We start from the raw sequence: 72,089 nt of genomic DNA on the forward strand, positions 1-72,089 counted from the left end.
ATAAATCATAGCATGAGAGGCCAGAGAATGAGAAAGGGCATTGAGAAGGACATTACCCACATCAAGGAGAAGACAGAGGCTCAGTTCAGTTCAGTTCAGTTGCTCAATCGTGTTCGACTCTTTGCAACCCCATGGACTGAAGCATGTCAGGCCTCCCCGTCTATCACCAACTCCTGGAATTTTTCAAACTCATGTCCATTGAACTGATGATGCCATCCAACCATCTCCTCTTCTGTCGTCCCCTTCTCCTCCTGCATTCAATCTTTCCCAGCATGAGGGTCTTTTCAAATGGGTCAGTTCTTCTCATCAGGTGGCCAAAGTATTGGAGTTTCAGCTTCAGCATCAGTCCTTCCAATGAATATTCAGGACTCATTTCCTTTAGGATGGACTGGTTGGATCTCCTTGCAGTCCAAGGGACTTGCAAGAGTCTTCTCCAACACCACAGTTCAAAAGCATCAATTCTTCGGTGCTCAGCTTTCTTTATAGTCCACCTCTCACTTCCATACATGACCACTGGAAAAACCATAGATAGCCTTGACTAGACAGACCTTTGTTTGCAAAGTAATGTCTCTGCTTTTAATGTGCTATCTAGGTTGGTCATAACTTTTCTTCCAAGGAGCAACCATCTTCTTATGTCATGGCTGAAGTCACCATCTACAGTGATTTTGGAGGCCAAGAAAACAAAGTCTGTCACTGTTTCCATTGTTTCCCCATCTATTTGCCATGAAGTGATGGGACCAGAAGCCATGATCTTAGTTTTCTGAATGACGAACTTTAAGCCAACTTTTTCATTCTTCTCTTTCACTTTCATCAAGAGGCTCTTTAGTTCTTCTTCACTTTCTGCCATAAGTGCAGTGTCATCTGCATATCTGAGGTTATTGATATTTCTCCCAGCAATCTTGATTCCAGCTTGTGCTTCTTCCAGCCCAGCATTCCTCATGATGTACTCTGCATAGAAGTTAAATAAGCAGGGTGACAATATACAGCCTTGACGTACTCCTTTTCCAATTTGGAACCACTCTGTTGTTCCATGTCCAGTTCTAACTGTTGCTTCCTGACCTGCATACAGATTTCTCAAGAAGCAGGTCAGGGTCTGGTATTCCCATTTCTTTCAAAATTTTCCACAGTTGGTTGTGATCTAGAGGCTCGCTCCTTGGTGAAAAGGGGCACAGGAGAGATGAGATCTCATGAATGACAAATTCTCCATGACAACCTACTCAGCCTCAATTTCTAGCCCAAGTACTTTAAGTGTCTTTGATACAAGAAAAGTAGAGAGGAGATCTCGTGAATGACAACTTCTCCATTTGTTTACCTGGGGACCATCTGAGAATGACTGTCTACAGAGGGCAAAGTAGGGGTGGGGTGCGTGTGCCGTTACAAGGCTTTATGAATCTCTGAACCCATCCCTCTAGTGGGATCTGTCCTTCGCTCTGTTTCTTTAGATCCCGCCATACAGGAGTGAGGTTTTTGCTTTTTGATTCAAGTTGGACCTTTATTGCTTGGGTTTTGGCACACTACAACCCAAAATGGGTTTCCTAAAGTACATCAATCCTGAATATTCACTGGAAGGACTGATGCTAAAGCTGAGGCTCCAATACTTTGGCCACCTGATACAAAGAGCCGACTCATTGGAAAAGACCCTGATGCTGGGAAAGATTGATGGCAGGAGAAGAAGGGGATGACAGAGGATGAGCTGGTTGGAGGGCACCACTGACTCAATGGACATGAGTTTGAGCAAACTCCAGGAGATGGTGAAGGACAGGGGAGCCTGGCATGCTGCAGTCCATGGGGTTGCAAAGAGTCAGACATGACTTAGTGACTGAACAACAACAACCCAAAATGAGAGGTTCAGAAAGTACCTCCCAACAAACTCTTGTCCCCACCACTGAACACCTCATCTATGACCCACTTCTCCCCTCAGGATCTCATCTCTAAGGTGATAATGCAGCTCACCAAGACCTGCCGAGAGCTAACATTCATCCAATACGTTATTGGGGCTTAAATAGAATATTTCAGGTGCATTCACAGTCTCTCTTGGCCCATCGTGTGACCCAGATTTACTCATCCCAATAATGGAGGCAATATGCTAACACTTCATCAGCTACATTCTCATGAAGAACTTCTCTGAGCAAAGGAGGGAGATCTCTTTTTTTTTTTTAACTTATTTATTTTAATTGGAGCCTAATTACTTTGCAATATTGTAGTGGGTTTTGCCATACATTGACATGAATCAGCCATGGAAGTACACGTGTTCCCCATCCTGAACCCCCTTCCCACCTCCCTCCCCATCTCATCCCCCAGGGTCATCCCAGTGCACCAGCCCTGAGTACCTTGTCTCATGCATCAAACCTGGACCAGCGATCTGTTTCACATATGATAATACACATGTTTCAATGCTATTCTCTCAAATTATCCCACCCTCGCCCTCTCCCACAGAGTCCAAAAGACTGTTCTATACATCTGTGTCTCTTTTGCTGTCTCGCATATAGTGTCATCGTTACAATCTTTCTAAATTCCATATATATGCACTAGTATACTGTATTGGTGTTTTTCTTTCTGGCTTACTTCATTCTGTATAATAGGCTCCAGTTTCATCCACCTCATTAGAACTGATTCAAATGTATTCTTTTTAATGGCTGAGTAATTCTCCATTGTGTATATGTACCACAGCTTTCTTATCCATTCATCTGCTGATGGACATCTAGGTTGCTTCCATGTCCTAGCTATTATAAACAGTGCTGCGATGAACACTGGGGTACACGTGTCTCTTTCAATTCTGGTTTCCTCAGTGTGTATGCCCAGAAGTGGGATTTCTGGGTCATATGGCAGTTCTAGATCCAGTTTTTTAAGGAATAGGAGAGATGTTTCTTAGCTCTGATCTCAAGATGGATTCAAAATCGACTGAGTTCTGTTTCCTATTTTTAGTATCCCTTGTTGAAATCATGCTGTAAATGACCAAAAACCTTGTAGAGGGAAGCATGACAAAGTGAAAGAAGGGAACAGCAAGGCAGAGAAAGGCAGGAATCTCTCTCTCTTTTACGTACCAGGTAGTAAGACAAGAGATCCCTAGAATAAACAGATCTCCTAGAAAATGTGTTGATTGCCTTTTTCCACTGGAGTTTTCATTGATTTTTTTTTTTTTTTTCTGCTCGATAACTTTGTTGAGCTATAAAAGGACCCTGGTGACATTTTTTGTCATGCTTCTTCTTTCTTAAGCTTTCTTTTCAGGCCTAGTTCTGTATGTTCTAATTGCAAACTCCAGTTCAAGTTCCTGAAGCACTCTCTTATAATTATCACCAAACAAACGCAGTGATTCCACAAAGCCCAAACATGTGTCGTGTTAATGCTCACAACTAAAATACTTTCATTTCTCTTGGACTCTAAGCAAAATGGACCATAAGCAAAGTGTTTGATAAAATGACAGGTGGAATTCCATCCAATTAAGACATAAATATTTTTCCAGGGGCTAAGCTCACTGCAAAATAATAGTTTTCACTCAACACATCTTTACATGTCTTTGGCAAAACACCTGTCTAAAACTGTTAACACTAAATATTTGGGGATCTCTGTACTTCAAAGACATCTCTGCAAACATCAAGCATTGTTAAAATGTTGAAGTAATTTTGGTTAAATGCTTCTGTGACAACTGTCTGACTTGATTTGTTTTAGCTGAATACATTCTGAATATTGCTTGGAATCTGTGAATTGGTCATCTGCCAAAAGATGAGAATTGGGCTGAAGTCAAAATAATTACATGCATCAAAGAAATGAAAAAATGGGGGGAATCTTCAAGCATTTTAAAAATGTAATTTATCTTGCGGATTGGAAGCTTCAAAAGAATATACTTACCAATTGATAGCATTTGCAGTAAAACTACAAGTATAGAGTAGAAGTCATTCTGATTCTTGACCAAATTTTTACCTATAGAACCACAGCTATAGCTCCTCACACAAAAAATAAAAAGCATATTTTAAAGTGCTTTGACAAAATCGGTGATTAAGCAACGCAACACTGAGATGTTTTCCTAGGAATTTTTAGTTTTTTGGTTACCAAGTGCATACAGTTCTCAGAATCACAGAAGAAATATTAAAAGTAGAAAAAAATTAGTAAACATCTAGTCTAACAATGCCCCTACTGCCCCTCCTCCCTCCATTTTTGGATAAGTAAATTGAGATCCAAAGACGTAAAGCCAACCACAGTAGGTTAACAGAAGCGCCTACTGCAAAGAGCTTAAAAGTTTGAGCTGATGGGTGGGTAGTTGGGAAAACATTCATGAAACATATCAGCATATGGTGAAAGTGGGATAAAAATGTTGAAGGTGCCTACTGAGGTCAATAATAAGAGAAACTAAGGTTAATTGTGTGTGTGTGCTAAGTAGCTTTAGTGACGTACATGCTGAACATCCTCCCAATATTGATGACTATAGAGGTTGCTTCTTTTCCATGAATTCAAGTAGCTACAATCATAACTTGAGAAATCTACCATGATCATGATTTGGAGGGTCTGAATCAGCTACCGGTCACATCTAAGCCATGGAGTTTGGAGAGAGTCTGTTATCAGGGCTAAGGGTATAATGACAATGGTCTGGAATTTTTCAAGAGACTCAATTCAAATAGTCTGGTCCTTTGTCCCTATAATGACCTTCATTCTTGACAAAATGTATGTTCAGAATTTTTTCCAGAATGTCCAGGGCCTTGACTTAGTCTGAGACTCTTGGAGTCAACTCAAGAATTATCCATGACTTTCCTGGGTAAGAATCCACTTGTGGTTAAGAATCCACATGCCAATGAAGGGGACCTGAGTTCCATCCCTGGTCTGGGAGGATTCCACATGCCTGGGGCAACTAAACCCCTGCGTTGCAGTTACTGAAGCCTGTGTGCCCTAGAGACTATGCTCCATAACAAGAGAAGCCACTGCCGTTAGAAGCCCCTGCTTGCCGAAACTTGAGAAAGTCTGCATGTAGCAACAAAGACCTAGCACGGCATCCCACCTCACCCCCCAAATAATAATAATAATAAAATAAGTAACTTTAAAAGTTATCCATACTCCTCGACTTCCAAGCATACTTTACTGAATACCATTAGTCTAAGGCCTGCCCCACACCAAACACCCCATGTCTGATCTAAACAAAATCAATTCTGAACGTGGAAGAGATCACTTATTTTCATCGTGTTTCCTTAATGAAGCTCTTTCTGTGGAAAGTGTTAGAAACTCGAGCCAAACTAGCAGAAACGGAAAAGGGATATACTGTCTTAGCGACCTGAAAACTCCTGGGGCAAATCTGTCTGGAGATATGTATGAATCCTGGCACTCAAACAGAAACCACAGGACTTCAGTCCTTCCCTTTCCCTTTTTATTTGATGCGGCTCTTAAGCGGAACCCGTCCACACGGAGCTCCACCCCCAACCCTTCCATCCGTACATCGTTCTGGTTGCCAATAACCCCTGCAAAAAACAGAGTTTCTAAACTTTTCCAACAGCAGCCTCAGTTTGGGTCTCATACGCCTAACAGTCGTGTGTCCACCACTGAACCAATCACAAAGGAGCCATAGGGATGGAGTGTGCTGATTGGCCAGGTCTGGGTCACATGCCCATGATGTGTGAAGAGTTAGGATCCTGTCTGGTCATATGAATGAAGAGAAGGAGATGGGCGGCGGTTCCTCTGGAGGAAAATCTGAGCGTTGTTACGCCAGACAAGCAAAAATCAACACGTGCTCATAGGCATCTCCCATCTCTTAGACACTGCCGTCTCCGAGACATAACGAGGACTAGAGAGGGTACGCAGGAGCTAAATAGTCAGGGGTGGGACGCTGAGAGATGTAGTTTTCAAACTTCAGTTATTACAGAATCAACAGGGGTGTTTTGTTAGAAAGGCAGATTCATATACTCCATGCCCAGAAATTCAGCAGATCTGAAGCATGAGCATTCACATTTTTAACTGCTCCCCTAAATGTAATGTAGGTCAAGACCTGTGAACTGTATTTCAAGAGACATGGTTTAGGTCCTAGGAAGGTAGAGCAGTTATTAAGTATTAAGTGAATTTCACTAAATCCAAAATAATAGCCAGAGGGAGTCTTTTAAAACAAAATAAATCTTGACACTTGCTCTCTGTGAATCTCTCTCTGTTACCTCACCTCTCACTACCTCCTGGGCAGTGAGCGCCAGGTGCCAGCTGCTTACAAAAGGCTCTGGGAGATGGGCATCTTCATCAAGGCAACTTACCGAGGGCTGGTTTGCCTGCCAGTAACAGAAAGACATATGGGATTTACAGACAGCTTTGAATGCCATCAGAAACACTGTAGCTTATTACCAAATGTATGAGTCTTATAATGGGAATATAGTATTTTAATGAAATAAGTGTATTCTAAAATTTAAAAAGAGAAGAAAAGGAAAAGAAAGAAAACACCTCCACAGTTAGGAAAATTCTTAGAGTAGAAGAGCAGAAACAATGTATGTATGTAATTTGAATCCTCCTCCCTGCCCTCCTTCCTCCTCCCCACCCCCCCCCCTTGCCTCTTTTCTCTTTTTTCCGTTTCCTCTTTGTTCAATGCACCCTTGGTAGATATCCAAGCACTGAGCAATAATGGGAGCCACAGCTCTTTTTAAAGTGTTCCCCAAAAGGGTGATAGGGCAGGAATCTCAGGGAAGGTCACTTCAACTGGAGTCCTAGGAGAGTCTGCTCCTTGAAACCTGAAACTTGCCAAGTGCTATCACTTCAAGGCACATGGACCTAAGAGGATTAAGGTAAGTATCCCTCCTAAAAGCTTGAAAAAACAAAGATTAGTCTTTAGCATCACAAAGAAACATATATTTATATAGGTTCTGAATGAAAGGAAATATGTTAAGGCTTTTGGAGTTGGGGTGGAGGTGAGGAGAGACACTGTGGATGGAAGAGATAAATCATGCCTAAGCAAGAGAGAGAAACGTGCTACAAGATTAGCCACTGTTTACAAAGATATAGATTGAAATTGAGATTTATGCAAGTTTAATAAGACAAGGACTACAAAACCTTATTTAGCTTAATTTATCCATTACTAAGTGAGCATCTGTGATTAGACCAAACAGTGATCTTTTGTGTTTTTCTACTGTATAAGAAGAGTGGTGAGGATTATTAAGATAATTAATAGTTAGGTCAACACTGCAAGAAGGACTTGTTCAACTGCAAGAAAAAATATACTTATTTTAATAACTTCAAAAATATCTTACTGTATAATTATGGTGGAGTAAATCACTTACATTCTTTCAGTCCTCAGTTTCCAAAGTAATTAAAAAAAATTTTTTTGGAGATTGTAAAGTCATTCAAAAGTCTACGGGAATCCATAAACCTCCGAAAAATCCACATATATGCAAAATTGTGCATATCATTCTTTTTCACTGGACATAGATTCCTTTCATACAGTCATCAGTAAGATCACGTTTTGTCAAAATGTTGTCTCTTGCACTTCTTTCCAGACAAAAATGAACGGCTACATCCCCCTCCTTCAGAAGGAAACAGTTACGGATTACACAAATAGAATAGAAAGGCAACTATAATTCTGCATGAAAGTGAATTTTCACTGCAAGGGTCTTTGGATTGACTGGAAGGGTCAGTCTGTGGATGGGTCTTTGGCAAGGCCATCACTGACATCTGACTCATTTCATTTCTAGTTCATTCTGTGAGCGACACGTACTGACAACACAGGTGCCCAAGCACTAACGGAATTCCTGTTGCTCCTGTGGCCAGAGCAACCCAGCGTTCCCCAAGACGTCCGGTGGAATGTGTTTTATATCAATCCCTTTTGTTCAGGTTGGACAGGGCATGTGTGCCAGGCCTGCTATGTTGACAATATCTACAGCAGCAGCAGGTTATGTATTTCAATGTTAAGTCTCTCTCCCCGAGCATCAGAAAATTTCTAAAAGTCCCTATAGCCGTCCAGGTGTCCATCAGTGTGCACCTGCCCTCAAACTGACAGGGATTTGCCACCGTCACGTGTACTTGTGAGGTCATTCCACTAGCAATAACCAGGTGTTCCCTCGTAATTCCTCCGTTCCCAGATGTACATGTTAAAATTGTCCCTCTTAAAGTTGATGAGCACACTGGATGTGGCAATATCCCCTTGTCCACTTGAACTGTTAGTAAAGTAATTGTATATTTTATAGTAGATTTCCTCTTAAAATTGAAGAAAGAGGTAAATTCTCCACCACAAGTCTCACCCACAGTAGAAGTATGAAGGCTAAAGGGTTCTGAGCTTTTTTTTTTTTTTTTTGCAACAGCTTCCATAACAAGGATGGCAAGACCTTGAATTAAGACATTTATCCTGTTCATTTGATTTTTAAAAAAAATCTGCCAAGAATGCCAAGCTTTAAATGTTAACAAATTGTTTTGAGAATAGATATTATCTTCTGCCCAGTGGTCAATCAAGTGCATTTTCCCCTGAAAACCAGGGAACTTCAGGATTTTGGAGCAAGCCTTCAGTCTGTTTCCATTTTCTGACAAGCCCCATGGGAAGATGGTGAACAGAACCTAGCTCTAATATCATGGAGACCCTGCCCTGTAGTCGCCAGCTGCCTGTCAGCATATTTGGCGAACTGTTTTGACACTAGTGGAATCCTCTGGAAAAAAAAAAAAAAAGGCAGCAAGTTAGGGTAATGTACAGAACTTCTTTATTCACTCAAGTAGCAAAACCAGATGAGATGTCAGCTTTGCAGGTGTACAGTGTCTTAGCTTGGATTTTGCCCAAACAGTCCTTGACATGACACGGGAATATGACGGTAAGTAGTTTATTTTGGAGGTGATTCCAGGAAGCAGCTGTTGTAGGGCAGTGAGGAAGTGAGTCAGGAAATGGAAAGAAGATTTTAAAGGGTGTGTGCGCCACTCGGGTGCAGTCTTGCTGGCACCTCCTGGGAGAGAGTGAAGAACATGCTTCAGAATTATCCCAACTGAGAGATGTTTCAGCATCAACCCCCATTCATCACTGGTTGGGGGCTGCTTCCCTGGAAATATTAACTTTTCCAGCAGTTTGGTTCTGCTTGGTGCATGGGCTGAGCCTATTCCAGCATTCTGAAAATATTTTTAGGTTGAGAGTGGCAGGTGTTTACAGCAAGAAGCCATCAGAATTAAGGAGATGGTGAGTGGCAAGGCGATACGGGCAGGACTCTGACAGAGTCTGCTACACACAGATACTTTGAGCTTCCTTCCAGGTGACATTTTTACCATTTTCCAAGAGGCTGCTGCAATTTCTAAAAGGTTCACCAGCAATGTATTTTCCTTGTTGACATTGTTCTCTACATAATGGACCAAAACAAGGCTGTACAGAGGACATTGTTAATCTCCTCCGGTTGTTTGATGAAGGGACATAGAGTGACTGGAGGGACACAGATCCCTCCATGATCTGCTTTGAAATAGTGGAAAGTGGATCAGTGATTCTGGAATGGGTGATGTTGTCAGAGCAAAGCAGTTTTACAGTTCTGTTCTTCCTTCTAAACCATACTGTAGCTCAACCCTTTCCAGGACACATAGCTTCAACAAGGTTGGCGACTGTGTAGAGTTTTCCATGGATGCGGAAATAAGCAATCTCATAGGGTGCTTTGAAACAAGGCAGGTTTTCCCTTGGACTGCAAGGAGATCAAACCAGTCAATCCTAAAGGAAATCAACCCTGAATATTCATTGGAAGGACTGATGCTAAAGCTCCAATACTTTGGGGCCACCTGATGTGTAGAGCTGACTCATTGAAAAAGACCCTGATGCTGGGAAAGATTGAAGGCAAAAGGAGGAGGGGGCGGCAAAGAATGAGACGGTTAGATAACGCCACCAACTCAATTGTCATGAATTTGAGTAAAATCCAGGAGATAGTGAAGGACAGGGAAGCCTGGTATGCTGCAGTCCATGGGGTCACAAAGAGTCAGACACGACCTAGCGACCTAACAAGAAATGCAAGTTTAGGTAAAGTTCTAGTACATTCAAAATAAGTCTACTTTCTACTTAACATCATTCAGACTAGAGGGTTTTTTCAAGAGGGACAGATGGAAAATATTCCTTTAACTTGTTGACTTCATGTTTCCAGTGGCCCAAACCTCACTGCACAAGAAGGATGGCTTTTTATGCTATGTTCTGTCACACCCATGCTGCAAGGAAAATGGTCTTATCATATTTTCTTTTCTTTAATACTTTCCAATTTAGATGTGGCCTGATGCAATCAATGTATATGGATCAAAATGTTGGAAGATCTCAGTTCCTACTGATGGAGGAAATAATCTCAACTATGATGATCAACACATGTTACTCTGATAACCTGAATGATTGTTTAGCACAGGGCTTCCCTGGTGGCTCAGTTGGTAAAGAATCTGCCTGCAATGCAGGAGACCTGGGTTTGATTCCTGGATTGGAAAGATCCCCTGGAGAAGGGAATGGCTACCCACTCCAGTACTCTGGCCAGGAGAATTCCATGGACTGTATAGTCCATGGGGTCACAAAGAGTCAGACACAACTGAGCGACGTGCACTTCTTTGTTGCATTCTAGGCAAAGCACGCTTCCCCATCCTGTTGATCTTGGGCTGGCCCATGTAACTTCCTCTGGCAAGCATAAGTCTGGACATGACACCGGCAGAAACCCTGCGTGTCTTGTGCATCTTGGCCTGGCCCTTGTGCTTCTGTTGTTCTCTATAAGAAGATTACATTGTGGGTGGCCTTTGGTCCAAAGAGGATATATGGAGGAACCCCTAAGTGTCACCTTGGATCTTGGAGTCATGAGCCTGAAGTCCAACCTAGTCCAATTAAGTTGCACCCAGTGCAGAAAGGATGAAATAATGCCATCTGCAGCAACATGGACGGACCTGAAGACTGTCATAGTAAGTGAAGTAAATCAGACAGAGAAAGACAAGTACCATGCTATCACTTATAAGCAGAATCTAAAATAAACAATTCAAATGAACTAATTTACAAAATAGAAACAGATTCACAGACTTAGAAAATAAACTTATGGTTACCAAAGGGGAAAGGTGGCAGGGAGGGATAAATGAGAAGTTTGGGATTGGCATAAAAACACTACTATATTTAAAATAGATAACTAACAAGAACCTACTGTATAGCGCAAGGAACTCTGCTTAATATTCTGTAATAAGCTATATGAGAAAGGAATTTGAAAAAGAATAGAGAAGCATATTTATAATTGAATCCTTTGCTGTACACCTGAAACTACCACGACATTGTAAATCAACTATAGTCCAATATAAAATGAAAATTAAAATAAAACAGAGATGATGTCTATAAAAAAAAGAAAGGCATCAATAAAACATTTGTACAAAAATCTGTAAAAAATGGCAACCAGTGCACAAACCTACGGGTGACAAATTAATACTTGTTATTTTAAGACACTGATTTTGGGGGTGGTTGGTTATACAGCATTTATTGCAGCAATAACTGGCTAACATATTACTTTCTGGGATAAACAAACATCCTTTAACTCCTCATGCTTGTTTAGAATGAAAAATAACCTTGGTATAGTTGGATTTGGAACATTTTTCCCCAAAAGTCAATTTTTCAAAAGTAACCAGAAGTGCACTCAAGAAAGATATATTCTTTTTAGTGTGTTCTATTCTCACTTCAACCCCAAACTATGCACTCTGCGAGAATGGACCTGTCATTCTATTCTTTGTTTTAATGGTTGGCACTAATTAACAGTCCATTACAATGGCGTCCCCCCAGCTGATGCCTTTTGATGTGAACTTTTTTCAAGTTCCATCCCCTTTGTTGTGAAAACCTTCCAACTCCTCACTCTGCCACAGTTTAATTTGTAATCAAAATTATGAACTAATGAAATAACACAAGTCTTGTTTAAATAGGGTGGTTTGCTTGTTTGTTTTCAAAATTATACCAATTTGCCATTTTACCAAATTCACATCCTTTTTTTTTTTTTAATGAAAGCAACATCTTCACTATCACAATTTGAAATGAGAAGCCTCTTGGACTTGTTGCCTACAATTAAACCACAACAAAAGGAAGCCGAAGTCATTTCACTTTTCATAAGGCCGTAATTATTCTTTAGCTATTGGAATACGACATCCCTTAGGAGCTAATTATCGAAAAGCTCTCATCACACATAGGAAACACACAAACAAATCCTTCAAGCACAAAGTAAATGTTCAACATTAAAGAGCTGCATCCAGGAAGTCATACCAATCAGTTGGGCCAGCTAATTACTAATCTGATTTTTGGAGTAGCTGCATTAGATAATTATGATGACTATTCATAACATGAGAAGCAGAGCCTTTGACTGACTTTAATAAAGATCTAGCTGAAAGAAAAACTGTTACTAAGAGCCATAACATAAAATTTGCATTGCAATGGAGCCAAGTGTAGTAGACACTTTTTAATAGAAAACATTTCATTTATCACATGATAGATACATTTAATATACCTTTTTTGTGGCTGTCATGTTTAAAGGTAGAGTAAGCTAGTATATTGATCTGATTTCATATGAGCCATGCAGTACTGCTTATAGTCCAATTCAGACTTTAAAATGTATATTATAAAATACTTTTCTGAATCAGTTGATATTCACATTAGATAAATATAGCATATTAAAGGTTAATTCCAAAGGAACCAAAGTCAGAGTTATATATATAATGTGGTGACTACTCCCCTCATTCTTAAATGTATTTCTATATCAGGATATTGAAATTCTTCTTAATTTAGAAATGGTTTTAAAACAAATAGACATTCATACACTGTTGATGGAAATGCATATTGGTACTTTTTCAGACAGCAACTTGCCAATAGCTATTAAAGCTAAAATATCTATATCCTTTTGACCTAGCCACGTACCTTCTGAAATTTTTATCTTGTAGACAGACTTGTGTGTGTGCATGCTAAGTTGCTTCAGTCATTTCCGACTCTTTGTAATCCCATGGACTGTAGCCCGTCAGGCCCCGCTGTCTAAGGGATTCTCCAGGCAAGAATACTGGAGTTAGTTGCCATGCCCTCCTCCAGGGGATCTTCCCAACCCAGGGATTGAACCTGCATCTCTTACGTCTCCTGCATTGGCAGATGGATTCTTTACCAATAATCCCACCTGGGAAGCCAGACAGACTTGCATTAGCACTCAAAAATAATGTAAAAGGATGTTCATTACAACATTGGAAGAGAAAACAAAGAAAGAATAAGTAAAATAAATAATTGAATTGCCATTAATCTTTATTAACTGCTTTCTGATAAATCCATTATAACAGAATGCTTAGGCAACTGCTAAAGACACTGAAGATACACAGTTCAGTTCAGTTCAGTTCAGTCGCTCAGTCGTGTCCAACTCTTTGTGACCCCACGAATCACAGCACGCCAGGCCTCCCTGTCCATCACCAACTCCCAGAGTTCACTCAGACTCGCATCCATCGAGTCAGTGATGCCATCCAGCCATCTCATCCTCTGTCGTCCCCTTCTCCTCCTGACCCCAATCCCTCCCAGCATCAGAGTCTTTTCCAATGAGGCAACTCTTCTCATGAGGTGGCCAGAGTACTGGAGTTTCAGCTTTAGCATCATTCCTTCCAAAGAAATCCCAGGGCTGATCTCCTTCAGAATGGACTGGTTGGATCTCCTTGCAGTCCAAGGGACTCTCAAGAGTCTTCTCTAACACCACAGTTTAAAAGCATCAATTCTTTGGCACTCAGCTTTCTTCACAGTCCAACTCTCACATCCATACATGACCACTGGAAAAACCATAGCCTTGACTAGACAGACCTTTGTTGGAAAAGTAATGTCTCTGCTTTTTAATATGCTATCTAGGTTGGTCATCACTTTTCTTCCAAGGAGTAAGCGTCTTTTAATTTCATGGTTGCAGTCACCATCTCCAGTGATTTTGGAGTCCAAAAAAATAAAGTCTGACCCTGTTTCCCCATCTATTTGCCATGAAGTGATGGGACCAGATGCCATGATCTTCGTTTTCTGTATGTTGAGCTTTAAGCCAACTTTTTCACTCTCCTCTTTCACTTTCATCAAGAGGCTTTTTAGTTCCTCTTCACTTTCTGCCATAAGAGTGGTGTCATCTGCATATCTGAGGTTATTGATATTTCTCCCGGCAATCTTGATTCCAGCTTGTGCTTCTTCCAGCCCAGCATTTCTCATGATGTACTCTGCATAGAAGTTCAATAACCAGGGTGACAATATACAGCCTTGATGTACTCCTTTTCCTATTTGGAGCTAGCCTGTTGGTCCATGTCCAGTTCTAACTGTTGCTTCCTGACCTGCATATAGGTTTCTCAAGAGGCAGGTCAGGTGGTCTGGTATTCCCATCTCTTTCTTTTTTTTATTTTTTTTTATGAGTATGTTTAGTTTTATTTTATTTATTTATTTTTTTTTTTTTAAATCTTTATTCTTACATGCGTTCCAACATGAACCCCCTCCATCTCCCTCCCATAACATCTCTCTGGTCATCCCATGCACCAGCTCCAAGCATGCTGTATCCTGCATCAGACATAGACTGCGATTCAATTCTTACATGATAGTATACATGTTAGAATGTCCATCTCTTTCAAAATTTCCACAGTTTATTGCGACCCACACAGTCAAAGGCTTTGGTATAGTCAATAAAGCAGAAACAGATATTTTTCTGGAAGTCTCTTGCTTTTTCCATGATCCAGCAGATGTTGGCAATTTGATCTCTGGTTCCTCTGCCTTTTCTAAAACCAGCTTGAACATCTGGAAGTTCACGGTTCACGTATTGCTGAAGCCTGGCTTGGAGAACTTTGAGCATTACTTTACTAGTGTGTGACATGAGTGCAGTTGTGCAGTAGTTTGAGCATTCTTTGGCATTGCCATTCTTTGGGATTGGAATGAAAACTGACCTTTTCCAGTCCTGTGGCCACTGCTGAGTTTTCCAAATTTGCTGGCATCTTGAGTGCAGCACTTTCACAGCATCATCTTTCAGGATTTGAAATAGCTCAACTGGAATTCCATCATCTCCACTAGCTTTGTTTGTAGTAATGCTTTCTAAGGCCCACTTGACTTCACATTCCAGGATGTCTGGCTCTAGGTGAGTGATCACACCATCGTGATTATCTTGGTCATGAAGATCTTTTTTGTATAGTTCTCCTGTGTATTCTTGCCACCTCTTCTTAATATCTTCTGCTTCTGTTAGGTCCATACCATTTCTGTCCTTTATCGAGCCCATCTTTGCATGAAATGTTCTTTTGGTGTCTCTAATTTTCTTGAAGAGATCTCTAGTCTTTCCCATTCTGTTGTTTCCTCTGTTTCTTTGCATTGTTTGCTGAGGAAGGCTTTCTTATCTCTTCTTGCTATTCTTTGGAACTCTGCATTCAGATGCTTGTATCTTTCCTTTTCTCCTTTGCTTTTTGCTTCTCTTCTTCAGGTATGACCTAAATCAAATCCCTTATGATTATACAGTGGAAATGAGAAATAGATTTAAGGGACTAGATTTGATAGAGTGCCTGTTGAATTATGGACAGAGGTTCGTGACATTGTACAGGAGACAGGGATCAAGACCATCCCCATGGAAAAGAAATACAAAAAAGCAAAATGGCTGTCTGAGGAGGCCTTACAAATAGCTGTGAAAAGAAGAGAAGCGAAAAGCAAAGGAGAAGAAACACAGAGAAGATACCTATATGCACATTTATACAAAGATGTTCAAGGTCTGTTAAATGCATTAAAAGGTACAATATGTATGGTGTGATCCCATTTCATTTTTGTAACCTAACAAGATATGCATATGCTTCCCAGATAAATGTCCATACAAATGTTTTCCATCACTGTATATGTTTATGCCTATGTGAGTGTGAGTAGGTAGACAGATATGCAGATAGACAGAGAAAAAGAAAGATCTCTATTTCCACCCTCACTGTCCAGTTTAGGCCACGGTCACCTCTCCCTGATACAGTCAACAGCCTCCTTGTTGTCACCGTGATGCCTATATTGGATTTCTCGGGTCTGTCGTATACCCAGAGACTCAAATGATTCATCTAAAGTACAAATGGGTCCACATCACTGCTTGGCTTAATGCTACTCAGCGGTTCCCCCTCACCCTACCAGCTGGGCCCACACTCCTCAGCCAGGCTCACAAGTCCTCCACAGTGGGGTCCACCTCTCCATGAGCCGCATTTCCAGTTATCCCCCATCTCACCTGCATGCTCCAGCACTGAGGCCTATGCACAGCCAAGTCGGGTTTACACATGTTATCCCTTGTGCCCGAAATGTCCGTCCTCTCTCTCACTGATTCCCTACCTGTCTCTCTCCCTACACGCCCTTTCTCTCTAAGTCGCTAAGTCACTTCAGTTGTGTCCGACTCTGTGCAACCCCATAGACGGCAGCCCACCACGCTCCCCCATCCCTGGGATTCTCCAGGCAAGAATACTGGAGTGGGTTGCCATTTCCTTCTCCAATGCATGAAAGGGAAAAGTGAAAGTGAAGTCGCTCAGTCGTATCCGACTCCTAGCAACCCCATGGACTGCAGCCCACCAGGCTCCTCCGTCCATGGGATTTTCCAGGCAAGAGCACTGGAGTGGGAGCCATTGCCTTCTGCGACTAAGCACACACAAAAATACATACAAATTTCTCTCAAGAAGCCATCTCTCAGAGCCAGGATTTTGCTCATTCTGTTTCCAGTTTCTACATCTACTACTGCCGGCCTCTTCCTCTTTCCAGTTAGTGCAATTCCTCTACGTGATTCCTAGATACTCTTTAGGAGTCAGTTTATAAGATCATCATCTGCTACTCTGAGTTCCCAAAGCATAGTGATCCCTCTCTACTGTATTTGCCTTCTGACTTGTGTGTCTCCCTCCCTTAGGGTGACCAGCCATCCCAGTATGCCTGAGATTGTCCCTGTGTTTAGCATTGAAGATCCCACATCCCAAGAAACCCTGCAGTCTCAGGCAAACAGGGAAGGTTGGGGACCCACTAGCCTTAGACTTTATGTTCATCAAGGACAAAGACTGAGCAAAAGACCTGGCACATGACAGATGAGTACTGATCTGAATTAAATAAAAGAAGAGAGAGGAATGTGAGTGTAACTATACTTGGACATGTAGGGTGAAGAGCTCTTCATTTGGTCCCTGGTCATGTAAACTTTTTAAATGTCATCAAAACATGATACATTAAGGGTAGGAAAGTTGTCAAATACACAAGTTAGTAAGATGCACACTGTAATTCACAAAACATTCATGCATGTAATAAGTGTGTATTAACCACCTTTTGGGTGCTGGGTACAGTGAATTACAATGGGCAATAAGGATTAGGCAGATATGGACTCCTCCCAAAGAAGTCTGCAGGGGGATTTCATAAAAACTCAAACAAAGAGAAAGAATTATGGCATTAAAAAAAAAAAAAAAAGACCAGGTAATCTATGTGTGAGCCTACCAAGAAAAGGCTTCAGGGAGGAGGTGAGGGTACATTTGGGAAGGGTTTACATTTGGATAAGGTTTAAGCAGAAGGATGAGAAAGGACTCCCAGTTTGAGAAAAGACTCTGCTCTAAGTGTTCCCTGAGATAGGAAAACTCATGTGCACGTGGCTTAAGAATATGGATGTGTGTGTTTTCTATGGCTGTGTTAAAAAAAAAAATCACCACACAGTTAGCATCTGAAAATGATGATCATTTATCATCCCATTTATCACCGGGCTTTCCTGGTGGCTAAGAGGTTAAAGCGTCTGTCTCCAATGCAGGAGACTCAGGTTCGATCCCTGGGTTGGGAAGATCCCCTGGAGAAGGAAATGGTAAACTACTCCAGTATTCTTGCCTGGAGAATCCCATGGTTGGAGAAGCCTGGTAGGCTACAGTCCACTGGGTCACAAAGAGTCAGACACGACTGAGCGACTTCACTTTCACTTTATCACCCCATAGCTTCCATGGGTCAGAAGTCTGGGCTCAACCTCGCTGGTTCTCCACTCAGCATCTCCCAGGGCTGAAATCAAGGTGTTCCTCTGGGGAGCTCCTCTTCCAAGCTCATGTGGTTGTTGGCAGGGCTCAGTTCCCTGCTGTTGTGTGAGTGAGTTTCTGTATTTTTCTTCTTACTTACTGGGTAAGGACCCTTCCTAGCTTCTAGAGGCCACCCTCAAATCCTTTCCTCATAGCTGCCTCCAAAGACCCTCTCACAACAGCAGCAGCTTGCTTCTTCAAGGCCAGCAAAATTTTTCTGACTTCCAGAAGAATCTGTCCTTCTTTTTAAAGACTCACCTAATTAGGTCATGCCCACCTGGCATAGGGCTTCCCTGGTGGCTCAGTGGTAAAGAACCCACCTGCCAACACAGGAGGCTGGGGTTCAATCCCTGGGTCAGGAAGACCCCCTGGAGGAGGGCATGGCAACCTGCTTCAGTATTCTTGCCTGGAGAATCCCATGGATAGAGGAGCCTGGCGGGCTAGTCCATGGGGTCGCAAAGAGTCATACACGACTTAGCCACAGAGCACGGCCCCATGGCACCTAGGATAACTCTCCTTTGACAAACTCCGAGTCAGCTGACTAGTAACCTAACACATTCTCCAGTTTCTTCCATACTTAAAAGGAGAAGATTACATCAAGCACATATACCAGGGGTGGAGGCAGGTATAGGAATGTTGGCAGCCACAGTAGAACATTTCCTACCACAAGGGGTGATCAAGGGATTTGAGGGGCATTAGAGAAGTCGCCGGGAATAAAAGTGTCACATGATGGAGGGCCTTGACGGCAAGACAAGGAGTTTGGAGACTGAGGATTTTTAAGTTGAATAGTAGCATAATGAGAAGTAGAACAGGAAAAGGCAGTACCTTTATCAGAACTCTACAGGAGAGTTGGATAAAATTATTTTAAGTGTTAGTCGCTCAGTCGTGTCTGACTCTTTGAAACCCCACAGACTGTAACCCACCAGGCTTCTCTGTCCATGGAATTCTCCAGGGAAGAATACTGGTGTGGGTTGCCATTCCCTTCTCCAAGGGATCTTCCTGACCCAGGGGTTGAACTCAGGTCTCCTGGATTACAGGTAGATTCTTTATAGATTCTTTACTGACTGAGCCACCAGGGAAGCCCAGCATGTTAAAAATGGAAAAGCTTTAGAGCAAGGATGGGAACTTATTTGCATTAACTCGGATCAAGTAGTATTGGCTGCCTGGAGGGCTGCGTTGGGAGGATTTGGGGTCATTTCTGGACTGCGAAGGCAGCAGCCCTGGGCTCTATTGGCAGTGTGTGAAACAGTGAGGGTAGAGACAAGCCACAGCTCTGGAGCTGGGGCTGGCCACCCTGGCATTTGAGAAGATAGTTTCAGACCTTGTACCTCTGCTAAGGAAAATAGCAAGTCTATTTTCCAGGATTCTAAGGTTTAATCTAGCATCCCGCAAAGCAAATCAAAACCAGCAAACATTAGGAAGCTCTTCAAGCCTTCTCCAAATGTCAGGAGCTAGAATAAAATACAAATAAATTAATCCACTGGGCGCTTCTGCTATTCCTTTCTCTCTCCTGGGGCGGGGGAGGCGGGGGTCGGGGCGGGAAACAGCTCCAAAATTTAGGAATTTCTAGCAATCTCTTTAAACACCAGAAAACAGGTCTGCCAGGCAAAGAATTCAAATGCCCTTGCTTTGGACTTTGATGATGCATTCCAAGGCTGCATGGAGACATGTGTAAGGAGAGTGATGAGAAAGTTAATCCTCTAATGATAGGTCTAAGGCCCAGAGGGAAGCCTCATCACAGGGTCATGTGTGTAGGTGGGGGTGGGGGGATGTCAGCTTGGCAGAGCAGGCACTCACCTGCCCCTCCCCACCCCACTGCTTAGGCTCTCCCACCATCTCTCACATACCTTTAGGAGCAGCCTTACGCCTTCCAAATCAGAAGCCAAAATCCCAATAGACTGATTAAACAGGCTTTTTTTTTTTTTTTTCCTATATGTCCAAAAGCTGTGCCCTGGGTATTTGGTGTTACTCAAGAGAGTGCTAAGAAAACGTGGCTTCAGAGTTGGAAGCCCTGGAGGGACTTCTGACTACTTTTTAGTGAGTATGGTGGATTAGATTACTGGGTTTTAAATTTTTATTTATTTATTTATTTTGGGTGCGCTAGGTGATTGTTGCTGTGCATAGACTTTTCTCTAGTTGCGATAAGCAGAGGGTACTCTCTCGAGTTGAGGTGTTGGTGGGGGGAGGCTTCTCCTTGTGGTAGTCGCTTCTCTTGTTGCAGAGCGCAGGCTCTGGGAATGCGGGCTTCAGTAGCTGCAGTGCCCAGGCTCAGTAACTGTGGTGCATGGGCTTAGCTGCCCTGTGGCATGCGGCATCTTCCCAGACCAGGGATTGACCCCGTGTCCCCTACATTGGCAGGCAGATTGAGGACTAGGCCAGCAGGGAAGTCCTAGGTTACTGTTTGATGAACAGTCTCTCTGAATGCCTATGTTCCTATGTCCTTGGAAGGAGCATATTTCCCCTCCACCCATGTCGAGCCTGACCATGTGACCTGCACTGGTTAATGAAACATTAGTGGTTTTGACACAGTTAGAGGTTTAAACTGTGTTTGAGAGATCGGGTTTGCCCACTATGTCTCCCATCACTACAAGAAAAACATGCCCAAACTAGCCTCTGGTCCAACGAGGATAAAAGGCGCAAGAGCAGACCTGAACTCAACAGCCGCTTGGAGTTAAGCCTGCAGGAGCCCAGATGAGACCAAGAAAGCTAACAGATATGTAAGCACGAAGAGTAGATGCCGACTATCTTAAGCCACTGAGTTTAGGAGGGGTTTGTTACAAAGTTATTGTGACAACCCTTGATGGGTATTGTAGGTATGAGGCCTCGGGGAGGTTCCTTTTTCTCCCCCTCAGTTTCTTTACATAGTGAGTACATGGATGCTAAGTCATTTCAGTCACGTCCAACTCTTCACGACCCCATGGACTGTAGCCTGCCAGGCTCCTCTGTCCATGGGATCGGACCTGCATCACTTATGTCTCCTGCACCGGCAGGCGGGTTCTTAACCACTAGTGCCACCCGGGAAGCCCTTCTTCACATAGTAAAAGGATACAACAAAGGCACCTCTTCACAGGGCTGCTGTGAGGACCAACAGAAACAAGGCATTTAAGTAGCTCATAGGGGTGAATGACGCAGAAGCACTTAAGCGTAGTTTGTCATCACAGTTAGAAGAATGAACTCTGGATCCAGTTTGGTGGTGGGGGGTTTCAACTCCTGGCACTATGAATCTGCTACAGATCAGGCTGGTGGAGAGAGTCAAGTGTGAGAGCAATTTCAAAACCAAGACATGTCTATGCTAGCAAAGAAACGTAAATCCGGACCTCCTCGCTCAGCTATATATTCTTGCCTCCATACATCACTAAGGGCCCGTGCTAGGCAAGGTCCTAGGATAATTCTCAGGACACAGACTTCCGTGGTCTCTAATCTTAGAAGGGTTCCAAGACACAGGAGAGGTGGGGGTGAGGCCCTGGGGGCAGAGAGGAGATGCGTGAGGAGGGGCTACGGATCCAGGATATACACAGAGCCCTTTCTGGGGCTGGGCTGCAACAGGCATGTTGCTCCTCCTGAGGCTGCGGTTTGAGAGGAGGGCTTCCCAGGTAGCTAGCTCAGTGGTAAAGAATCCACCTGCCAACACAGGAGATATGGGCTGGATCCCTGGATCAAGAAGATACCCTGGAGGAGGTTATGGCAACCCACTCTAATGTTCTTGCCTGGGAGATCCCATGGGCAGAAGAGCCTGGCGGGCTACAGTCCATAGGGTCTCAAAGAGCTGGACATGTCTTAGGGACTGAGCATGGACATGAGCACCACTGAAGTCTGCAAGAAGCTCTGGAGACTCATACCAGGGAGATTAATACTATCCACAGCAACTCAGTGCTGGTGGTTTAAAGCTTGGACGCTGAAAATTCAGACTCAGGAGGAGTGAGGGTCCCTCAGAGAACATTCATGGACAAGACAGATGATAAGTCTGAGCTAGGAGTTATGTACAATTCAAGGCTGGGCATTTAGACTTAGAAGCACAGTGAAGCAAGTAAAAGCTTTGACTCTGCTAGACTGCCTTAAGTTCAAACCCTGGCTTCTGGCATTTGCAAGTTGTGTGACCTTCAGCAAGTTATTGTAACAGCTCTGAACCTCAGTTTCCTAAGGGAAGTTAGGAAAATAGGGTTATTATTAGAATTTACCTTCTCAGGTGCTTATGAAAATTAAAATCATTAAATATATAAAGCACTTCGAATGGACTTCAGTACTACCTATTAACATTATTTTTATTATTTATTTGGCTGCACCAGGTCTTAGCTGTGGCATCCAGGATCTACTTACCTGACAAGGGAACAAACCTGGGCCCCTATCAATGGGAGCTTGGAATCTTAGCCACTGGACTACCAGGGAAAGTCCTTACTCTTCTTCTTATTGATAGTACAGGCTCACAAACCCTTATCTGAATCACATGAGCTGGAGATATATTTTATAACTCAGAATTTTCAGATTTTAGAAAAGAAATATGAATGCACATATACAAATTGTACAAAAGAAATATGGTGCAGATATAAAGATTTTAGAGAAGAAACATGCTGTACATAGAAAAGCACAGTAGGATCTGGGGTTTTATTCTCTAACCAAATATATGAATATTTATGTGGTGAAATATGTGAATATTTAGATCAAATAAGAACTAGAAATAGCTTCATGTCAGTTCAGGTCAGATTCTGCTGCCTTATAAGATTTTTTAAAGAGCAAAGCAAACAAATGATAACAAAAATAAAACTCTTTGAGTTTCTAGGGCTTTGAGGATTTGAGCAATGCAAAAAAGAATTTGTGGCTTTTATCACTGGAAGTGATGGAGACTGCATAAGTGTGTTGGGCCAGGAAGCAGGGGGGCAGAGGAAGGTCCCTTCCACCTAGGTTGGTTGGGAAAGACGGTGTAAGAGGCAGATTTGGAGTGGAGACCCTCAAGGACTGGCAGGGTCTCAAAGGCAGGACTCAGGCAGCAACACTGGTACTTATTAATAAAAACAGGCAGGAAGCAAAGCCCAGGGTAGATGGCTCAGAACTTGTCAAGAGGTGAACTGAAGCTGGACTGTGAATAGCCTTGGATGCAAGGACAAGAATATAGGCTTTCTATTATGAGAAGGAGATGATTTCACTGGAGTTCAATCTGGCATCTCAGCCAATTTCTGCCTCTGGTACAAAGCCTGGTAGGTCTTTTAGAGATGGATGATCTTAAGTTATGCCCCTTGATGGGGACCATGCTCTAGAATGCCCTGTCCTTCACCTTCAAAGTTTGATCATTAATAACTACCCACTCTGGGACACACTTTGCCTGTCACCATGGTGACAGACACTGTCAGCTGCCCACCCACATCACCTTGGCACTCATTTGTAAATATAGAAAGATGCTCAGTGAGAACACCTGCAAATCTTTACCAAAGGTTCTTTCTGGTTGCTGGTGTACCCTGGGCTGGTGTACAAAGTCAACTGGAAATGCAAAAAGTTAAATACCCTCAGAAGTAGCCCTTAACCAGTGATGGACAGGACACTGAGGATAAATATCCCAAGTCCCTCACCCTCAGATCAGGATAATAATGAAGTATATTCTCCAACGCATATGCTCTCCAATGAGTCCTACAATTCCCCTGGGAAAATGGGGTCCAGATGTCCCCAGCAGTAACCTTTAATGCACTGTGTCAGCGTCCTGCCCACTTCTGTCTCACTCTACCCTGTAACCATGTTTCTTGGCATCACCTTCCAAATAAACTAGTTCCACTTGAATCTTTGTCTCAGGGTCTGTTTCTGGGGCAACTCAAACTGGGTCACCATAGACATCGGAGTGGCCTTCATGCTGGATTTGGCTCATGGTTTCCACTGGGAGAGGTTAAACATCTCAAGGAGAGAAACTTTCATTGGCCTTTGAATCCCCATTGTGCACTTAGAGGAAGTAAAAAGAAAGTGAAAGTTAGTCACACAGTCCATTTCTTTGCAATCCCATGGACTGTAGCCTCTTTGGCTCCTCTGTCCATGGAATTCTCCAGGCAAGAGTACTGGAGTTGCCATTTCCTTCTCCAGGGGATCTTCCCGGGTTCAATCCCTGAGTCTCCTGCATTGCAGGTGAATTCTTTACCAGCTGAGCCAGTAGGGAAGCCCATGGCACTTAGACAGTAGACATCAAATAAGGTTGTTTGTGGATTTACTTGGAAAATTAGATAAGTTGCGATTACTTGCATGTAGCTAAAGGTCACCAATGACTTCAAGGTCAAAGCCCAGTTTCTGGGTTTTATTCACTGGCTCTCCCACTGGCTTGGTGATCTTGAGCAAATCCATTCATCTGTCTAAGACTTAGTCTCTATGAAATGAAGATGAGAAACTTTGCCACTTAGAGCTGCTATGAGCATTATCATGTGTGTGAATCACCAAGCTTATGTCCTGGCTTTCTGTGTTAGTTACAGCTTTAGACACATTCTGTCCCCAAATATCCTCTTCTTCACCTCTTTCCTCCCATAACCTCGGAGTCATGGTTTTAAGGTTCTCTTAAAATTACTGAAGTGGATTCAAGGCCACATGAATATGATCCCGGGCATTCCACCCCTTACACAGAAAATCTCCATTTTTCAAAGAAGACTTTGTGGCAGCATCTTTCATCACCAGCTCTGATACTGATACATGCATACACATACAAACAAACATGGATGGATTCTTTACAAGGCAGCTTTCTCTGTTCCTTTTGCAATCACAACATGGATGCCAACTCAACAATCTTGTGTTTAACCAACAAAACAAACATTTGTATCACCTAGAGTAAAGAGATTCCTAAGCTTGGATCATTAGAATTAGATCTTCTCATTCTATTATCACCATTGAACATTTCCCAAGACATCATGGCACACATGGCCCTAGTCTAGGTGCTTAGGAGGCCAAGGAACGGTGGTATGCATGAAGCTTACCCACAAAGACTGTCAACGTGAGAAAGACACCATGTAGTGTGTGTGTGTGTGTACACGTGCGTGCACGTGCACACACGAATGCATATGGAGATGTATGCTTATGCAGGCACAGATCTTACCTGTTGTGCTGTCCTAGTTCCCCTCCTGCTTGCAAATGTGGAGCCAGAAGACAGTTTAAATGAAGTACCAACAGTCATCATTTGGGTTTCCAGTCCTAAAATGAGTAGAGAGCTGGATGCACCTGAACAGCTCAGTCCCCTTTCCAGACCTCAGGTTTTCTACCTGTAGGAGCAAGTAACAGTGAATGTTTTTCAGGACTCCATAAACATCTTGGGGCTTCCCAGGTGGCACAGTAGTAAAGAATCCACCTGCCATGCAGGAGACACCAGTTCGATCCACGGGTCAGGGAAGATTCCCCTGGAGTAGGAAATGGCACCCCACTCCAGTATCCTTGCCTAGAAAATGCCATGGACAGAGGAGCCTGGTGGGCTACAGTCCATGGGGTTGCAAAGAGTCAGACATGACTGAGCGACGGCACACACGTAAAGATCTTGAGTTTAGAAAGTTAAATTCAAGAAAAATCTGAAGGCCAGAAGAAGGCACCATGTGATTCCATATACATTTTTTACATTTGCAAACACCCAACTGAAAACTGATTTGTTAAAAAATTGTGCTATTACACTTACTGTGCCTTCTTTATGAACTGGAGTAAAGAGGAGGGATTTATTTGAAAGTCAATAGACTATTTACAGCTCTACTGTAGATGCTAGTTTAAATTCAACATTTTGAATGGGGTAGAAACAATCACATCGGAATTTGACCAAGGATACATTCCATGTCAGTTTAATGCTCCAGCTGTTTAATCAAAATATGAATAAAAGGTCTAAAGCCCAACAAGCAAAAATATCATAGTTGTGGGATTCAGCGATTGCTTCCCCATTGTCAACCAATTACTGTGTAATTTTTCCCTGTGACTGAATAACTAACTGTTAGCAAATAATGAAAAGGCAATTACAGCGACGCTTTGTTCCTATTACTCCCTTCATTTTATTCCGGCTATAATTATTGTCAGAGCTGGAGGTTTACTGTACCATGGCAGCAGCACCAGGAAAGAAAATGGAATGGGCTGGTGCATGGAAAATTGCAAATGTCACAGCTACCTTCATCGCCACTGTCGGACTTCTGAGATTAAAAAATCAGAGGAAAAAGCTCTCCGTGTGGGTTTTACAAATCCTCCACCTCAAGCTGTTGAAGCAACGGGGGAAGTGGGGATGGAGGTGAGGATGGGGGTGGGGGGTGGGCGGTGGGCAGGGAATCAGGCACGATGTTTCTTCTTTTTTCCTGTGTGCAATTCCCAAAGGATGGTGCCTTTTCGCCACAGTCTGCCTGAACCCGACTCGTGGGCTCTTCTTTTAGCCTTTGCTTCTCATTAATGGTCTCCATGCTGTTTCATAATGGGGAGTGGCATATAAATGATACATTTTATGGGGTTTGATCTTTCTTCAGAGAGGAAATATGCTGCATATGGACAGATGTCTGAGAAAGAAAATGATGACTGTGTTCTCTTTGTGCAGTTGCTGGGACCAGTTTTTAGAAGCTGATTCTCACTGATCAATATACCTTCCAGTTTAACTTTGTTTTTATTAAAAATTTTATTTGTAAAAATAAGATGACGGGGATAGAGGTATGACCTTCATATTTTTATAGCTTCTTTATTTAATGAACATACTACCTACAGTGTGCAAGATATGGGACTGGGCTGTGAGGAGTCAGAGAAGACATGGCCCCTGAGACAGAAAGCAGAAAAGGCTTCATCTTGAGGTATTTTTTTTTTTTAATCTAAACAAATGTCTGTCTGCATGAAAAGGAACTTAGCAGAGTCGAAAGTGTGTAGAACTATACGTTCGAAGATCTAGATTCCAAGTCCAGCTTTACAATTACTAACTGGTATATCTTGTTGTATCAGCTAGCTATTGCTATGTAACAAACTATCATCCAAACTCTATGGCTTAAGTCAACAACTGTATTTAATGAAAGCTCATGAATTTTCTTTCGAGTGTCTCACTGGTAAAGAATCCACCTGCCAAAGCAGGAGACAGGGGTTTGATCCCTGGGTTGGGAAGATCCTATGGAGGAGTAAATGGCAGCCCCATGGACAGAGGAGCCTGGTGGGCTGCAGTCCATGGGACTGCAGTTAGATATGACTGAGTGACTAAGCACACACACACAGAAATCTGCAGGTCAAAGGAGGGTCTGCTCCAGGTTGAGCTTGGCCATGGCATCTGCTCCGGGGAACTTTGCTCCAGGTGTCTCTTACCTTCCTCTTTGGAACAGTTGGTCAGCCTAGACTGTCCTGATGGTAACGACTGACGAGCGAGAGACCAATCAGAAGCATGCAGGCACTTGCAAGCCTCTGCTTCACGCCTGCTAACATCCTGTGAGCAGAATGAATATAGTTAGAGGTGACGAGCTGGGGGACTTCATGCAATCACCTGAACTTGGGTAAAACTCCATGCCTCAATTTCTTTGTCTGTAACATTCAAGCTCAGTTTACCTGCTTTAAAAGATCATTGAAAGAACCAAAACAAATGAACAGCATTAGTAGGTTCTGAAAACTACAAAGAACGATGACTATTGATTTACTATTGTTCTTATTACTTCAGACTTATCTATATGTCATAAACCTTTCATGATTTTTTGACCTAATTTGGTTAAAGGAGATTCTTTACAAACTTCAAATTTCTTTACATTCAATCATCAGATATTCTTTCATTCATCAGAGATATAAAAATGGAAATTACCTACAGTTTATTCATTTTTGTTTTACTTGTAAAACAGGTCACTTCTCCAAGACCCTGATCCTACTTGAGGTCAGACAGAATCTCAGAGGTATTGCTCTTGGTTCCTGTGGCAGCCAGCTAAGAGATTCCCCTGGGATTAAGGTAGAAAGAAAAAACATTTATAGGCTTGATAGCCTCGGGTTGGGTTATTTTTATAGCTAAAGGAAAGCAGGTTATGAGGGTTAGTTGGTCATAAATAAATAACCAAGGATATACATTCACAAGGACAGAAAGGTGCAATAATAATAATAAAAACCCTCGGAAAGTCAGACAGATCTAGGTTTGAATCCTTGCTCTATTACTTAATAACTGGCTTATTTAGCTTCCTGGAACTTCTCTTTCCTTTTTTGTAAATCGGGGACATAAGATCTAACTCACTGTGCTTCTTGTGAGGACTAAATGAGCTATAAAACATGTTGAGTCTCCCCAAATAGATACAGTTGACCCTTGAAAAATATGTGTTTGAACTGTGTAGGTTCACTTACACACAGATTTTTTTTTCACTAAGTATATATTACAGTACCATATGATCCATGGTTGGCTGAATCCATGGAGGCAGAACCATGATATCTGTATTGGAGGGCCAACTGTAATGTTATATGTGAATTTTTGACTATGGGGAGGGTTGGTACCCCTAATCTCTGTGTTGTTCAACGTTCAACTGTAATTTCAATCAATATCCTTGCAGGACTTTATGTTTCATTTGTACCTAAGAGAGGCAGTATCACCAATGGATAGAGAAAGTACAGATTATTTGGTAAAAAGCAAAACTGCCTCAAAGAGCAGAGAAAAAATTGAATTGTAACCTCACAGCATATACAAGAACATAAGCAAGAGATGAACTGGGTGAATTAAAGACTGAGATAAGAGGAGTAAAACTTAAGAAACATAGTAAGTAAATAAGACAAAAGGATTCGTGACCCTGGAGTGGATTATGACTGTGTAGTCAAAATCCAAAAGAACAAATGATATAGTGAAGGGAAAAAGGCAGAAAACTAAAAAGATACGAATAGGCGTTTCCCAAAAGGGGAAACAGGAACAGTTAACGTATATACAAAGCTCATGTTCACTGATAGAGAAAGGCAAATTAGAACAAGCTTGCGATGGCACTTTTTACATATCAAATTGGAAAAAAAATAGGCAATTGGACATATATAGCTATCATATGTAAAACAGATAGCTAGTGGAAAGTTGCTATATAACTCAGCCTGGTGTTCTGTGACAACCTAGAGGAGTGGGATGGGAGAGGAGGGGGAGGCTCCAGAGGGAGGAGATATATGTATGATTATGACTGATATGAGCTGTTGAATGGCAGAAACCAATACAGCATGGTAAAGCAGTTATCCTCCAATTTAAAAAAAAATTAGACAATCAGGTAATAATATTAAGTGATGTTGAGGGTGTTAGGAAACAGGAACTCACCCTCATGTCCTGCTGGTGGGGGGTTTACTGCTACAGGTATTCTGCAGAGGAATCTGGCAGTAGTTAGTGGGAGTAAAAACGCACAGATCTAAGATCTTAGGACACCCTCTTCTGGGTGAGTACCCCAGAGACATTCTCCCAAAGGTTCACAGGAAGACATGGATAAGGCCTGCTTTTTAAAGAAATTCTAATGCAATCACTTTACTATATTGTGTTAGTGTCTGTGTACAGTGAAGTGAATCAGCTATATGTCTACACATACCCTTTTCTCTTGAGCCTCCTCCCACCCTAGCCCTCCTTCTGCCCCTCTTTGTCATCACGGAGCACTGAGCTGAGCTCCCTGTGTCATCCAGCTACTCCCCACTAGCTGTCTGTTACACACGAGGCCGTGTATACATGGCTGTGCCACTCTCCCAACCCACCCCACTCTTCCCTTCCCACCCAGCGTCCACACGCCCATTCTCTACACCTGCCTCTCGATTCCTGCCCTGCAAAGAGGGTCATCTGTACTAGTTTTCTAGATTCCACATATATGCATTAATATACAATATTTGTTTTTCTCTTTCTGACTTACTTCACTCTGTATGACAAACTCTACGACCATCCACATCACCACAAATGACTCAATTTCATTATTTTTTTAATGGCTGAGTAATATTCCATTGTATATATTTACATCTTCATTCATTCGATGGACATTTAGCTTGCTTCCATGTCCCAGCTGCTGTTAATGAACATCGGGTACATGTGTCTTTTTGAATTATGGTTTTCTCAGGGTACATGCCAGGCATTGATTGAACTAGCAGAACTGGAAATGCAGAGGGGTCCATCAAAGGCAGAATGGAGGAGTAAAATGGTCCACAGTCCTTTATCTGCAATTCTTAAGTACAAAAACCTTTGAAACTATGATTTTTTTTCATATCTTTGGCACAAACTTCTTTGGAAGCAGAAATTGACCTGAACAGGTGGGAGGATAGGCCTCTTCACATTCCACTTAGTGTGAATGTTCATACATTTAGATACAGAAATCAAATTAATATGTTTGATTAAACAGTGCTACCTAGGGCTTGCAAAATGAAATTTGGCGTCCAATACCACCTAATGTTAGCACACAGAACTATACAGAATGAGTTCTAGAAGACGCACGTATCAATGTGCAGAGGCACAGAGCAGGAGAGCCTCAGTGAAACTCACCAGCAAGGATGCATGCAGGGGAAGTCAGGGATCTGAAGTGAGGCTGGGATGCAGAAGGGAATATAGACTATGATCTAAAAACTAAAATAAAGGAACACCTGGCATAAACTGAAGGAAAAAATAAAATAAGGCCATGGCATCCCGTCCCATCACTTTGGAGCATTTGGACCACTTTGGATCATTGTGGACCAGCAGCTCAACTGGGAAGGGGGATTTCTATATCAGTTTCTAACTATATCATGCATTTCTTTTTTGGCAAAAGTCCCATTGCCCAACATGATAACTTACGAGCTTTGTTTAACCCTCTGTCTGTCTCATAGGTTGGACACTTAGAATTTGGGGCTTAAGAGGGAGTTTCAAAGGGAGGGGATATATGTATACCAGTGGTTGATTCATGTTGAGGCTTGACAGAAAACAACAAAATTCTGTAAAGCAATTATCCTTCAATTAAAAAAAAATAAATTAAAAAGTTATACATTAACTGAAAGTCCACTGCAGCCAAACAGGGCCAGTTGGGGGGACTCCTGATATCAGGGCTGTGTTTTCTCACCATGGGCAGCACGTGTGAACTGTAATTCAGCCAAAAGAGCACTGGGTTTAGAGTGGACTTGGCTTTACATGTGACCATGGGTAAGTCGTGTTGCCCTTTCAAACTTCAGCACTCTGTATCCGTTCCTTACCGTTCCTCTCCCCCAGGTAATCCCTGTAATGGAACCATTCTGGATTTCTTGCAGGTGACAAAAACACGCCCCCTGACATTTCCATGATTTTCTATGTATTTTTCCAACTGAAGTGCTCACCATCCCTCATTTGCTCAGAGAAGTCCCAAGTTACCTTTGAATTAGTGCCAACCTGAAGAAGAACTAAAGAGCTTCTTGATGAAAATGAAAGAAGAGAGTGAAAAAGTTGGCTTAAAACTCAACATTCAGAAAACTAAGATCATGGCATCCCGTCCCATCACTTCATGACAAATAGATGGGGAAACAATGGAAACAGTGACAGACTTTAATTTGGGGGGCTCCAAAATCACTGCAGATGGTGACTTCAGCCATGAAATTAAAAGACACTTGCTCCTTGGAAGAAAAGTTATGACCAACCTAGATAGCATATTAAAAAGCAGAGACATTACTTTGTCAGCAAAGGTCCATCTAGTCAAAGCTATGGTTTTTTCCATAGTCATGTATGGCTGTGAGAGGTGGACCATAAAGAAGGCTGAACATTGAAGAATTGATGCTTTTGAACTGTGGTGTTGGAGAAGACTCTTGAGAGTCCCTTGGACTGCAAGGAGATCCAACCAGTCAATCCCAAAGGACTGAATAGTCATTGGAAGGACTGATGCTAAAGCTGAAGCTCCAATATTTTGGCCACCTGATGTGAAGAGCCAACTCACTGGAAAAGACCCTGATGCTGAGAAAGATTGGACATGAATTTGAGCAAACTCCAAGAGACAGTGAAGTACAGAGAAGCCTGGCATGCTGCAGTCCATGGGGTCACAGAATCGGACACGACTTAGCAGCTGAACAACAACAAAATGAATGTTTTGTTAATAAGATAAGGCATCTGTAGGGCAGGAACCATACCTTACTCACCTCTATAATTCTGAGGTCTAGAACAGTATCTAACATGTGGTAGATTCTCACTTTGGTGAACAAGGCAGACACATTCTTGCCTTCAGACAGCCTGAATCTAATGAGCGAAAATAGATTCTGAGTGGGCAGTTGTGAATGTGAAGAGCTTTTCATAAGGGGAGCACAGGGAGCTTGTGGCAGGGGGGCACTTATAACTGTGGCAAAATGGGCCCCAGCTATGAATAGCCCCAGCTATTTACATATACTTCTAAAATAACACCTCCCTTCCCCAATTTCCTCCTTCCTTGATTCACCATAGACAACGGGGTTTTCATCTTCCAGGCCAAAACCTGACCCAGGGATATGATCATCCCAGCTTTCCAAGCTACGTAGGTTGTAGGTGGAGAAGTCAGAGAAGAGAGGGAGCCGAGCAGGCCACACATGCCCTAGAGGGAGGAAGGGAGCCCCAAGTTGTGTTCAAAATAGAAGCGCCCTGAACTTTCCCCACTGCACATCAGCCATCATTAGGCTCTTCCCAACAATTCCTATAGTTTCTCCCCAGTTCCCCAGAGGATACGCCATGTTAACGTAAAACAATAATACTAAATCTAAAGGTAAAAAGGAAAGACATCATTACCAGATTAATACATCGTGAAAAAATTCACATTTCTGATAGATACTTAACAGCGCATTGGTGATTAAATTAATTGCACGTGGCAAACAGAAAGATAGCTCTTTAATGCATGTTAAATATTAACAATTGGAGATAATAGGAATCTACATGTCTCTTCTTTACGGCTTCCTTTGTCAATGAAATGTACTCTGTGTTGGAGGAAGAGAGAGTCTGGAATGTGCTGGTCTTATCCAGTGAAGGCCAGCCCTGCCCCCCACTGCCCGCCACACCACAGCCACCAGCAATCAGCTTAATCATAACTGACCGGAACCAAATGGATTCAGGCAGCCATGCTGACTACTGAGTTAAAAAGTTTTATATATCAAGAGTCTGAATGCCAACTAAATCAAAACCTTTCGAGGCAAATCAAAAGGCCAGCAGCCTTCTCCCTGCTTCTGCCAAAAGCTTTGTTTCGCCATTTCCTCCCCGGGCCGTCAGGAGGTGGTGGTGGCTTCTGTGGTTCAGTTCGGCCTCATCTGGGGGCATCCTTACACGCCCCCATTATCCTCAGAAAGTCAGCCCATCACCTTTACATGAAGAGCACTGGGGGGTGGCTTGTGGGGTAGGCGGGGAGCGAAGAGAAGCAAAACACACTGATTGATTGCAAACCCAGCTATGATGTCAGCATGAATTAATGTTTCCCACAGGCATGCTAATCAGCTCCATGACATAATAACGGCTTCTATTACACCGGTGGGACTTCAAAGTTATTCCAAAGATAACATAACACAACACTTGAAGCCCCAGGAAACTTCCACCGCGCTTTTAGATGTTTTATAAAGTTACCAATCTTTTCATTGCTCGGGAAACACACACACACACAAAAGCTGAAAGGAAACAGAATATTGAATTTGGGATGAATCGGGGTGGAAAGTGATTTCATTACAAATTCCAAATGTTCAAAGAGATAGTGGCAATTAAAAAGCTGCAAGGGGTCACCATTTAAAAGCAGCTCTGTGCAAACTTTTCTCAGGCAGGCAGATGGGCACAGTTCCTAATGTGGAAAAAAAAAAATCTAAGTCTGAATGAAAGGTATTTGTTCAGATGAACAAATGAGCCCACAAAAAGTATGTAAGACAGGAGAGCACAGGGATCAAGGTTTGCATCTCGATTCTGACCTCTCTTAGATACTTGTCTCTGGACTGCTCCTGCTGCTGCTGCTAAGTTGCTTCAGTCATGTCCGACTCTGTGGGACGCCATAGACGGCAGCCCACCAGGCTCCCCCGTCCCTGGGATTCTCCAGACAAGAACACTGGGGTGGGTTGCCATTTCCTTCTCCAATGCATGAAAGTGAAAAGTGAAAGTGAAGTCACTCAGTTGTGTCTGACTCTTAGGAACCCCATGGACCACAGCCCACCAGGCTCCTCCGTCCATGGGATTTTCCAGGCAAGAGTACTGGGGTGGGGTGCCATTGCCTTCTCCATGTCTCTGGACTATTGTTTAATATTCCTGAGACTCGACTGCTCCTGTATAAATGGAACTAATGATACTGACCTCATGGTAGAGCTGGGAATTCTAGATCACGGAATGTATTCCGAGCACTATGTCAAAGTGGGCACCCAGTAAACATTCTTATTATTATTCTTATCAATAAACATTTGATGTTACTCACCACTGGCTTCCCAGGTGGCTCGATGGTAAAGAATCTGTCTGCCAATGCAGGAAATTCAACTTTGATCCCTGGGTTGGGAAGACCCCCTGGAGAAGGGAATGGCTATTCACTTCAGTATTCTTGCCTGGAGAATTCCATGAACAAAGGAACCTGGAGGGCTACAATTCATGGGGTCACAAAGAGTCAGGTATGACTAAGTGACTAACACTTCATGCACTTGAACACTGATATGTAATGACTGCTACTAGTAACACAAATATCCAGCATTTACAAAAGAACTCACACACATCACCTTGCAAAGCACTCACAAGCCAGTAAGTGCGGTACTACTGTGCCTAAAGCACAGAGGATGCAACTGAGGCGCAGAAAGGCGTAAGTGACCTGCTCGAGATAACACCCACGAGAGAGAATGGCTGGACTGCAAACCTGTGCCATCTGGATCTGTTCTGTATTCTCAACCACCACTTTCTCTATACATGTGCACACAAGAGGACACACTCATACACAGACATACACTCCACACACACACACACACACACACACACACACACACACACACACTTATGCACTGCCCGGAACACATCCTGAGTGTCTCTAATCTCCTACCATGATGACGACCAACTCTATTTCTGCAGTTTGACAAGCCTGTGTGCGAGGCCCGCATACTCCACTTACTCAGCTTGACCCTGGAAAAGTCACTTAATCTTTCTGAGACTCAGTCCTCCACCTGTGCAGTGGGAATATTCACAGAGGTCATGACAGGATACCTGGGAAGAGCTCAGCATGGTGCCTGAACTTGGTAAACATCTTGATAAATTCAGCTATCATCTTTATTATAGTGTTACTTGACTGCTCTGTGGTGTCCGACCCTTTGTGACCCCCATGGACAGAGTGTCCATGGGACTCTGCAGGCAAGAGTCTCGGAGTGGGTTGCCATTTTCTTCTCCAGGGGATCGTCCCAACCCAGGGATTGAACCTGGGTCTCCCGCACTGCAGGCAAATTCTTGATCGTCGGAGCCACCAGGGAAGCCCCATCATTATTATGAACAACTATTATTTATAATATAATATTTCTATCTCTCCTAATCTCTTTTGTCTGTGTGTCTCTATCTCTGTCTCTCTCTCACACACACACAGTTCAGTGTCAATCACAAGAATATGTAGTGGCGCTTCCAGAAAGAGATGCACCAGGCACAGGTGTTTGGGCCAACCGGGATTCCCTCGGAGCATCTGACAGCTACAGAAGGAGGAAGGAGGCGGGAAGAGAGGCTGCCGCTCTGCCTCCTGACCAGATGTCCCCTCCTCTCTCAGATCCTCTCCTGTCCAGTCTGGCAGCTGCCTGCCCCCTTGGTGTGTGGGCAGTTCCTAGGGATCGCTGGAGGGCAAGGTTTTCATGGCCCAGAGGTCCCCGGAGACATGGGGGCGGCCATGGGGGTTGCCATACCACTTCTGAGGGCCCATCGACTCCTTGACATATTCTTTTTTTTCCAGTTTTTCCAGGGATTTTACTTAAAAATGCTTTAATGTATCTAACATTACTATTTTATTTGTTTATTTATACAATATATCCTTATAGCTCATTTATTTTATACCCAATAGTTGGCACCTCTTAGCCCCCTACTCCTATCGTGCCCCTCCCCCTTCCCTCTCCCCAGTGGTAACTGAGAGTTGTCCGTCTCTGTTGACCCGACATTGTCTGGCAGATTCCTACTAGATAAGGAGGCTTCTCCACAGCCTCCTCTCAGCTCCCTGGTGGTCAGATCATCATGTTTATCTGAGGAGGAACCACAGGCACCCGGGTAGCTCAGCTGGTAAAGAATCCGTCTGCAATGCAGGAGACCCTGATTTGATCCCTAGGTTGGGAAGATCCCCAGGAGAAGGGATAGGCCACCCACTCCAGTATTCTTGGGCTTCCCTGGTGGCTCAGTTGGTAAAGAATGCACCTGCAGTGCAGGAGACCTGGGTTCAATCCCTGGGTTGGCAAGATCCCCTGGAGGAGGGCATGGCAACCCACTCCAGGAATCTTGCCTGGAGAATCCCCATGGGCAGAGGAGCCTAGCGGGCTGCAGTCCATGTGGCTGCAAAGAGTCAGACCCGACTGAGCGACTAAGCACAGCACCTGGGCACCCAGCCTTCTGTCTTGATAAAATGTGCAGTCGAAAATGAAACGGGCCTCATTGCCCACTGTGTTTCTGTCACCATGCTTGGCCCCATCTGGCAGCTGGAGTCCTAGACCTGAGGAAGAGCATGAGGGATAAGAAATAAAGGAGAAGAATGGAAACCCACTGAGAGAGTGTAGCAAAGAGGTGAGTAGAAATGACAAAGCAAAGTGATGAAAAGAAAAGATGGAGCTACTTCCAGGAGAAAAGCCCCTAAGGGTCTCGAACCATGGCTTTTGCTGTTATCCATTCGACTTTAGTTTATTTGATGCTATTCCTTTGAATGAAACTAAACATCAGCTATGATTTTGCCTCAGAATTTGCCGGTATCTGCAAGTGAAGAATCGTGATGGACCTGATTTTCTTTTTGCTTCTGGCAATTTCATAATGTATGTGCGAAATATTCCCCTTGATTCATTTACTTTCTTCCAACTTTTTAGGATGGACAGAATTAGGGAGGAAAAAAGACTAATTAAAGAAAGCAGCTCTTCTGACTTTGCTAAGCTTAGTGACAGCTAGCTTTGCTGAAGCTGAACTGAATTTGGGACCTGATGTATTCGTGTGACAGATTATCTAACAGTGTCTAGCTGGGGGCCCAGTGGTCACACAAGCCCTGTCCTCAGGGTGCTTGTGCTCTAGTGGAGGATACAAATGTAAAAGAGCAGTGAGTGCAGTACTAGACACATGTGGGGACACACTTGCTCGCCTTACTTCCGATCTCAGCCAAGACTGAGCCTGGCATGTTGCTACCAGCCTGAGCAACACACAGCTTTGTTCTCTGGATGACCCAGACATGGCAGAAGCCCTGGAGAGCTTGGTCAGCCTGTGCAGTTGCACAGCTGGGAAGGGCAGGGAAACTGGCAACTCTTGGGGAAACCCTCAGCCAATGCTGACTAAGCCAGTGAATAAACGCCCCAGTTCCCCTCCTCCAGGCAGTTATACTGGAATCATTCCAGACGCTTCCCAGGAGGACCCAGAGGAATTGAGCTCCCATTGCTGATAGCAGCATCCTCAGTGATGCCCCCTAACGTTTTCCTTCCTGGCTTCGCTCTCCCAGCTCCCTCATTCCTACACCCAGGGGTCACTTCCCAAATGCAGTACCTATGCCCAAGTCTCTTTTTATTTTATTTATTTGTTTATCTTGCTGCACTGGGTCTTAGTTGTGGCACACAGGATCATGGATTTTTGCTGCGATGTGCAAGCTCTTAGTTGCGGTGTGTGGGATCTAGTTCCCTGAGCAGGGATTGAACTCAGGTTGCCTGCACTGTGCGTGTGGAGTGTATTAGTCACTGGACCCCCAGGAAAGTCCCTGCACTCAAGTCTGTCTCAAGGGTTGCTTTCAGGGAGCTCAAGTTAAACAGAGTGGTTTAGGCGCTCACTTTAAGGGCATCGAACCTAGTCACAGGACATGGAAGAAAGCATCCTGGTGATGTGTAAATAGGAGACAGGATGTTGGGTGCAAACAGAGATACAGGGAGAGGGGCCCACACTGAAAACACAGGTAGGAGCCAGAAAAAGCATGACATGCTTGTGGGGCTGCAGTTAGTTTAGACAGAAAGAGAGCTCACCCACAATGGAAAAATATGTTTCTGGAATCTGATGGAAGAATTCTTTCCTGTCCTTGATGGCAAACCCAAGAGCAAATAATCACATGAGCTATGGCAAATGATTTTTTTTTAATGAATTATATTTGTCTCTTGTAAAAGATACACAAAAAAGCCTCTTGTATGGCAGGTGAGGGACTTTGGATTGCTGGGACAGAGAAAGCAAGTGAACACCATAGCGCATCAGAGAGAACCTCTCTGAGCCTCAGTTTCTTCATCTGTAAAATGAGCCCATGTCTCAAGCGGAACTGAGTAACTGGTCCCCATAATGTACTCACAATAGAGAGTACAACCAATCCCGTCTGAAAGAAGAAATATGTTTGGCCAAGATCTTTTTGGACTAAAACAACAGATGACCTCCATCCAGCCATCTCTTCTAAACCCATTCATAAATAGCTTCCAACAAGGAAGAGATTCTGATTTAACACAGTGGGGCCAGGAAGGGGCATGGGGGCAAAAGGCAGAGGGGCTGGAAGCATAATTGTACATTTTGACATTAAATGAATTACATGGAAATTATATGCAAATCATTATGTAAATGTGGCATATGTTGTTTTCCAGTTAACAGCTTGGACACTTTTAATAATTACAGCAGTTTCCAGGGTGAATTAAGAGCCCCAATAAACTATATTTAGGATCCCCTTCAACTGAACAGGATTTAATGGTCTTTGTTTTTCATTTTAAGTGGCTCAGGTTAAGAGAGAAACTTGAAATTCTTTCTCTCTTAGTCCTATAAAGGCCACTATATATTATACAATATCATTCTGATGACAGTGACTATCTATGACAATTAATAAGCACATTAACGCCAAAAGCCTTTGAAAATATGGACTTCTCAAGAGAGCATTGCTTTATCTTATTTTATCCTTTTATACTTGGTGAACAGATGTAAAAGATTAAAATGAAATATCCTCCTCTCTATTGCATTATCCTTCCTTGATTTAAGAAAAAGAAACCATCACATCACATCACATCATCACATCATGAGATGTCCTGCCAAGGATGCCAATCTTCCTTCAGAGAGTGCAGTTGCCTGCAACATCTCTCACTTATGTCTTCACTTAAAAAAGAGATTATCATATTTGCTCACCTCTCTTCCTAACTCTTGCAAAATCTCCTTAAAATGTTTATTTTCTGAGAAACCTCAGCCATGGCCCATGCAGGGCAGGTATAGCTATGAAGAGGGGGCTTTCAATTTCCTTGGCAGATCTCTAGCTCCAGGCATATTCTGGACTAGATAACCTGAAGAGTCTATGATTACGAAGCCTCTAGAACTACTGGCTGACATACAATGAACATCCTTTTAAGTGCAGCAAAACTGAACTTGCAAAAAGAAAAAAATATCAGGGGAATTCCAAAAGGCTTAAAACGAAAACGGACTAGAAGTCTTGAGGGTTATTCATGAAATGATACTGTAGCTGCCCCCAGGCAGGCGTCATGGTCACCAGTCTAGGCGAAATAGGGGCTTGATCTTTTACACCATAGAGGGATGGGAGGCAAGGCTTTACGTAGACATCAAGCCAGGACACTCAAAAAGCTGCATCCTCAGCTACAGGATGGACTAGGTCATCTTTTTAGCAAAAAGAGATAAAGCAGTGTGATCGTCTAAACTTGGCCCTGGGTGGGAAAAGACATTCAATATCTCCCATGTGTGCTCAGCCACTAAGTTCTGTTTGACTCTTTGTGAGCTCATCAATTGTAGCCACCAGGCTCCTCTGTCCATGGGATACCCCAGGCAAGAATACTGGAGTGGGTTGCCATTTCCTTCTTCAGGGGATCTTCCCAACCCATGGATTGAACCCACGTCTTCTGTATTACAGGCTGATTCTTTCCCACTGAGCCACCTGGGAAGCCCCACCTCTGAGTAGAATTCACAAAGACAAGACGTTTCTTACCTCTGGTTTGGGGTTCCCTGGAATCTACAAGGTCGGTAGTTTTGGCTTGGAAATCTCTCCAGGGTCAGCTGGCAGATATAAACAAGCACAACAGATGAATATACACTCCTAAACCAACTCCCACAAGACTCCCTCCCATAAAGCTCCACTAATGATGAGGTCACAATGAAAAATTACGAAACACGGGAAAAGAAAATCAGCCCCCTGCGTACCCAAGAAGTTGGGCCTCTAAGTTTCTCCTCTAGCAGTAAGGGAGAAACAGGCCAATGGCCTCAAAAGAGACAATCTCTGTACCACTTGGCTATACAGACCCTGCTGACTGTTTTGCTTTCCCCATGAATGTGATTTTTGGTGGAGGACCTTGCACAATCTCCACACAAGGAGTCAGGTTAGAAACAGAGAAAAGGAGAAACTCTCACATTCTTGTGGATGGAAAGATGACTATGAAGCCCAAATCTCCAGACTCTCCAATCCTGGGTAACCACCCGCTTGCAAGTACAGCACTCAAGAACTGGAAATGTTGCCCCTTCTACAGTTTTCAACCTACTGGCCAGTCTTAGAGGGATGAATTTATATTGACAGAATATTAAGCAGCATGAAGGGCATTTTGGACAGGACTCTCCAACGGAAATGAGGTCTCAGAAGTAGCTCACCTACAAAGTTGGGGAAACACAGGTTCCTGGGGCACCCGAGTGCTCTGAGTAACTGATCCTGTTCATTTCCAGTCCCTACTGAGGTGTCTTCAGTGGATTCCACTGTAAAATAAGCCCCATCTCCTGGGCCTATCTTTTAGGTTCTAAATGATTTTGCTCCAATCTATACTTCCAGTCCCATTTCCCAGTGCTCGAAGCAAACTGGATACTAGCTGTTTCCCAGACTCAGATTACACTTCTCCACTCTGCGTCTCTGCTCCCATCTCCCCACAGCATATCCACATAATCAATGGCTACTTATTCCTCACTCAAATGCCTCTTCCTCAAGGGAAAGTGAAAGTCGCTCAGTTGTGTCCAACTCTTTGCAACTCCATGGACTCTCCATGGAATTCTCCAGGCCAGAATACTGGAGTGGGTAGCTTCTTCCTTCTCCAAGGGATCTTCCCAACCCAGGGATCAAACCCAGGTCTCCCGCAGTGCGGGCGGATTCTTTCCCAGCTGAGCCACAAGGAAGCCTTCCTAATTCCTACTTCCCAAAGTGACCCCACATACCTGGAGACTCTACCTCACTGGGTCCGTGTCCCATTTCCAGTCTTTCTCATACTCCACCTTCTCTGATGCTTCTACTGTGCACCCACCTCCTCTCCCTTCCACAAAAGACGGAGACTTGGGAATATGTTCATCAAACATGCTATACGACTCACTTCTGTCAAAGAGCCACAATATCACTGAATAGTGCCCGTGCATCAGAAGTATAAGCACCAACGTGTTGTCATGTCCGTCTGTGGCTCACGGGGGTTGGCCTCCTGTGGGTCACAAACAAGTGAAATGTTGAGGAGAGTGCGGCTTCTAATATTTCAATCATCTGAGTATCAATTTTCCATATTTTCTCTATCCTCCTATGATCCATACCATTATTTGTTCCACCTTTTTCTTCAAATGGGTTCACTTGTTAAAACCTAGATTGATGTATCTTGAAAGAAAACTTTTCATCACAACTATAAATGGGAAATTAATATCACTTGGAATTAAAACAAAGTTGCCATACAAAACAAATACAAGTATAAAAACAACAGTACTATTAAATCCTAGTTGGACATAATTGCTTGCCCAAAGCTCAGTGCTGGAGGCCGCTGTCTCTTTATTAAAAGGGGAGATTAACAAATGTCAGACAGGTGTCAGAGCCTCACCATCAGCAGACAGAGTTCCTGCTTCGTGTAACCAGTGGTATTGAAGGAGAATATGAAAGGAAGTAGCTTAGTCACCATGGATTCAAGGTTACCTAGTGCACTCAGAGGCCTGAAAGTTGAGTCTGTTCCCTGCTGTTCGTGTCCAACATCTGGAGGAGGGATATACGCTGGAAAGGACCTTGCTACAGAGTACGTGAGACCAGACTGAAACCCCAAATGGTCACAGAATGGATAAGTAATCTTAGGAAAGTCACGGTTGTCTCATCAGCACCAGTTGTCTTATCAGCAAAATGAAGATAACACAATCTGGTTTTAAAAGGTTGCCCTGAGCTTGGATACAGGGTACAGAAAAGGACCAGGGGAGTACGTGGCACATGGTTGGGTGCCCAGGACGTGGCAACAGGATTCAACACTGTTGTTGGTATTGTTATCAGGCACATGGGAAATCAAAGAACTCCTCCGGAGGAAGATAAACAGATAGAACCGAACCAAAGGTTATCAAGAGCCAAAGAGAGACACAAAAGCTGTGCCCGGGCCTGAGAACCAGCACTGTTCCAGTTCCTGCTTCCAACTGAGATGCCCAGAACTGAGCCAAGAACAAGGAAACTGATAGGAGACTTGCTTGGTGTGGTCACCAGGCACCGGAGTCATCCTTTATTGTGACTGCCAAGTTCCTGTAGTGACTGGAACAATAAGACACCAAGGGTGACTGTCATCCATGACCAGCAGAGTTCCTCAGAGAGCTCCTAAGTGAAGCCTGGGCAGGGAATGGATAAGGCAAAGTTCCATGCATCAGGGAACCATTTTTAGAATCAGAGCAATCAGAGAGGACGAGACAGGCAAAAATGGGACTGGATGAACATTTCCTTATCACCCTATCCAACCTCTCCCCACTCCCAACCCTGAAGTTACAAAAGTCACAGGGAAAAATATACGCTTCAAGTGTTCTATATGTACAAGCCATGGACACACAGGGGTGTTCTCTCTCTATCTCACCGTCTCTCTTTCCTGCTATCTGTCTCTCTGTCTCTGAGTCTCTCCTGCATTGTACATCATCATTAGTCAAAGGGAAAGAACTAAAGTGACTAGAAAAAAGGAAGACCTCTGAGCTCATGTAGCACCCAACTGAAGGAGTACCTGGGAAGTAAAACAGTCCAAGGTTTTGGTCAACAGAACCTCAAAATGCTGCATTTGATTTTCTACTTTCCATTCATATCCATAATATTCATATCTTAATCTATACTCATAGATTTACCATTTACAAAGGAAATGCTCAGCAAGGAGGGCCATTTTTTTCTAAACTGCTGGAGTTCATCATTAGAAAAAGAACAAGTAGGATAAATAGAGAAAAAAAATTGGAGCAAGATACGGGTTGCTGCTGCTGCTGCTAAGTCGCTTCAGTCGTGTCCAACTCTGTGTGACCCCATAGACAGCAGCCCACCAGGCTTCCCCGTCCCTGGGATTCTCCAGGCAAGAATACTGGAGTGGGTTGCCATTTCCTTCTCCAATGCATGAAAGTGAAAAGTGAAACTGAAGTCGCTCGGTTGTGTCCGACTCTTAGCGACCCCATGGACTGCAGCCTACCAGGTTCCTCCGTCCATGGGATTTTCCAAGCAAGAGTATTGGAGTAGGGTGCCATTGCCTTCTCTGAGCTGAGTGACTGCTGCTGCTGCTGCTGCTGCTGCTGCTGCTGCTAAGTCGCTTCAGCCGTGTCTGACTCTGTGCGACCCCATAGACGGCAGCCCACCAGGCTTCCCCGTCCCTGAGATTTTCCAGGCAAGAATACTGGAGTGGGTTGCCATTTCCTTCTCCAATGCATGAAAGTGAAAAGTGAAAGTGAAGTCGCTCAGTCGTGTCCGACTCTTAGCGACCCCATGGACTGCAGCCTTCCAGGCTCCTCCGTCCATGGGACTTTCCAGGCAAGAGTACTGGAATGGGGTGCCATTGCCTTAGGATCTGCGAATTATCGGATTATGCTGTCTATACCAGAGCAGTCATAAAATTAATTTAAATACTCTCCACCACTCCCCCCACCCACAAGTGTCTAAACTGACCAGGTATTCGAGTATCTTACAAGCACAGCCACAAAATATTTTGCAAATAACCTGTACTCTCATACCTGAACCCTGAGATGCTGGTGATGAAGTGGGTGGGGTATAGTCCCCTGTCCTTCCAGAAGTTTCTCCTTCTTCCTTAGCATCCCTGTTCACACTAAAGATGAGAGCCAGGTAGACCTTCAGTTCAAATTCCTGCCCCGCTAATTATGACTGAATGTCCCCGGACCAGTCTTTTTAAACTACCTGGGTCAAATACTTATGTATAATACAGAAGAGCAAAATAAAACTTAACTTTGAGTAAGAACTTCTTTTGAGCTAGACGTCATGCTTGGAGCCTTAAACAGTTTCTGCATTGTTTATAGAGGTGTCACTGCTGCTGTCCCTCAGCATCCGCAGGGGACTGGTTCCAGGACCCTACGTGAATACCAAAGTTCATGGATGCTCAAGTTCCTTATATAAAATGGCACATGCGCTTAGTCATGTCTGACTCTGCGACACCACGGACTGTAGCCCACCAGGCTCCTCTGTCCATGGGATGTTCTCAGCAAGAATGCTGGAGTGGGTAGCCATTCCCTTCTCTAGGGGATCTTCCTGACTCAGGAACTGAACCAACATCTCTGGTGTCTCCTGCATTGGCAGGCAGATTCTCTACCACTGAGCTACCTGGGAAGCCCATAAGATGGCACAGAATTTGCATACAACCTATGCACTGGAGAAGGAAATGGCAATCCACTCCAGTACTATTGCCTGGAAAAATCCCATGGACAGAGGAGCTTGGTAGGCTACAGTCCATGGGGTCACAAAGAGTCGGACACGATTGAGCGACTTCACTTTATGCACATTCTCCCATCTATTTTGCTATCTCTAGATGACTTATGATACCTAATACAATATAAATCCTATGTAAATAAACGCTGGTGCATGACAAATTCAAATTTTGCTTTCTTGAATGTTCTGGAAATTTTTTTAAAATAGTTTTGATCCAGAGTTTGTTGAATCCATGAAAGAGGACCCTGAAGATGCAGAACCTGTGGATACAGGAGAACAGCTGGGTTTATAGAGGTTTTCTCATTAAGTCTTAGAACCTTTTGAGCTAAAGAATGCCATTTCCATTTACAGATGAAGAATCAGGGTCAGAGAGAGCTGCTCATACATAGTCCAGGCCTTAGGGAGGGGTAGCCCTGGGGTGCCAGTGTGGTGGTGGTAGTGACGTGATCGGCTGATGGCTCCAAAGAGAGGCGATTCTAAAGATCAGAAAGGATGGCCCACACTAACCACCTTTTTGTGCCACTAACCAGCTCTACGGGGCAGAATTTGGTCTTATTTAGAGATGGCATCACTGACTCAATGGACATGAGTTAAGATAGTGAAGGACAGGAAAGCCTGGCATGCTGAAGTCCATGGGGTTAGTCACAAAGAGTCAGACATGACATAGCAACTGAACAAGAGAATTGGTGGTTCTCTTCATATAAACTGCCATCTATATGATGTGGGTACTTTTAATATCTCTAATGGTGTTGATGATAGGCACCAGGCCTTATGTATAGAACACCTACCACTGGCAAAATGTTATGCCAACAAATATCCATGCCTATTGAATAAATGAAGCAGAGGATGAAACTCCAACAAATATTTGTCCATGGAGCAAAGATTAAGCACCCAACTGGTCACCAAGCGAAGAGGAGTAAAATTCTGCATAGCTATAGGACTCAGGCGTGTCACCAGCCTATGTGGGTTTTATGCATGGGGAGTACAGAAAAGTGAAATTCAGGTTCCACTGTAACAGCCCCAGGACTATGTGCAGCCCCTGACCAATTCCTAGGACAAAAGCAAGAAGATAAATGGTAGAATAAGATGTTCCCAGAACTCAGTGTGCAAATTCCCAGAATATTTCTATGAAACTATCAGAAGAACACCAAGAGAGTATCTTGACAAATGAGAACATTCTACTTAGGATTCGACTATTTAAAGACCAGTGAATATGTGCTTTCCATATTTACGTGTACTTGAATTATGTGTGTTGTTATGTGTATTGCCTTTTATCATCGTTTAGCATCAAAGGCCCAATCTTGACAATGGTTCATATAATATTTAGAAAGGCAGCAACCATTTTGTAGCCATGAGGACAAAAGCTACACATTAAGAATGGGAAAGGGGAGAAGTAGAAAGAATGGGGTCCACGATGGTCAGGCAAAGCAGCTTTTTCAACCTGGGATCACCTATCTTTGGATTTTGGTTTATAGGAAAATAAATTCCTGTGTGTTGAAGTCAGTCTTAGTTGGGCTTCCCGTCACTTGCAACTGAGCATATTCCTAACTGATACACATCTTTACAGTCATAAGGCTTCAGGAGCATTGGATGAATGAGAAGCACTTTGGAAACAGGTGCAGTCTAAATGAATATTCATTACAGTTATGATGCTGGGCCTCGCTGGTGGCTCAGTGGTAAAAAATCCACCTGCCAATGCAGGAGACGAGGGTTCGATCCCTGGGTTGGGAAGATCCCTTAGAGGACGCAGCAGCAACCCCTTCCAGGATTCTTGCCTGAAAAATCCCAAGGACAGAGGAGTCTGAAGGGCTACAGTCCACGGGGTTGCAAAGAGTTGGACACAACTGAGCATGCACACCCATGATGGTGCTACTGGCAATATTCTGGCTAAGGGAGCATATGGAGAGAAAAAAACAAAGAAACAAGGCTTCAGACCACTGCAACCTGGGCTGACTATCCGTGACCACCACAGCTCTCAGTGAAGAAGTATCTGGAATTAGATCTGCAGAGACTATTTAATTACCACATTTGTGAGTTAAGGAAGTCATTTTTTTTTTAATGTGGACCATTTTTAAAGTCTTTATTGAATTTGTTACAATACTGCTTCTGTTCTATGCTTTGTTTTTTTGACCACAAGGCTGTAGGAGCTTAGCTCCCTGATGAGGGATCGAATCCGCATCCTCTGCGTTGGAAGGTGAAGTGTTAACCACTGGACTGCTCGGGAAGTCCTGCCAGCATTCTTATTTTGCCAGCTTTTCCAATTTTCTTAAAGTCTCTTAAAATTATTTAAGATGAACTGCTTTTCAAATGTATGGTTAGTAAAAATCTTGTGAGTCTATTTTCCTTTTGTTGACTTATTTTTTTCTGAAAAACTTTCCAAAAAATGCCAGATTATGCAAGTTCGGGCAAAAGGAGAAGTGGGTGGCAGAGGATGAAATGGTCAGATAACATCACCAACTTAATGGACATGAATTTGAGCAAGCTTTGGGGGAAAGCGGAAGACAGAGGAGCCTGGCATGCTGCAGTCCATGCGGTCGCAAAGAGTTGGACACGACTTAGTGAATGAACAACAATGCAAGTTAAGAATTCTTACATGTGAATATTTCTGAATAAAATATAACTAGAAAATGTCCTCTGTTTCATATTCTGTACATATTAAAACTTACTCCTTTGGTATCAAAAGATGAAATCAGTGTAGTAATGGGTCAGAAAAAATGGGGAAATTCTGAAAAAGAGAGAGCAGCTGTGGCATAGTTTTTAAATCTCCCCAATTCCCAATACAAAACTAGAGCAACTAGATGAAAAAATCAAAGACCTATAAACTATATTTGTAATTGCACTATGCATCTAGTATTCCCAAGAAGCCCCCAAAACTAACAGGTGGGGATAAAACACTAACATTCTGAGACCAGCTCTAATGTGCATGCTTTTTCCACACCAGCAAGCAATTCTGCAACACATGCTGGGTGTCCTCAGTTCAGCTCAGTTCTGACACTGCCTACCTGGAGATACCTGTTAGATCCCACAGGTAGATATGTAGGGCTCAGCTGTACAAGACTGATACTTCCACCACCCCCAACTTCAGAAGTCAGTCAGAAGTCCAGACTGTCACCTGTGCTTTGGACCAACCAGCTATAGATTGGAGGTTCCAGTGGCCCCTTCTTGTTTATTTTTTTGAGTATAATTGCTCTGCAATATTGTGTTAGTTTCTGCTGTACAACAATGTGAGCAGCTATATGTATACTTAAATCCCCTCCCTCATGAGCCTCCCTCCCACCGCAGCCCCATCCTCTCCTCTAGCTCGTCTCTGAGCACTGAGCTTGCTCCCTGCGCTGCAAGGCAGCTTCCCACTAGCTATCTAGTTTGCGCACGGCAGTGCACCCACGTTGATGCTGATCCCTCAGTGTGCCCCACCCTGCCCCTCCCCGGATGTCTTCACGTGTCTGTTCATGTCTGTGTCTCTATTCCTGTCCTGCAAATAAGTTCATTTGTACTGTTTTTCTACATTCTTCATGTGTGTGTGTGTGTGAATTTGCAACACTTGTTTTTCTCTTTCTGACTTACTTCACTCCCTATGCCAGAAGCTAGGTCCATCCATATCACTACAAAGGACCCAATTTCATTCCTTTTTATGGTTGAGTAATATCCCCTTGTGTATATATAGTACATCTTTTTTACCATTCCCTTCATGGGTTTGATTAATTTGCTGGAGTGGCTCACAGAACTCAGTGAAACATTTTGCTTGCTATATTTCCAGTTTATTATAAAAGGATATAACTTGGGAACAACCAGACAGAAAAGATACACAGTACAAGGCACGTGGGAAGGGAGGCAGAGCTTCCATGCTCCCTCTAAGCATGGCACTCTTCCAAGATCTCCGTACATTCACCAACCCAAAGCTCTCTGAACACCATCCCTTTGGGTTGTTATGGAGGCTTTATTCTATAGGCACCCTTAATAAAATCGTTGACCCCCTCACCTCCCTGGAGGTCAGATGGGTTGGACTAAAAGTTCCAACCCTCCAATTACATGGTTTGTTCCCTTGGCAATCAGCCTTAGTGCTTTCTATATTAGTGGAAAGTTAGGGGTGGCTGAGAGGGACTATTTATGAATATCAAGACACCTTACAAATGAAATTGAAGTCGCTCAGTTGTGTCCAGCAGGTATGTAGCCTGCCAGGATCCCCCATCCATGGGATTTTCCAGGCAAGAATACTGAAGTGGGTTGCTATTTCCTCTTCCAAGGGATCTTCCCAACCCACGGATTGAACCCGGGTCTCCTGCATGGCAGGCAGACTCTTCCCCACCAGGGAATCCCATCAAGATCTGCCCAATCTAATTGTGGGTGAGTAGGAAGAGTCCAGAGTAGGAAACGAAGACTCTGTGACAATCTAGCTTCCTTCAGCGTCCGAAGCCAGTACACCAGGACTGCCTTTCAGGAGAGGACTCCACATCAAGGAACAACAAGTAGAAATAGCAACAGATTCATAATTAAGTAGGAGTCAACACACACAATGCGAGGAGAAAGTCCAGACAAACGTCAAGAAGGGAAACAGCGTCAAGAAAAGTTCTTAATACTATACAAAGACATCAGGAAAGGCAACTCTCTTAAGTTACAAACGCTATCTTAAACTATACTTCTTTCCAAAAGTTCAGAAAAACAATCTGATATAAAAGTGAGCAACCGACATGTACCAAAGATAAATCCCATACAAAATTATTTTAAAAAGAATAAAGGAGCAGAACAACAATCTTGCAGACAATGAAATCATGCCAGAAAAACATGCTCACAAAACTGATCAAAACTATACATTTCTATTTTTAAAAGAGCTAAGACACAGTAAGAAAATCAGCAGGACACGAAAGAAGAGTATTGATTAGACTTTGAAAAACTTGGAGACGAGACCACAGATAGAAGAAGAGAAGAAATTTTAAATAATTTTCAGAAATGAAAATTAAACTAGAAGGAACACAGTATGAATAAACAGGACAGATTGTGCCTTAAGATAAACAAAACATTAAAAACATAAAGGAAATTAAGGAAGAACTAAAAGAGTTTTAAATAAAGTAAAAAATATTTAAAACAGGCAAAGACATCCAACACAGGAATAAGAGGAATGCCTTCAAAAATGACAACCAAAACAAGGAAAGAGAACAAATACTAAACGTTATAATTCAGGAAAACTTTAGAAAATAAAGATTTAAAACTATACAGTGAACTGCACATATATCTGAGACTCTTGACGCAAAGCTATCAACATTAAGACATACTCTAGTAAAATAATTAATCGTAGAAAGAAAAAAGGAAGGAAGGAAGGGAAAAAATCCATTAGACAATTAGGAAAAAGAACAAGTGATTTATAGGGCAAAGAAAATTAGACGTGTGTTCAATACTTTATGTCGACAACTTTATGACAGAAGAAACTAGAGTGAAACATTTAAGAAATTCAAGGAATGAAAATATGAGTCAAAATTTTATATTTAATAATAGTACCTTTAAAGTTCAAAGGACACAGACAAATGTTACCAACCCAAATAATAGTGCTTCAAAGTAACCTTCCCACGGAAACTTCCAGAACACAAGCTTTAGACAACCAACTTGAGAGGCATCAACACAAGGACTGTTTATAAGCTTTAACATATAGTTACTTGTGGAACTAACACTAAATGAGGGTTCCAAGGAAAAGAGTATAATTTAGAAGGGCTATTATGCCCGGGCATTGTGGCTATCTATAGCTCAACTATAAAATAGGATTAATGAGAAGACCATATGGAAAAAACTTTAGACTTTTCTCAATAATTATATTGGTGGTACAGTGTTAGTATTGTCCTGAAACTGTTGTGTAATTTGGGTAAGTAAATAACATGAGATGCTCTGGTTTTTATCACTCCATGTGTCCCTGAGAACCAAGGTTCTCAGTGTGGAGAAAAAGGAGATATTGATATATTCTAGAAGAGGGTAAGTTATTTTTTAAAAAAAGAAACAATAACTGGGGTCTTGAATTTGAAGTGGGATCATTAGTATAAACTCATGAGTGCTATTGATGAGTTCTAAAGATGACTATCCCAAGCATGAAGATTGTGATCTTGAAACACATGCATAGAAGAAACCATAGCTTCTTGGAGACATGGCTGATTCTGTGGCTGGGGCAGGAGTGTAAAAGGTGAGCCAGGAATACCTTGTCATACGAGCTACCCAAAAACTTTCAAGGACTTGGGTTATGTGAAAAGCACTCAAGAGCCACCTTTGAAGAGGCCAACAACAGAACAACTTAAGCTTCAAAAAGAAACAAATGAATTGACTGAATCTCTTCAAATAAATTTAAACTCTTAAGATCATAACACCATTTTACAAATAATTATTTTAGAATAGTTTTTGTTCACCAAAAAATTGTAGAGGTATTCTGGAGAGTTTCCATATTCCTCATACCCACTTTCTCCTAACTAACAGCTTACATTAGTATAATACATTTGGTACAATGAATAAACTGATACAAATACGTTATTTCAAACTAAAGTCCACTAACGTGAACTATCTCTCCATTTATTTAGATCTTGTCTGATTTCCTTCATTAGTGTTACAGTATTCTGCATATGGATCCTTCTCATGTTTTGTTAGATTTATACCTAAGTATTTCTTTCTTCTTCCATTTGATTTCCCCTCCCCTTCCTTTTCCTTCTTCCCTTCTTTCTTTCTTTCCCTTTTCCCTTCTTCCCTCCCTCCCTTCTGTATTTCCTTCTGGTGCTTAATTTGTTCCCCTCTTTTTTGATGACAATTCACAATGATGTTTTTAAAGACACTGGTTGGTCATCTTTGGAATGTAGGGAGCCAATTCATTATCTTGAAAATTCATAAATATAAGGGGAAAATTAAGCTTTTAACCAATCTTTCATATGTAAACTGTGCTACCGGGTATTCAGACCCTGATGCTGGGAAATATTTAGGGCAGGAGGAGAAGGGGATGACAGAGGATGAGATGGTTGGATGGCATCACTGACTCAATGGACGTGAGTCTGAACAGACTCCAGGAGATAGTGAAGGACAAGGGAAGCCTGGTGTGCTGCTGTCCATGGAGTCACAGAGAGTCAGACATGACTTAGTGACTGAACAACAATACCAGGCAATCAAATACAGCTGAGAGTAAGCATCTCTTAACATTCATACCTCTCTTACACGGGAAAAATGGCAGACAAAGTATTATCATTTTACACACTTAATGAATGGAAGGATCTAAGCATTGAATGTTGATGTCTTCTAACATCAAAAAAAAAAAAAAGCATTTTTTTCACACTCACGTGAAAGAATACATTACTAACTACATTCTTTCAGAACAGATCAAATCTGAGTCCAGACCAGCCTCTGGGTCCTCTTACAGGAAAGACAGAGCAGGATGCTAAATGGCACCCTGAATTGCAATCAGCAAAATCCAGGGTAAATCCAGGGTGGGTGGACCTCTCAGGTCAAATGTCCTGAGTTCTTTCAACACAAATAGTTAAAGACTAGAAGAAGATGGAGAGAAACCTATAGACTGAGAGAAACTTTTCAAATATAAAATATCTTTTGTCTTTTAAAACAAGTGTCAAGGGAGGTCCATTAACTAATAAAACTAGAAAGAAATGCAAGGAAGTGATGCAACAGTCAGGGCTGTGGGGAGAAAAGATGTGATTGCAATGGGGCACATAAAAGGTCTTCCAGGGTGTCTGCTTTTTTTTTTTTTTTTTTTTTTGCATTTCTTTTCCATGGGGATGGTCTTGATCCCTGTCTCCTGTACCATGTCACAAACCTCATTCCATAGTTCATCAGGCACTCTATCAGATCTAGACCCTTAAATCTATTTCTCACTTCCACTGTATAATCATAAGGGATTTGATTTAGGTCATAACTGAATGATCTAGCGGTTTTCCCTACTTTCTTCAATTTAAGTCTGAATTTGGCAATAAGGAGTTCATGATCTGAACCACAGTCAGTTCCCGGTCTTGTTTTTGTTGACTGTATAGAGCTTCTCCATCTTTGGCTGCAAAGAATATAATCAATCTGATTTCAGTGTTGACCATCTGGTGATGTCCATGTGTAGAGTCTTCTCTTGTGTTGTTGGAAGAGGGTGTTTGCTATGACCAGTGCATTTTCTTAGCAAAACTCTATTCGTCTTTGCCCTGCTTCTTGGACACCTCATGCGAAGAGTTGACTCATTGGAAAAGACTCTGATGCTGGGAGAGATTGGAGGCAGGAGGAGAAGGGGTCAACCCAGGATGAGATGGCTGGATGGCATCACGGACTCGACGGACGTGAGTGTGAGTGAACTCCGGGAGATGGTGATGGACAGGGAGGCCCAGCGTGCTGCGATTCATGGGGTCGCAAAGAGTCAGACACGACTGAGCGACTGAACTGAACTGAACTGAACTGAGGGTGTCTGCAAAGTCCTCTTTCTTGTCCTGGGTAGCAACTGCAAGGATATTTCTCTTATAAGAACTCCTTAAATTGCTCATTTTTGGTGTTTTCTTTTTCCTCTGGGTGTCTTATTTTACTTTAAAACAGTTAACCAAAAATAAAGGAAGAAGAAAGAAAAATGGAATATTCTGGTCTTCAAGAAAGCTCAAGTAGTGATAAGCAAATTATATACACTGAGTAATAAGTTAAAATATTTTCACTTTACATAGAAGCCAATATCAGATTAGGCTTATATATCGTCCTCTACAAAGTACACATATGATACTGTTATTCTGAGCTTCTAAATGGATCCTCTGTGACACTTCATTGTAATGATTATTCACAGAAATTAGCAAGCGGAGGGGGGAGAAAAGAGGAAAAATTAATGCAGAGAGAGTCCAAATTCAGAACCTTGCCTCTTGCTTTTGCAAAAATGACTGAGAGATTTTTTAAAAATCCAGCAAAATTGCAAACATCTCCCGTACAGATGATCAAAGCCCTTCCTATGGGATACTACTTCATAATTGAATCATGCAAACTGCCGGGAAGTTTATACCCAACCTACATTTTCTGTGATGTTAACCTATTATTCCTGGCCCCCTTGTGTACTTATACTATTCTCAAAGATATCTTTAAATAGTCCCTTACCTTCTATCTTACCAGTCAAACAAACATGTACAGGAGAAGTGGAATGCATAAATAGTCTCTGCTCATCTATTTGCAGTTCAAAAGATTGGCCCACAAAGGGGAAAACGAAAGTCGAAAATTTCTCTTTAGAAGTGTTTAGACATTCACGGGGCAGAGTCAAAAACATTCACTGCAGAGGGAAGACATAGCAGCTATTTATGTTATGGGCAATGACTACACTGCTGGTTTTTTAAGACAATTTGGCAAGCTCTTACAGATGCATAAAAACTGACATCTTTTCAGAGATGGGAAAATCCATCTTCTAAATTCTAATGTACGATAATCTCTTAAAATGGATTCATCTTTTGGGTTTAGATTTAACCTAGACTTCAGTAATGCCTTCCATTGCACAGATGGGGAAAACTGAGGTCTAGAGAAATGAACACACTCTCCCAAGGTCAAACAGCAAGAGAGTCAGAATTGGGATTTGAAAGCAGAGTTATTGACTCGACTTGTTCCTATAGTGTCTAAGCGAGGTGAACTAAGAGGTATCTGTCAAGTATCCTGGGCCTGGGGTAGGGGTCGGGGGAGCAGTTTAGAATTTCACTAGTAAGGGCTGCTCTTGGGTCATGTGATTCCCTGGGTATCAGGAACTGCAAAGAGACAGCCCTCTTGGTCTCTCAGAAGGAGTGAGTAAGCCTAGGAAACACACATTCAGAAAGAACTGAAGGATCTACCTTTTGGTAATTAAGTCCCCAGAATGTCAGGGACCACGGCGCCACTGGGAGACACACACTCAGTGTAAACACAGAGATAAAGGACGGAGAAGCTCTATCCCTAGGTAAAAGTATAGCCCTGAGACAGAAATGGTGTCACAGACAATTCCATTTCCAGGACCAATCTGGGAAGAATTCTGAATCCCATAAGATCTTGGGTGGATGTTGACAGAGCTTGGGGTCAGCTGGCTGCCAGCTGGAATTATCTGGATAACTAGAAGAGAGTATTTTTCACCAGGCTCCTCCACTGGTTGAAGGAGTTTCAGGGAACATATACTACATAATTTTGATAAATTTCTAAGATAACAAACTGAAAAAATTTCACCTCTGTCAATCGAGCATAATATTCCTTCCACCGCAGGGTCCAGAAAGTTAAATGTTATCAGTGGGAAAACTGCACGTATTAAAATCTTTCCAACTTTAATGTTGTTCCAAAGGAAACGACATCATTTATTTCCCTGTACTTTGGAAGCAGCCAAAGTCCCTCCAGGTTAGAACCAAACAGCTGCAATTAGCCAACTAATTTGGACAAATGAGAGAGGGTCTGTATGCCCAAATTACCCAAATAATTGAAACTCTGCAGTCTTAGACCCCCCAAATAACATCAGCCTAAGTCTGAATCTGCGGTTATCCTACTAAAGAAAACAATATATTATACTCTGTAATTTAGGCAGATGGTCTTTTTTTTTCTTTTCTTTTCCTTTTTTTTCTTTTGACATTAGATCGATTGGAAACCCATGGAGGGAGAATTCCACATGGGTGAGGGAGAAAGAGATCCAATTAAATAGGAAATGCTAACAAGCTCCTTGAGTGAGCTCTAAGGCATGCCGGGATATTACATGTCCACAAAGAAAATATTAATTTTAAGCTCAAAGAAAAAAAATAAAAATGGGAATTTAAGGGACAGGGGAGAATAAGAAAAAAAGTGTCAGGATATTTATATAAACTGTCATGCCGGTGTTTTCATGAAGGCTCATGCCCTCTAAGCAGTCAATCAACACTCTCTCTGATCACAGACTTTGCTCTGATTTGAGTGGGGAGATGTCAGCCAAGGAGAAAAACATGTGGAAAATCTGTTAGCCATGTGTGTCATTCCTGATGTCAACATGTAAGGAAATACGGGAGAGACCTAACACTTGCGCATTTCCCTTCCAGCTCCAAGGATGCCAAAGGACACTACTGGCTTTTAAAAGGATGCATTTCTTATCACCATTGCTGCTGCTGTTTCTATGATGATGGTAATGGTGACAAAAATACACATGATTCCCTGTTAGCCCAACGTAAATAAAACAAGGCCACCTGGTGCCCCGGGACTAATGGGACGCTATCAACCTGTGCCTAAGGAACTGTCTGGGAGTTTAACTTTGTATTTCTTGCCAATGGAGAGCTGGAGACAGGCTTTTTCTTTGGAAACACTGGGGATTTTTTTCTGGTCTTGTCTTAAAGCCTCTTTCTTGATAGGGTATAGAATTCAAGACAGCCTCAGACTAAGAGGTCAGGGAGAGGACCCGTAGCAGTTCTGTTCAGCGAATCATATGCTGGCAGGTGTGTTGGAGTACGGGCAAGAACAGTGGGCTGGTTGAAGCAGAATCAGCACTTAATCTGGGTGACATCGGAAAAGTCACCGAAACTTCTGAGCCTAGGTTTCCTGCCGAGTGAGAATTCCGTCCTAGAGCCGCTCTTCTCAGACCATAATATGCATACCAATCACCCGGAGGTCATGTCAAAATGCAGATCCTGTTTTGAGAAGTCTGGGAAAGGATCTGTGATTCTTCATTTCTCATAAGCTCCTAGATAATGCTGGCCCGTGGACCACACTCTTTGAGCGGCAAGGGCTTAGACGATGTTTACAGCGAACATCTGCTGCTTCAGGGATTAGAGCATCTTTGTTCTCTCATCAACAATCTGATTTTCTTTTGGGAAGTATACACACTCTCTAGCAATTAGGGCACCCAGGTGGGACTGATGCTGACCCTCAACCCTAATTCTTAGGATGGGCCCATGTTTTAGGCCTAACCAACCAGGGCACTCCATTTCTGTGACTGGCTCATAGGTGATCATGTGGCCCATGGTAGGTTACTATAACCTGACCATATACCCCTGGGAGGGCTTTTGCTGCCGCAATCCTCTGAACTGAGGTCACTTAACTATAGCTAGGATATTAATCAGAGAGTCTGAGAAGACGTTGTATCACATCATGGTAAACCCTACCTGAAAATAGCTAATAGAGAAGAGAACCAAGCGGAGAGATCAATGGCATCATTCGAACTCCTGCTGCTAAGTCGCTTCAGTCGTGGCCGACTCTGTGCGACCCCATAGACGGCAGCCCGTGAGGCTCCCCCGTCCCTGGGATTCTCCAGGCAAGAACACTGGAGTGGGTTGCCATTTCCTTCTCCAATGCATGAAAGTGAAAAGTGAAAGTGAAGTCGCTCAGTTGTGTCCGACTCTTAGCGACCCCATGGACTGCGGCCCACCAGGCTCCTCCATCCATGGGATTTTCCAGGCAAGAGTGCTGGAGTGGGGTGCCATTGCCTTCTCTAATTTGAACTCCTAGATGCAGCCATTTGAAGGCAAGATTCCTGGCTTCTTTAGTAATACAAGCCATTCATAAATGTAATGACTACAGACATGATAACACAAATTGCAGCTTCATTATCAATATTTTCTCCATCACTTTCTTAATATAGACCAGAGCAACATTTTTGTAAAGAGCCAGATAGTACATATTCTAGGCTTACAGAACATACAGTCTCAGTAGGAAGGCCTCAATTCTGTGGCTGTAGCACAAAAGCAGCCATAGGTAATATAGAAACAAGTGGGAATTGCTCTGTTCCAATAAACTTATTTACTAAAACGAGCAGTCCACAAACTAGAGTTTGCCAACCCTGCACGTGTGCATGCTCAGTCCTTCAGTCGTGTCTGGCTCTTTGCGACCCTATGGACTGTAGCCCACCAGGCTCCTCTGTCCAAGGGTTTCTCCAGGCAAGAATACTGGAGTGGGTTGCCATGCCCTCCTCCTCCAGGGAACCATCCTGACACAGGGATCGAACCAGTGTCTCCTGTGGCTCCTGTACTGCTGGCAGATTCTTTACCTCTGAGCCACCAGGGAAGCCCTTGCCAAAGCCCTTGATTTGTATTTATCTGCCCATTTCCAAGGCATAAATACTTGCATCATGGTTGATAGCAAGCTACCAGAGTAATGTCACTGAATGCAGAGCTGGGAAAGGATTAAGCACCAGCTCCCCATTATATATAGTATCTACCATAGAGATACCATCAAGATAACTACAATAACATAGATGATAGTAACATGCAGTGTTAGGAAGTGATACATACGTTTTACGTGTTTACCTCCTTTGTCTTGATATCATTTCTTTAATTGTAAGTTTATAAAGTTGACTTTTAATAGCATGTCTAACCCACAATACAAGCCAGGTCCAGTGTATCACTGCGCCCTCTCTTACCTTTTTGAAAAGTTCAAAAGTAAAACAGAGAAATCAGGATCCAAAAGATATCACAACAGTAGATCAAAGTTTGGAACAGGATTAACAGCATCTTCAGGAATTGCAGTTTAAAATTCCAATGTATTAAACAAGTCCTTTTTGAAATGGTAATGCCTTGTACCTGAGTAGAAAAGACAATTAAGATAATGTGTTAATTTTCCCCTTGAATCTGACAGTAATATTTTGATCCTGTTAATTATCCAGAGAACAGAAAATGTATATAATGTGAGAGCTCTGTGCAGAGCTGACATGCTTGCTGCCTGGTTAAGTAGGCACACTTATCCTATAATTAGCTGCTAGGAATGCAATTTCCATTCCTCCCTAAATACACCCACTAAAAAATAAACCAATGTGGCATTTCACGGCTGGTCCAGCCTGGTTTTCCCCCTGGGACAGTGGCCAATGATTATTTACTAAAACTTATCCTCCTTTCAAAACTATCAGAAAATAGCAATCTGGCTGCTAATGATTTCTGGCAGGTGAGGGTTAATCAATGCCTTAAGATCACCGAAAGACCATGTCATTATAGCCCCAGCATGCTTGCCTTCGCCAAGGGATAAACTTATCGATGTCACTAGCTGAGCATTTTAATGAGAGTTCATTTCAAGAGGGCGACCTTTTAAGTGGGCAAGTCAACCCGCGAGGGGGAGAAGGGTGGGCCCAAAATTATTTTCATAAACTGGCAAGTAGGGGTTTTCAACAAATAGGAGGAGGTTCAGGACAATACTTTCTTTGGAATGAAAATTGTTTAACTGTGTATTTTTTAAGATGTTTTACATGTAGTCCTTTTTGAGTATAGTTGCTTTACAATGTTGCGTTGGTTTCTGCTGTACAGCAGAGTGAATCAGTCACATTATACATATATCCCCTCTTTTTTGGTTTTCCTTCCCATCTAGGTCACCACAGAGCACTGAGTAGAGCTCCTGTGCCATACAGTAGGCTCATAAGTCATCTATTTTACACACAGTAGTGTATTTATACATATCGGTCCCAGTCTCCCAATTCATCCCACTCCTTCTCTCCCCCCTGTTGGTAGCCATACGTTTGTTCTCAACCTCTGCGTCTCTGTTTCTGCTTTGCAAATAGGTTCATCTATACCATTTTTCTAGAGTCCACGTATATGCATTAATATAGGATATTTAGGGCTTCCCTGGCGGCTCAGTGAGTCCCCCCACAGCACATGAGCCATGGAGACACAGGTTCAGTCCCTGGGCTGGGAAGATCCCCAGGAGGAGGGCATGGCAATCCACCCCAGTAACCTTGCCTGGAGAATCCCCATGGACAGAGGAGCCTGGTGGGCTACAGTCCATGGGGTCGCAAAGAGTCAGACACGACTGAAGCAACTTAGCACACACATGTGATATTCGTTTTTCTCTTTCTGACTTACTTCACCTTGTATGACAGTGTCTAGGTCCATCCACGTCTCTGCAAATGGTACAGTCTCATTCCTTTTTAAGGCTGAATAAAACAACACCCTCTAATTCCTCTCCAGGAATGCTGAAAAAAGAGGTGAGCTCTTCCATTAGAATGAATGGTGGCGTTTAGGCTGTTACCTAAGGGTAATCTATATCTACCCCTGGTATTTAACATGTTCTGTAGAAGCACAAACCATTTCTCTCGTTTTATTCCTATCACACGTCTGTGTGTCTGATCTCCGCTAGTATTTTCCACAAGCCTGTTAGGGTGGAAACAACACTGGGTCTGGTTTCAGAACATCCAAGTTCAGGGTCTAACTCACTCTGTCTCTAGTCGGGGGACCTTGAGAAAGGTACATAAGCTCTCCGGGCTTCAGGTGTCCACATCTGTGAAGAAGACCATCAGATCCTCAAGGAAGTGCTTTCTAAAACACTGTACTTGGGTAGGGAATTGCTGTTTTTGTCTTTGGGATCCCTATGGGGAGGGCCCAGTTTATAACAGATGCTTACAGATCGGCAGAATAAATAAATGCATGAATGGATGTGTGCATCCCTTCATTTAACAGTCTTCAGACTTCAGCTGAGGCTGTGTAAAAGGGAGTTTGAGATCATGCACTTGGTGGGGGGCCTGACTGCCCACAACTGAATCACAGCTCTGCTCCTGACTCAATGACTGTGTGAACTTGGATGAAGTTAATCTCTCAGTGCCTCAGTTTCTCGTCTGAAAATGGGAGTATAATAATAGTTCCTCATTAGATGGTTACAAAGATAAAATGAGTTATTATAAGTAAGTTTCTTGGAACAGTGCCTAACACAGAATTAGTGCTATGTAAATATGAACTTTTATTGCTTTCATCATGATGTAGAAAATTTACCAAACAAAATACCATGTTCCGCACTCGGCATTTAATATTTCAGACCTATTTTTCCTGGAAATTTGACATTAATAAGAAAATGTAGTTTCTCTTCTGAAGTTTGGCCTGGATGTGCAGGCCTTGATTGATGTATCACCAGTCTCTAGGTGGTCATCTGCTCTCCTTTTTCCTCTCTCTGTGGCTTAGATCTGCTCCTGGGATTCATTGTAGAGAGCACAGGCAAGCCTGGGGCTTGGCTAAAACCAAGGGATTAAGGCTGTTCTGTCTTGATGAATAATGACAACAGTTGAAGTTCAAGTTAAGCGAGCTTTGTCGAGGTTGGGAATAATAGGATCACTGTTTCACAGACCAAACAGTTTGGCTGGTTGTTTTATTTTAATCCCCAAACATGGGCTTGCCCTATGTCCCTGAAGAAGTCCAGCTGCTTTCCCGGGCCGTTTCTTCCATCAGAGCCAAAACTCCACCTCTTGGGCCAGTGATCGATATCTTCAGGGCATCTTCAGCCTCCCTTTCAGGGCCCTGTGCCCGCAGGAAAGGAACCCTTCACTGACACACCTAAGATGGCATGTCCGTGTGTCCATTCATCCGGCATTCATTCACCCCCCTTTGTCTGCAACATGCCTACATCAAACATCGCTTGATCCAGCGTTCAGCCCTTCCACTGCTCATTCATTCACGCATTCATTGAATGCCTTCTATGTACCTGGCACTACTCCAGTCCATTAGAATATAACAGTGAACTAGAAACAGTGCCTGTCCATGTCAAGTTCACATTCCAACAAGCTCTCAGGTGACGCACATGTGGCTGGACCACAGACCATGCTTCCAGTCGTAAGGCACCAGATACAGAGTACTTCTTAAACGCCATACCCTCATAAACGAAAATGCCTTTTCTCGGAGGCACACATCTCTGCAGGTGGTAATCAGTGCAGTAATTGGGTCAAAAATTATCAGGCACAGGGGACATTCCTGGTTTCCTGAGTTTACCCTGCCTATTCTTAAACTCTTCTCCCAGAAAGGGACATAGAAGGATACTTTTCTTTGACCCATACTTCTTACTGTAAAGAAGACCTTAGCTTGTGATAGAGGAGTCAGATCCTCATCTGACCCTCATATTGTTAAGATAGAGGGATGCAGCAGGTACTCCTGAAATCACACCTTTTCAGAAGTTCCTTATTCTGTCTCTTAGTGAACATTTACTTTCTCCCACCCCAGTGCCAGTCATTGTGCAATCTTCTAGGAATTTAATGCTGAAGAAGGGAATTCAGACCTCTGTTCCCACAGACCATGGGGAAGCCTGACCTAGCCTGGGGGCTCAGGGAAGCTTTCCTCATGAAAGCAACCCTTGTATGAGACCTGAATACTGAGAAACATTTAACCAGGGAACGGGCAAGGTCTACACAGAGGGCAGAGGATGTGCAAAAGCCTAGGGATGGGAGGGAAGAGAGGGTGTTTAAGAAATGGAAAGGCAAGGTGAGAATGGAGAAGATAACAGGGGTGTGGGAGATGAGGCTGGGGAGTTATTGGTTAGTCACTAAGTTGTGTCCAACTCTTTCTGAACTCAAGGACTGTAGCCCGCCAGGTTCCTCTGTCCATGAGATTTCCCAGGCAAGAATACTGGAGTGGGTTGTCATTCCCTTCCCCAGGGGATCTTCCCAACCCAGGGATTGAACCTGGTCTCCTGCTTGGCAGGTGGATTCTTGACCACTGAGCCACCAGGGAAGCCCTGGGGACCAAACCAGGCAGGCCTTTTTAGGCCCCATTAAGGCCTGGGGGCTTCATCCAAAGAGCAATGAGAAGCCCTTAAAAGTCCAGAGGAATATAATAGCTCACTCTAGCCACTGTGAATTCAAAGGCCTACAGGGGACCAGTCTAGCTCTAGAGGATCAGCTGGGGGCTTCTGCAGTGGTCTGGGCAAAGAACTACAGAACTGAGGCTAGAGATGATGCCTGGAATCATGAAAAGGCCTGAGGAGGGGCTGCTTTCACTCTCAGGCCCCTCTTGGGCTGTACTTCCTCCGGGATCCTCTGCCCAGGTCAGCTATGCTCCATCCCATCTTCTCCCTTGCAAGGGAGAGACCAGGGCCTTTCACTCTAGCAACCTTCCCTGGGGTCTAGTCCAGTGTTTGGCTCAGCTCTCAGGAACAAACGATCCAGATAATGAGATAAAACACAGAAATGAAAGCGGTGGAGGAACTGCAAAGCAATGAATGAAATGACAGCTGGGTTCGTGCAAGTCGAGTGTACAAGTGCTGAAAATCCATGGAGTAAAGATGCGATTCAGAGGTGCTGAATTATTAACTGGAAACACATTGGGACTCTTATTGAAGAGGCCTATGATGCTTGGGAAGCAAACTGGTCTCTCTAAGCCAAATATGTTAGGCTTGCACAGAGCTCACCAATATAATGATTTTTTTTTTTTTAATTTTAGAGCTGGAATTAGATGCCAATGTTTAAAAACGAAATAAAACACTGAGAGATTTTATATGAAAAACATGAATATCCAAATCCCCTTGGGGGAGGGGAGAGCCAAGTTATACTCATCTCAGCTGCACACAGGATGCCCCCATCCATTTCCCAGTTACCACAGTCCCCAACTGCTCCTTCCTGCCTCCCAGCACAGAGGCTGCCGTCACTAGAACTACGTCATCATACTTGTGAGGTTTTGTTCTTAGAGCCAAGAGAACTGTGACCTACTTCTCATCCCCTCAGCTCTCTCCTTGGTTGGAAGGTGAAAGCTAGAGAGAGAGGGTAGTGGGTTTCAGCAAAAAATCAAAGCAAGTAGGTATTGATGGGAAAGGGTAGAATTTTTTTTCAAGTATCATTATTGACAATATGCGAACAAACTCTATCAGTCTTATTTTTTGTTTCAGAACCCTGCACTTGCGTTTCCAATCCATCTCTCTCACTGTATACATGCGTACATGAGGCCCAGACCGGTGAAGCAAGCTGCCAGAGATCCCACAGCGTTAGAGGGCAGGTTGGGACTGGAACTGGTAGGAGGCAGGTACAAGTTGGCAGATGGGAGGAGGGTGGGGAAAAGGAAGATGACTGAGAGGTGGAAATAACAGAAGGACTACCTGGGCAGAGGGGCTTCCCAGGTGGTTCAGTGGTAAAGAACCCACCTGCCAATGCAGGACAAGCAAGAGGCGTGGGTTCGAGCCCTGGGTTGGGAAGATCTCCTGGAGTAGGAAAAAGCAACCCAATCCAGTATTCTTACCTGGAAAATTCCACAGACAGAGAAGCCTGGTGGGCCCCAATTCATGGGATTGCAAAGAGTCGGACATGACCAAGCAACTGAGCACACACCTGGACAGATGGGGGTTAAGTGCCTGAGTTAGTAAGTGGAGGGACAGGAAGAGCTGGCAAGGAGGGATGGGAGAGAAAAGGAGGGTTCTCAAAAGTCCTCAATCCAAGGTTGTCTCTGGGGAAGTAAGACAAAGGTGGTGGAGGAGGACTAATGTTACTTTGGCAGCAGCAAGAAAGACAAGAGGAGCAGAGAGGGTGCCCCTCCAGTAAGCATGGGAAGAAACAGGGAGAACCCGCCCTGAATGGTATTTACCGGCATAGGGCCACAGTAAGCAGATGGGGATGGCGAGGAGGCTCGGCCTGGCGAAAGTCTGACAGGCATGGCCTGGGAAGCCCAGACTCAGGGCCTTTCGCCTCTTTGGGGATCAGCACTGCTCCCCCAGGGACTTGGGTTGGGAAGGACAGAGCTGCTGGGACCTCAATTAAGGCTCTACTTTCTTTTTCTCCGGAGAAGGTGATGGCACCCCACTCCAGTACTCTTGCCTGGAAAATCCCATGGACAGAGGAGCCTGGTAGGCTGCAGTCCATGGGGTCACACAGAGTTGGACACGAATGATGTGACTTAGCAGTTAGCAGTAGCAGTTCTTGTTCTCAGTCAAGCAGACTTTGAAAGGGACACTTAAGACATCCAAATACCAATATTCCTTTTAGAGCAATATTCCTTTTAAATGGTTGGAACAGCCCCCAATGTCACACAAAACGTAACTTTCTTCTCTCCCTGGTTAATTTTTAAGTTGCTGCTGCTGCTAAGTCACTTCAGTCGTGTCCGACTCTGCGCTACCCCATAGACGGCAGCCCACCAGGCTCCCCTGTCCCTGGGATTCTCCAGGCAAGAACACTGGAGTGGGTAATTTTTAAGTTGAGACATGATCAAAAATAATGGAAATAGATGACCACGTCTGTCACTCATGAGTTTCTCAACTGACTTATTATGTTTGAAATTTCAATTTGACAGAGATTAAAACACGACTGAGCGACTGAACTGAACTGAACTGAAAACACACAAGCCAAGGGCAATGGACAAAAAGACCAGTAAACTGAAATCAGGATCTTGAAGAGGTATCTACATGCCCATGTTTATTAAAGCATTATCATACTAGGAGACACAGAGCAATCTAAATGCCCATGGACAAATGTACAAACAATGGAATACTATTCAGTCTTAGAAAGGATGGAACTCCTGCCATTTGCAACAATGTGGATAAACCTGAGAGGTTATGCTGAGTCCAGACCACCATGACAGTTAACTAACCCTCTCAACTTGTCTTCACAGTTCTAACAGCCAATCAAAATGCAAGCACAGTGTCTGCATTCAAACGATTGCCTGACTCTCAAATTATATCATCCTGCTTATATTTTAAGATTTAAAGGTTTCAAATAATTTAAAGGATGCTTCCATTACAAAGTGACACTTGTCTGCAAGTCTCAGATCCCAAAAGACCATCTTCCCCAGAGACTCCAACTAGTGTACCTGTTACTGTTGTTTCCGTTGCCAAGTCGTCATGACTCTTTGTGACCCCCATGGACTGTACAGCCCGCCAGGTTCCTCTGGCCGTGGGATTTCCCAGGCAAGAATACTGGAATGGGTTATCATTTCCTTCTCCAGGGGGTCCTTCTCCTCTCCAAGATCCAGGGGATCTTCTCAACCCAGGGATCGAACCCGCGTCTCCTGCATCGGTAGACAGATTCTTTACCACTGAGCCATCAGAGGAGCCCCATAGTATACCATTAATGATTATGACCATAGCTCTGGGTTATCAAGAAAGGTAAGGTTAAAACCCACAAAAACAAACAGAAAGAAAACAAGAAAAAGGAATGTGTAATGATCAAAAACTATTGAGAAAAAATTTCCCAGCTCTTATATGTCGAAAGTCGAATTATCTGGAAATTGTACTCATGTGAAACAGCCTACTCCCACTGATACCAGATTAAGGAGGTCTTCTTTACATTATCTCAAATGAATAAAGCACTGTTTCATTGTTTCTCAAAGCATCTGTAAGAGCCTGGTGACAGAGGAAGTATCTGCATTTGAAAGGAAATCTTAAGGGGTTGTGAAGTCTCAGGAAGGTTCTTAAATGACCTAACCAGATGTTTTGAAGTCTGATACACCCTTAACCCAAACTGAAATTCATAACAAAGTCAAAAGCAATAGAGTAAAATTGATTCCAAAATGCTTTTTTCTAACAAATGTAACTGTTTACACAAAATGACTTTAGGAGAACCTCATTCCAACCTAAGAGAGACTATATGATCATGGAAACAATGGGATTCATTATAAACTATGAAAAGGAAATGAAACTAAAAATTCAGGTAAGTCCTTTGTGCTGGCTAAATTAAGAATCCACATTTCTTAGGCTGCATAGAATCATGGTTAAGAACCAGAGCCGATAGCCAAACTGCTGGTATTAGACTCCAAGCTCTACCACTTGCTAGTTGGGTGACCTTGGGAAACTTACTTGATCCTTCTGAGCCTCAGTTTTCTCACCTGTAAAATGGGAATAAAAATGGTATCCACTTCACGGGGATGTTGTATGGATTAAATGAGATATCAAGGGCTCAGATGGTACAGAATCTGCCTGCAATGCAGGAGACCCAGGTTCAATCCCTGGGTTGGGAAGATTCCCTGGAGAAGGGAATGAATGGCACCCCACTCCAGTATTCTTGCCTGGAGAATTCCATGGACAGAGGAGCCTGGTGGGCTACAGTCCATGGGGTCACAAAGAGTTGGACATAACTAATTGATTAACACTTTCACTTTCAAGGCGCCTGCTGCTGCTGCTGCTAAGTCGCTTCAGTAGTGTCTGACTCTGTGCGACCCCATAGACGGCAGCCCTAGAACATAATAAATGATCAGTAAATTTTAACTATTGGAATTATTTTATTTTTTTAGTATTAGACATATTATGTAGACAGTGAAGTGACAGAAAAATTATTTTTCCTTTTTGTATTTAAATATAAGACATTTAAATTTTAAAAATATTATTTCAAGGAAGAAGAAGAGAAATAAGGTTGTCTATACCTCTCCACCCAAGAAATAAAAATCCTGGGGGAAAACGTGGTTCCTTTAGTTGGTTAATTTTGTGGATGAGGAAGTTATTTAAATTTGAACGGTTTGGTTTGGTACACCCCATTTGAGACATAAACCAAAAATGTAGAGAGAGAGTCATACAAAATGGTACTGAGCTGCTTCCACACAGATCTAGCCCTGGGTTAAAAGGACCATACAAGTCAAAAGGACACCAGGCTGGGGTCTGGGTGCCTGACTTGCCTGGTTAGTATGGTTTCACTGTTAACTTGAAGAATGACCCAGAAGAATCAAGTCAATTCTGCTCCCTGGGTTTCAACTTCCTCTTCTACAAAAGCAGTGGTTTGAACTCAACGACTGATAAGGTTTCTTCAGGCTGTCTAACTGCTTACATGACTTGACTCTGGACTTGACCTCTAGCAGCAAAATGGTTCTGGTCCAAATCTGGCCACACACTCCATCCACACTGGATGCCTCCTCACTTCCTGGTGTTCAGGGACTCAGGCAAAGGATGTGAACAGACAGTCCAAACCCATTGCTCCTCTGGGAGAAAGAGCTCAAATACATGCTGTGCTGCTTCCAGTTCAAGTCACACACCCATCACACAGCCCCTGTTTATCCTGCTGGAGAGGAGGGTGGGAACCACTTTATTTAAAGCAGAGCTGAAGAAATAAATATTCGAGAAGCAATAGCTCATTATTTTGGAGGACTCTGGAATGAAAGTCCAAGGTAGAAACACAACACAACAACCGTTAGCATTTCCATTCTGCAAAGACAATATATGCCAGGAGCTCTGAAATAAAGATAGTGTGATTCGTTTATTATTCCTTCTCTTTAAAACCTGCATTAATTCTGATTTCTATTTAAATAAGAATGATTAAATTTTATCAGCTGAGATGGAAATATTGTGATAAACACTGGCTCGTGGCCAAACTAATCTCCCAAACCCACAGCTTACGGCCATTGTCTTGTATAGATATTTGAATGGCAATGGGCTTTTATCAGTATTTCTAAAGGCACTCATTTAATTATGTGGTTGTAAGGATTTTCAAAACCCCAAAGAATACCATCAATACATATTCATTTCTTGGATTAATTCAACATTAACATCAGAAAATATTGTTATTTAAAGGATGCTGGTACTTGTTTCTGCTTTTGCAAAAAATAAGGCATCCAGTCCTGGTTGCAATGGTGTCTTTTGAAACATTCTGTCAAACTGAAACTACGAAAATGCAATGCACAGTGAGGTAAGGCTAGAATTTAGAGTTACAGGGATTAGAAGGAGGGCTCCACAAGTCTTTAACAAAGAATACTTCATAGAGGCTGGACTGTAGCACGGAAAAAAACCTCTGAACTAGGAAGTTTGTACGCATGCATGGATCTTGTCAATCAAATGTAATATATTTGAAAGCCTCAGGAAAAAAGAAATTCAAGGGCAGGGGCTGTCTAGGTGTTTCCTGCCCCAAATTTCCATACCCAGAAACTTGAGTGATCTAGATTTCATCACCATGGGGGATACTGCATTTCTTCGAGAACTGATAAAAGATACGAAAACACACCTGACATGTTTAGCATTCATATTTCCTCTAAGGTAGGCCTTCATTTTTCAACATTATGATGAACCTGTTTGGGAAGCAAAGACTCGCATTATAACTTAAACTGGGGGGGTTCTTCTTGTATAAGGTTGGCTGAATAGGACAACTCCATTCATTGCAACTGAGACTCACATGGTTTGCATTTGCAAACTCAACACCTCTTTCTCTTTTTAAATGTGTCTTTCAGCTTGACCAAACCACCAGGTAATTCCTTCTGTGCTGATCATATTGAGGGGGGCCAGGTAGGAAGGGGAACTAGATAGAGGAGGAGAGAGATGGGGGGTGAAAAATGAGCCATTTGTCAATTTTGTTAAGACCGATTTGTTTCTAGGATTACCAAGTGCCCTGGTTTGAGGGGTTTCCTAGGACAAAGGAATTTCAGTGCTAAAACCAGGACAGTCCTAAGATGGTTGGTCCCCCTGTACTATTTTTCTTTGACTTATGCTTCCAGGTCAAGCCTTCTAAAGGTTCAAACAAGCTGAGAAGAGAGACATTTAGAATTGGTTGAAGATTACTGAAAGGACCAACTTTCAGTATGGGAACTAAAAGTTAGATGAAGGCTCCCAGCCTTCAGTCTGGACTTAGACTCTGCTCCTGGAGTCCAGGAGTTAGTCTCCAGGCAGTAGAATCTGCCTTCCCTTCTCCCTTCAGTCATTTGGATCCTTGGAAGTTCAGTTCCTTCTGGCTGAGATCTGTGGAGTAATCTAACGTGGCCAGGTTGGGTAAGATATCTAAGTTCAGCTCACAGTACAAATGCTAAATAAAACTTGTGGAGGTTATTATTTTATAGAATCATGACGGTGAAAAGGACTTTAAAAACAATTTCCCTCAGAGCATGCTGAGTGGAACACTAATTCCATAGGCTGTCATTCAGTTTTAGTAAAAAATTGGTTTAGAGATTAAACATGATACTTTAAAACGTTCCTTTGTTGCAGGACTTATCAGAGCCTTTAAAAGGCAAACAGCCTTGTTCATTAACTGTATGCAGTTAAACATGTTTGACCACAGAATCCTTTTCCCCTTTTCTTATGATACCTTGTGGAGGATCCTACTTTAGAAAGCATTGCTCTGGGCCAAATCCCTCATTTTAAAAATAGAGAATAATACTCAGGTCTGCCTAGTTACAGGTAAGGCTGGTGCTTTAGAAGTTTCTCAGCCTTCAATGTGCATAAGAATCACCCAGGCCTCTTGTTAACCTGCACATGCTGATTCCATAGGTCTAAGATGGGGCCTGAGATTCTCCATTTTTAACAAGCTCTCAGGTGATATTATGCTGCTGATCCACGGGCCACACTTTGAATAGAGAAGCAAGTCTCCTAAATTTATGCTTGTCCCATTGCCTTGTAGCCTCTTCTACCAAAGTAGCATTCTTGCCGTATTCTGGTTTCCTTTGCTGCATTGATATCTTCACTTCTTCAAAGCTACTCCCTGCAGTGATAAGACACATCAAGATCAAGGAAGTATTTCCTGGCCCCTAAAATAAATTTTCATTTTGCTCTCTTATAAATTAGAAACAGATAAAGCTTGTCATCAAAATGGCTTATTCGGAGGCCCTGTACAGAAATTTAGATCAAAAGTCATTCAAAAATCACTGTTTAACTGAGTCAGATCAACAAAGGACACTTTCCATGACCATTTCCAGGTATTTTTCAATTGTTCTTGGAAAAACATGGCATGCATCTAACCAAAATGTGCCCAATAATTGTGCAACTATCTGGTTATTGCCAAAATATGAATAGACAGTGACCAGCAGATGTTTACCCAGCATGCAGATTTTAAATTACAAGGAAAACATTCCCATCCTGATACTTCAAAAGCTTCTGTGGTTTTCATTGTACATGTCTTGTATTTCCTTCAGTAAAATTTACTGCTAGGTATTTTATTCTTTTTGATGCTATTGTTGATAGGATCGTTTTATTAATTTTATTTTTGAGTTGCTCACTGCTATTGTATATAAATACAACCGATTTTTGTATCTTAAAAAAAAGCTTTTGTATCTGCATATGTATAATCCCCACATTATCGCACATTGTCGATATTGCCAAGAAAATTAGCTTATTGAGATGGTTTCTATGCAACCAGCCTGTGTTGTTGCTGTTTAGTACTAAGTCATGCCCAGCTCTTTTGTGACCCCTTTGGACTGTAGCCCACCAGGCTCCTCTGTCCATGGGATTTTCCAGGTAAAAATACTGGAGTGGTTGCCATTTCCTTCTCCAGGGGACCTCCCCGATCAGGGATCGAATCCATGTCTCCTGCAGTGGCAGGTGGACTCTTTATCGCTGAGCCACTGGGGAAGCCCATATAACAGTCATCAGCCCAGTTCAGTCACTCAGTCGTGTCTGACTTTGCGACCCCACGAATCGCAGCACACCAGACCTCCCTATCACCAACTCCCGGAGTTCACTCATACTCATGTCCATCGAGTTGGTGATGCCATCCAGCCATCTCATCCTCTGTCGTCCCCTTCTCCTCCTGCCCCCAATCACCCCTAGCATCAGAGTCTTTTCCAATGAGTCAGCTCTTCGCATGAGGTGGCCAAAGTATTGGAGTTTCAGCTTTAGCATCAGTCCTTCCAATGAACACCCAGGACTGGTTTCCTTTAGAATGGACTGGTTGGATCTCCTTGCAGTCCAAGGGATTCTCAAGAGTCTTCTCCAACACCACAGTTCAAAAGCATCAATTCTTCGGCTCTCAGCTTTCTTCACAGTCCAACTCTCACATCCATACATGATCACTGGAAAAACCATAGCCTTGACTAGACAAGACTTTTGTTGGTAAAGTAGTCTCTGCTTTTGAATATGCTATCTAGGTTGGTCATAACTTTCCAAGGAGCATGCATCTTTTAATTTCATGGCTGCAGTCACCATCTGCAGTGATTTCGCATCCCCCAAAAATAAAGTCTGACAGTGTTTCCACTGTTTCCCCATCTATTTCCCATGAACTGATGGGACCGGATGCCATGATCTTCGTTTTCTGAATGTTGAGCTTTAAGCCAACTTTTTCACTCTCCACTTTCATTTTCATCAAGAAGCTTTTTAGTTCCTCTTCACTTTCTGCCATAAGGGTGGTGTCATCTGCATATCTGAGGTTGTTGATATTTCTCCCGGCAATCTTGATTCCAGCTTGTGCTTCTTCTAGCCCAGCATTTCTCATGATGTACTCTGCATATAAGTTAAATAAGCAGGGTGACAATATACAGCCTTGACGTACTCCTTTTCCTATTTGGAATCCATGTTCAGTTCTAACTGTTGCTTTGTGACCTGCATACAGATTTCTCAAGAGGCAGGTCAGGTGGTCTGGTATTCCCATCTCTTTCAGAATTTTCCACAGTTTATTGTGATCCACACAGTCAAAGGTTTTGGCATAGTCTATAAAGCAGAAATAGATGTTTTTCTGGAACTCTCTTGCTTTTTTGATGATCCAGCGGATGTTGGTAATTTGATCTCTGGTTCCTCTGCCTTTTCTAAAACCAGCTTGAGCATCAGGGAGTTCACGGTTCACGTATTGCTGAAGCCTGGCATGGAGAATTTTGAGCATTACTTTACCAGCATGTGAGACGAGTGCAATTGTGCAGTAGTCTGAGCACTCTTTGGCATTGCCTTTCTTTGGGATTCGAATGAAAACTGACCTTTTCCAGTCCTGTGGCGACTGCTGAGTTTTCCAAATTTGCTGGCATCTAGAGTACAGCATTTTCACAGCATCATCTTCCAGGATTTGAAATAGCTCAACTGGAATTTCCTCACTTCCACTAGTTTTGTTCGTAGTGATGCTTTCTAAGGCCCACTTGACTTCACATTCCAGGATGTCTGGCTCTAGGTGAGTGATCACACCGTTGTGATTATCTTGGTCGTGAAGATCTTTTTTGTACAGTTCTTCTGTGTATTCTTGCTACCTCTTCTTAACATCTTCTGCTTCTGTTAGGTCCATACCATTTCTGTCCTTTATCGAGCCCATCTTTGCATGAAATATTCCCTTGGTATCTCCAATTTTCTTGTCAGTTTAGGACAGAGGAAGAAAGGATAAGGAGGAAGGATCCAAAATGAAGAAAAATGACTTGCTTATTGATGAAACTT

The sequence above is a fragment of the Capra hircus genome, chromosome 18, assembly GCF_001704415.2.
Source record: "Capra hircus breed San Clemente chromosome 18, ASM170441v1, whole genome shotgun sequence".
In the NCBI taxonomy this organism is placed as follows: domain Eukaryota; kingdom Metazoa; phylum Chordata; class Mammalia; order Artiodactyla; family Bovidae; genus Capra; species Capra hircus.